The sequence below is a fragment of the Dreissena polymorpha genome, chromosome 15 (assembly GCF_020536995.1).
Source record: "Dreissena polymorpha isolate Duluth1 chromosome 15, UMN_Dpol_1.0, whole genome shotgun sequence".
Taxonomy (NCBI): Eukaryota; Metazoa; Mollusca; class Bivalvia; order Myida; family Dreissenidae; genus Dreissena; species Dreissena polymorpha.
The window spans coordinates 37,820,030-37,892,118 of NC_068369.1; the positions used below are offsets into that span (position 1 = coordinate 37,820,030).

Consider the following 72,089-nt stretch of genomic DNA (forward strand, 5'->3'; position numbering starts at 1 on the left):
GTTGTCCAAGCCGAAGAATCTCCACATTGTAAGTGTGCATTAAGTGTTGTCCAAGCCCATGAATCTCCAAATTGTAAGTGTGCCTTAAGTGTTGTCCAAGCCGAAGAATCTCCAGATTGTAAGTGTGCCTTAAGTGTTGTCCAAGCCGAAGAATCTCCAAATTGTAAGTCTGCCTTAAGTGTTGTCCAAGCCGAAGAATCTCCAGATTGTAAGTGTGCCTTAAGTGTTGTCCAAGCCGAAGAATCTCCAAATTGTAAGTGTGCCTTAAGTGTTGTCCAAGCCGAAGAATCTCCAAATTGTAAGTGTGCCTTAAGTGTTGTCCAAGCCGATGAATCTCCAAATTGTAAGTGTGCCTTAAGTGTTGTCCAAGCCGAAGAATCTCCAAATTGTAAGTGTGCCTTAAGTGTTGTCCAAGCCGAAGAATCTCCAAATTGTAAGTGTGCCTTAAGTGTTGTCCAAGCCGAAGAATCTCCAAATTGTAAGTGTGCCTTAAGTATTGTCCAAGCCGAAGAATCTCCAAATTGTAAGTGTGCCTTAAGTGTTGTCCAAGCCGAAGAATCTCCAAATTGTAAGTGTGCCTTAAGTGTTGTCCAAGCCGAAGAATCTCCAAATTGTAAGTGTGCCTTAAGTGTTGTCCAAGCCGAAGAATCTCCAAATTGTAAGTGTGCATTAAGTGTTGTCCAAGCCCATGAATCTCCAAATTGTAAGTGTGCATTAAGTGTTGTCCAAGCCGAAGAATCTCCAAATTGTAAGTGTGCCTTAAGTGTTGTCCAAGCCGAAGAATCTCCAGATTGTAAGTGTGCCTTAAGTGTTGTCCAAGCCGAAGAATCTCCAAATTGTAAGTGTGCATTAAGTGTTGTCCAAGCCGAAGAATCTCCAGATTGTAAGTGTGCCTTAAGTGTTGTCCAAGCCGAAGAATCTCCAAATTGTAAGTGTGCCTTAAGTGTTGTCCAAGCCGAAGAATCTCCAAATTGTAAGTGTGCCTTAAGTGTTGTCCAAGCCGAAGAATCTCCAAATTGTAAGTGTGCCTTTAGTGTTGTCCAAGCCGAAGAATCTCCAAATTGTAAGTGTGCCTTTAGTGTTGTCCAAGCCCATGAATCTCCAAATTGTAAGTGTGCATTAAGTGTTGTCCAAGCCGAAGAATCTCCAAATTGTAAGTGTGCCTTAAGTGTTGTCCAAGCCCATGAATCTCCAAATTGTATGTGTGCCTTAAGTGTTGTCCAAGCCGAAGAATCTCCAAATTGTAAGTGTGCCTTAAGTGTTGTCCAAGCCGAAGAATCTCCAGATTGTAAGTGTGCATTAAGTGTTGTCCAAGCCGAAGAATCTCCAAATTGTAAGTGTGCCTTAAGTGTTGTCCAAGCCGAAGAATCTCCAAATTGTAAGTCTGCCTTAAGTGTTGTCCAAGCCGAAGAATCTCCAGATTGTAAGTATGCCTTAAGTATTGTCCAAGCCGAAGAATCTCCAAATTGTAAGTGTGCATTAAGTTTTGTCCAAGCCGAAGAATCTCCAAATTGTAAGTGTGCATTAAGTGTTGTCCAAGCCCATGAATCTCCAAATTGTAAGTGTGCATTAAGTGTTGTCCAAGCCGAAGAATCTCCAAATTGTAAGTGTGCATTAAGTGTTGTCCAAGCCGAAGAATCTCCAAATTGTAAGTGTGCCTTAAGTGTTGTCCAAGCCGAAGAATCTCCAAATTGTAAGTGTGCCTTAAGTGTTGTTCAAGCCGAAGAATCTCCAAATTGTAAGTGTGCCTTAAGTGTTGTCCAAGCCGAAGAATCTCCAAATTGTAAGTGTGCCTTAAGTGTTGTTCAAGCCGAAGAATCTCCAAATTGTAAGTGTGCCTTAAGTGTTGTCCAAGCCGAAGAATCTCCAAATTGTAAGTGTGCCTTAAGTGTTGTTCAAGCCGAAGAATCTCCAAATTGTAAGTGTGCCTTAAGTGTCGTCCAAGCCGAAGAATCTCCAAATTGTAAGTGTGCCTTAAGTGTTGTCCAAGCCGAAGAATCTCCAAATTGTAAGTGTGCCTTAAGTGTTGTCCAAGCCGAAGAATCTCCAAATTGTAAGTGTGCCTTAAGTGTTGTTCAAGATGAGTCTGTGCATGCCGCTTGTATGATGTTTCTCATTTAACCCTTTACCACTTAGAAACGTATTTTCATGTTCCTATAGAATAGTCCCATAGAAAGTTAAATTTAATTGAATTCCTTTCTTTCTAGATTTCAAGTTTTAAAGGCTTCATTTCCAACCCTTAGATACTTATGAGTAGCAAACAGCATAAAACCTGAACAGACTGTGAGTTACTCGCAGGCTGTTCTGGTTTTATGCTGTTTGCATATAGCCATTTTCACTTTGTGTCTTAGTGGGAATGGGTTAATGGAAGTCTCATCTTAGCAAAAATCCAGATTAGGTGGAAAGTGTTGCACAGGCTAATCTGGGACAGTTGTTTCAGAGCATGGCCTGTACGGCTCTTTTCTATTAACAGCAGTTTAAAAGCAAAAAATAATCATCCGTATTCATTCATTTAAAGTGACATTATGGGCATTTTTCACTGTTGAATTGAGCTGAAAAGAATTAACAAGTCAAAAAAATTAGTTAAAATGTAGTAACTGACCAATTATCTACAACTCATCTTGCTACCAGTTGTTTATAAAAAATATATATATGAAATTCATTATTTTACGTGACTCACCCAGTACTCTAAGCCGAAATGATCCGTAAAACAAAATTGTGTCTTTGTGTCGTATGAACGAATCTGCATGAAAACTACATTTAGACTCACATCGTACATCGAATCATTTCTGTCGTCAGTTGTCAAAACGAAAATACGGTTGATATTCAATTTGATCATTTTTCTCTTTACGGGATATTGTTTAAGTATGTTGATGCTGCATTAACAAATATGAAGTGAAAACACCAACAATAAACAACGGTTGCAATAGGCACCTATATACTGTTAGATGCCCATAATATCACTTTAAATGAAATATTTATGTTAAAAGTTAAAGTTATGGTGCAAATATTTTGTTGTTTGAATAGAATATCACACTTTTAATAAAATAAAGTGAAAATGAATCAACTTCACGCTTGTAAATTTATGATGTTTAGAAGTATATAATGTACAAGCATTTACATTGGGCGCCATAAAATTGTGTCGTTTTTCTAAAAATGATTTGTTCGTGGACACGTAAATTGGGGTGTTTTTTATTTTGGAAATTTGCAGTGTTCATTTTTCCATGTGCTTGTGTCAAATTTGTGGATTGTTCAATCCACAAAATCAATGAAAATAAATGTCCCATATATAATTATTATTTAACTGTTCCATGTAGGAACATTTTCAAGGAATTAAAATTTCTTGCTTTAAATATTGAATATCATTGTTTAAACTAGTAAATGTTTTATGTGGAAAATTAGTCACATATTTCCAGTGGTGGAACCTAATACTTAATTTTTTGATTGCAAAGTTTACACAATATCAATTTCACAACTGCAACTGTAATGGGTTTGTAAGCGTTTTTGCTACATGTAGCCAGTCACTCAGGCAGTGTTTGTTTTCATTCAAAATTGGGTCCGGTAATCCGCCCCATTCTCAATGCATAACAAGTATATATTTTTCCAATATGGGAGCTAAAACTTCAATATTGAATGAAAGTTAGGGAAGGTTAATTGACTGCCCTGATATGAATGAAAGTTAGGTAAGGTTAATTGACTGCCCTGATATGAATGAAAGTGTTGGTAGGTTAATTGACTGCCCTGATATGAATGAAAGTTAGGTAAGGTTAATTGACTGCCCTGATATGAATGAAAGTGTGGGTACGTTAATTGACTGCCCTGATATGAATGAAAGTTAGGTTAGGTTACTTGACTGCCCTGATATGAATGAAAGTCTGGGTAGGTTAATTGACTGCCCTGATATGAATGAAAGTCTGGGTAGGTTAATTGACTGCCCTTATATGAATGAAAGTCTGGGTAGGTTAATTGACTGCCGTGATATAAAAAGTCTAAAAAAGTAAATTGACTGCCTTAATATGAATTAATGTCTGGGTAGGTTAATTGACTATCCTGATAAAAGTATGGGAAGGTTAATTGACTGCCCTGGAATGAATGAAAGTTTGGGAAGGTTAATTGACTGCCATGATATGAAAAGTCTGGGTAAGTTAATTGACTGCTGTGATATGAATGAATGTCTGGGTAGATTAATTGACTACCCTGATATGAAAAGTATTGGTAGGTTAATTGACTGCCCTGGTATGAATAAAAGTCTGGGTAGGTTCATTGACTGGCTTTTTTAGATTCAAACCCGGGACCCTTCTTGTAAAGGGCGATTGCTCTGACCGGGGCTCGATCCCGGGAACCATCGCTTAATAGTCGAGTGCTTGATGCCTATGTTTTCGACGGTCCCTGGGTTCGAATCACGGTATGAACACTAGTCCTTAAAGCTAATGAGGAGTTTTCGACGGTGACGGGGTGTCGAATCACGGTACGAGCACTAGCCCTGAAAGCTTCGGGTCTCTAGATCGAGCCTCGGTTTGAGGACTAACCCTATGAGCGACGGCTTCAATTCCGATGTGAGAATTTGTGCCAACAGTGACAGGTCCCGGGTTCGAGCCCCAGCCAGAGTACTAGCCCTGAAAGCTATGGATCCCGGGTTCAAGCCTGTGTCTTACCACTTGGCCAGTAAGGGAAGGATCCCGGTTGCGAAGCTCAGTCACACAAGGACTCGAACCAAACAGCCGTCGCTAACATACCATACTGAGCACTCGCCTTATTAGCGACCGGTTGCCGAAAAGAGCACTAGCTTCGTAAGCAATATTTCCTGGTTTCGAGTCCCGGAATGAGAGCTCGCCTCGCAAGCGATGGGTGTTCGAGTTCGAGCGCCGGTCTGAGCACTAGCCATGTAAGCTATAAATCCCGAATTTTTCGGGTCCTGCGCTGAGACTAGGACTTGGATCAGGGTCCGTTCACGTAAACGGTAAGTTCTTAAATCGGGATTTGAGCCCGGGGCCCATAGCATACAGGGTTAGTGCTCAGGCAGGGCCTCGAAACCAGTTATGTAGGGTGCAAATGCTCAGACTGGAGTTCCAGTGCTTACAGGGAAAGTCCTTAGACTGGGGCTAAGCCCAAATATACATCGTTTAAAAAGGGAGCTATCAAGTCTGGATTCGAAACCGGAATCCGTCGCTTATGTGGCTAGTTTTCACACCAGGATTTGAACTCTGAACCCAGTCGCTAACTTGTCGATTGCTCAGATAGGGGCTCAAATCTGGAATTCATTCCTTACATGGCAAGTGCTCAGACAGGGCTCGAACCCGAGCACCCTAGTTGTAAAAGGGGTACTTATTGTGATTAAACGGTAAAGATAAAACGGCCGATCTGATTGGTTAAACTTAAAGTAGTTGCCTCAACGTAGTAGGTTGGTCTCACAAGTTATTTAGTTGAGGCAACAACTAATAAGTTTTGGGAACAAGTTATGAAGTTGTGGCCACAAGTTTCTACGCTGAGGCCTCAACTTAATAAATTGTTCCCATAAGTTATTAAGTTGACAGAATAACTAAATAAGTTAAATGAACAAATTACAAAGTTGAGGCCAACTTAATAAGTTTAAGGAACAAGTAAGAAAGTTGTGGCCACAAGTTAGTAAACTGTGGTCTCAACTTAATAAGTTGGGGGGGGGGGGGGGGGGGGGGGGGGACAACGTACTTAGTTGTTTCCACAAGTTATTTTAGAAGTTGTTTCCACAAGTTATTAAGTTGAAGCCACAACTTATGAAGTTGTTTCCACAAGTTACTAAGTTGAGGCCACAATATAAATAAAGAATTGCTGTTGTCACCGTGTAAAACAGAAAAAATATGAATTGCTTTGCTATATCTAATGGAAAACAGTGGAATGATTTATTATATTGAAACAAAATATATTACAATTAGCTGTCCAATTTTCCGAAACATCACATAAATGCTAGTCTAAATGACGAAGATACATTTTACAGCAGATTTGTTAACTTAACGTCAAATTAATTTCATACGAACATGCTCAATCATGAGACACTTTTAAAAATGTTATAAATAATATTTATTTGATTTTGTGCAAGAAATGTTTAACAAAAATATGTTCCTGAAAACTAGTGTTTTTGTAAGTTCGGCATTTTAAATTGGGACTGTCGAATTGAAAAATCTAATAAAGTGCATGTATCTTTTTAGAAAAATGTACCATCTTGTGCATGAAAATGTTAGCATACACTGAACGATATTTCTTGTGACGCGAAAGCGTTTGAAGACCAATTTCCAGACACGCCCCCCCCCCCCCCCCCCCCAGCCGACATTGTTACCGCATTAAAAGAAATCGTAAGATTGCACAGCTGTCCACAAAGAGGGCTGTTGTACGTAAATCCCTGTACTTTTTAATCTTTAAATATCCATTATAAAAGCACAATATGACGATTAGGCGTTAGTATATGGTACAGCAATTACTTTAAGATCTAATATACACAATAGCACGTGATTTAATATTTTAATAATTGTTTAATACTATCACACCTCCTATAAGTGTAAAGCGCTCCGGTACTAACAATTTGCGAAATAAAACGGGATACGCGAAAGAAAAGCATTGAGCTTTAAAACTGAGAGTAGGACTGTGATATCCGCTAAGCATTTTCTATATTAGATTACATAGTTAACGCTGAACACTCCGTTTACATGGCGGCGGCAAAACGCAATGCTGCATCCTTACATTTTATAAATAAGCCAATGCAGAATAAGAATTTATTCATGATGGCCTTTAATACGCCGGGTAAATTTCGCATAATATATATGTAAAACCTTGATAAGACAACTATGCCAGAAAGCAACACAATCAATCTATTAATTTTAAGTACTCCATGTTTTGTTTTGAAAAAATACGAAGAAAATCACAACTTTCTGAGCCAAGACGGAACACAAATTTTAACTTTAAAAAGTTATTTTTCGATATGCAACAAAAGCTATACATTGCTGCTGTTTCAATAAATATCCATTATATGTCAGAATATATTTAAAAATATGGTATCATAAAGCATAAATTCATCCGCAAATCACATTGATTTTGACTGATCCTCACATTTCAAAGGAAAGTATTTTAATCGTTTACAAAGCAAATGTTTTCTAAATATGTGTTTTGTAAAAACAAAATGTCGGGAAGTCAAGACGCTCGATTAGTATATCTTTTTAGTACATTGGCGATCGAGAGCCAGAGTGGGCTATCGATAGACGTTATTGTTTGCTTATAGCTTAGTCAAGATATATAATGATTCGGAAAATAATCGTTAATTAAACAATGCAATTAGATTGTGTACATTCTTTGACAAGAACCCATGCCAGTAAATGACTTATAATTACACCGTAAAAAATTCCAAGGATTTTTTTCTTCTGCAGTGCATATGTGTATAGTTTCATTCATGTGCGGTTCATTCATAAAATAAATTTCTTGTGATACTGAATACAGCGATAGAAGGCTTTGAGAGGCGCCAAGATAGTTAGCGGAGTTATTGGCCTTTGGTTTATTCATACGTATGAAAGGATTGATAAATACAATCATATACATTCATATAGGATATTGACAAGACATGCAGAGGACAAGCAATATTGAACCGAAATTGTCATCATCAGGATTTAAGCAGAACATATGGGCCTTGCTCTGTGAAAATAGGGTTTAATGAATGTGCGTAAAGTGTCGTCCTAGATTAGGGACGACACTTTCCGCTTCTATGATATTTTTTGTTTAAAGAAAGTATATTCTTAGCAAAAATCCAGTTGATGCGGAATGTGTCGTCCCAGATTAGCCTGTGCAGTCCGCACATGCATTCAATCCCCTTTTAACAGAGCACGGCTCAATTATATATTTGTAAAACATTATATAGCTTTTCTTATTTTTGCCAACACCAAGTCATTTTCATTAGGAAATAGTTTATATGGAACTTTGAATGGTAAATTATTTTTACTTAAGATCATGATCATTTTTTAATTTCCTATTACTTTATTAATAAAACCATCATTTGCGTTTGTAACAACAATTACATGTAAATAGGTGTTTAAGATGCTTCGGAGTGTGACGTACAATTCATAAAAGCCGCTTCATATTATATATGATATTTCTAAACACTAAAGTACAAAAGAGGTCAATACGGTATCGGTGGTCTATATTTAGTTAAGCATGAATTGTGTGTGGCAATTCTACCCCGGGAGCAGAGGTATACATACCTGATACAAGCGTACATACACCTGATATCTGCTACCATATTGCATTAGACCACCACACACCCGGACCTCCTCACTTTTTCAAGTAGCATTCAGATATATATAGGCAGGCTTTTGTAAGGATGGCAATACTCAGGGTCGGAGTTTACACCTTTCTGTATTCATCTACATTTCAAAAAACCCTTTAACTAGACTTTTCGTGTATCTAAATTATAGGTTCAAACGAATATAATATAACTAAAACCTGCAAAATGTAAAACCGCATATATAATACGACATAATACTATGCTATTTATTTATTATTCACATTTGTGTTAACAAAGTGTTAATTCATAGCTATTTTTGGTCTGAGTCTAATAATAGATTTGACATCAACCGTTTTTGCAAAATTAACATTTAAATATATGCATGTAACCTGATACGACAATTCAGGTATTACTATACCTTGGTATTATTTTGAATTCAATGTGCTTTTGTATTTTGGCTAATAATCAACTAAGCATTCATATCCAGCTTAAGCATGAGATTCATGCATTGTACTAGTTAAGACGGGAAGCGGACAATTACATGTCCAGCTATTTATTTTTACTGAAAGACATGTAAGAGTGAATAAATGCTGTGTGCGGTGGTGACCGGAGTAAACCGAATCCGCACGGTAGGGTAACCATGAAACGTGCGCCGAGAATAGACCAGTTGAATATTATTGTTTACTTTCGGGATTTTCCTCGCATGCGCACTGACTGGTTGGCAAATTCACTGTTTATAATAACGTAAAACATGCATAAAGGCAGCGATTTTCCTTGTCCAATTGGGAAAAGTACCCGTATCGGTTCAATTGGGAAAAATTGAGTCGTGAAAACCTCAAAATTGGGAAAAATCGAGTCGTGAAATCCTTAAATTGGGAAAATCGCGCCATGAAGTTTGGGTCTTATTGAATACATCATGCAGTTCATACTTAAATTAAACATACCCATTAAAATAATCATTTGCAGACATGCCTTAATGAACATTAAGTAATAAATTTGATATAAATAACAGAATATTATTAAGAACACACAAAATCAATTACTAGTTGTTTTAATCTCTTATAAAGCAATGTCTCTGTCTTTCATTTTTTTGAAAATTTCAACAATCTTTGATGTTTGATCATCTATCAGTTGCTGGCATCCCTCTCTGCACAGCATCATTAGTGCTGTCAATGTGTCCTGTTATAGACGGTTCCGAATGGTCGTGCAAAGATTGTTCATTAGACTGAACACACTTTCCACAGAGGCAAGGTTACAAACTGACGTAAAACAGTACGCTGGCTGCCTGACAAAAGCACCGTAAACAGTAACGACTCTATTGATCGCACGCGCTGAAGAATAAAACCGAAACTAATCGAGCGCGTGGTTACACACAACTATACGATTTTCTTTGTTCGCTCGCCGAAAGTTGGGTTTTGTTACAAAACTTTCGATCGTTTTGAGAAAAATTCGGACGCCGATTGGGATTTTTTCAGATGCTGATTGGGAATTTGGGAATTTTCATTCGATTGGGAAAGTACCGTTTACCGGTACTTTATAAAGAAGGAGGAAAATCGCTGATAAAGGGCTTTTGTTGTGTCTATAAATCGGTGATAAATCCAAAATAAACAATAAAACTCTTAGAAAATAGTGCAAATGTATTGGGTGGGCGGGTGTATGGGTGGGTGGGTTTTTTTGGGGGCGGATATTGGTGGTGGGTGGTTGGGTGGTTTGGTGGATGGGTGGGTGGGTGGTTGGGGGTCGGGTGGGTGGGTAGGATTTCGGGTGGGTGGGTGGATGAGTGGGTTGGTGGGTGGTTGGGTAGGTGGATTTGGTGAGTTGGTTTTGGGTGGGTGGGTGGGTGGTTTGGTGGGTGGGTGAGTGGGTTTTGGTGGGGATTGGGTGGGTGGGTTGGGTTTTGGGTGGGTGGATGGGTGAGTGAGTTGGTGGGTGTTTGGGTGGTTGGGTGGGTGGATTAGGTAAGTGGGTTTTGGGTGGATTGGTGGGTGGGTGCGTTGATCGGTTGGTAGGTGGGCAGGGTGGATGGATGGGTGGGTGGGTATGGATGGCTATTTACGGGTGGGTGGGTGGTTGGATTTTTTGGATGGATGGATGGATGAAAGGATGGATGGATGGATGGATTCCGGCGCGTATCTAGACACACGTCATTCATGTGAACATACGTTCAAGCTGCAAACGCATTTTTCACAAACCCTTCAAACTACGCTAACATGCGAAATTTAAGATCCTCATTTCCGAAGATGCCCACACCATTTTTAAAGCAAGACTCTACGATTTTTCAAATATTTATGAAATAATATAAAATGTGTAAAAAGTTAATTATCTAAATATAATATAAGAAGAACATGTGTCGAAAAATGCGAAATAAGGCAGATATTTAATTCTGAAATCGAAAATGTCTGTACAGTCAAATTCGCCAGCATGTATATCACGCATGTACGATGTGAATCTAAATTTAGTTTAACGGTTCATTTTAAATTCCTTTAACGATATATATTCATACGACACACGAACACAAACTCTGATCCTAATAAAAGACGAATGATTCGGTTATTGTAGGAAAATATGTACGAAATATCTTCGTCACAACCGGCTCAGGGCGCTTATTTATCTTTGCTGCATTTTATGAAATTCGTCTTCAATGTATAATATTTCTCGCCTATTTTGTGTTATTGTAACATATTTTATCAATATATTAAAATTTAACACATATTAAAATCATATAATTTCGCTTTAATGGTATATATAATTATTAGATGGCGATCCGAAACTCACAGTTTCCTAACTATCTCTATCGTCAGCTTCTGTCCCCGTATCAAGGTCACGTTTCATATAATTGCATCTACTTTAGGTATCTGTTACTGTCAACTTTTTGAGATCTACTTCTGCGTCCGTCTCATTTTACTACTTTTCGATGTCATCTGCTCTCGAACAACAATACTAAGTGCTGCAAACAACACCTGAGACCTTGTTTTGATTGCAACATTAATGTTCAACACGCAACTTAATGTTTGTGACAAGTAAATTGAATAAGTGCACTGCAACCTATTGGTATAGTGTCAAAGCATATAAACAACCGTATATGCCTGTTTTCTTATTTTGAATGGTAATTGAAACTTTGTTTTTACCAGATGTTTAACCTACGTCTGAAGTTCGCATTCTAAATATCCACATCTTTATAACTAAAGCCCCCATGTATAGAGCATGTGCCCGATACCAAGGCAATTACGAAAAGAAATATGTGATCGCAAACGTTTTCCTGGTTAGCAAAAATGCTTCGTCGAACATTTTGCCCTGCGATGTTAGAGAAGAAAGGTCCTACGGTCACAAAACTAACAGCCTTACAGTGCTCGGTTTTACAACGGCCAGTTAAGGTAAGAGTCTGTTAATATCACACATTTAAGCTCTCGGCTCAAAAGGGAGATTACCCGGTACTCGTGAATGAGTATTCGTTGAGAGGTACAGCGGTTATGGCGCTTGCCCTAATAGAAGCCACAGTGTGTGGGAACTATGTGCGTGTAAGCGCTGTACGATGTTCCGTGTTAGTAATATGTATAGGAAGGTATTTATTTGGTTTTTAAATGTGTTTTGATCATGTTGTATTAGGTTTAAAATGGGTTTAATTTGGCTTTGAGTAATAAGTGTACCATCGTGTATACTCTGGCCGCCAAGGCGTTTCATGTTGATTTAAATTTGACATATTTAATTCAAACTGTTCAGTTATCAAGTCCTTTTATGAATGATTTTCATAGTATAAAGTGGTTTAATGATTTTTTTGGATTAACCAATCTGTTCTAATTTAGTTAACAATTGTAAGAGGCGGCTAAGAGGTAACTGCGCAAACCATCAAATAGAAAAGAACCAATTTCTTTATCTGAACTTGAAAAGGTGTTTAACTGTTTGTATACAGAAAATAATGTTTATAAGCAAAGGACAATCTGTGCGATGTTTTTTTCATATGCTGCATTTTGTAAGATGTAATAAGCTGTTAAAGAATATTACATAATTGTTAACCCTATGTAAATCCGAAAGCAAGGCCCCCAACCCCGTACCAAGACGTCAGGAAGCGCGTTTATATCATCTGCATGCCTCTGTAAGAACACATGTTAACACACCATTCATGTTTATAAAAAGTTCAACTTAAGAACACACATTTAGAATCTAAACACATACTAAAGCGACAACAGTGCTCCGTAAACCGCACACAATGCTCTCCATGTGGAAGAATTTGCCGCTTCCGACGTCGACCACGTGTCATACACTACACCACTAGGCATATCAAACTCATACCCTTGTAAACCAGTGCTGCAACATGTAGCATCCCTTTGAACAACTCTTGTGCATCCATGGCTTATTACATATGATCGAACACTTAAACTTTGTAAATGTTCAGTCCAAAGCGAAAGTTGAACCTTACTTTCTTCAGACAACTTAATCTTAGAGTTCCAATATTTTGCTTTCAGTATGTCTATGTTTAAACACATACCGGGTAGTCATACTTTGAGAGACAGTTCCGAGATCTATACCCATATATATAATTGGTACCACAAAACTTGTTATTTTCAATAATCTTAGCGTCAATAAAACTTTATCGATTGGCCTAATATAACTAAATGATTACATGCATACCATGTTTCTTTTCCTATCTTATGTAGATACAAATGTATACAGTAATACTATATTAAGTGTTATTGTGTTTTTTTCATTTTTAGTAACATATACCTTACCTTTCACCTGGTGTTTTTGTTTTTATTTACAAATACCTGAAGTTTGAGACATTGTGAAAACCGAACTATCAATCATAATTCCAACATAGCCTTTTATCTGTTTACAAAGTTTTGTTTAAGAATCCTCAGCACTGTCTTAGAAATTGCAGGATCCAGTTGCATCATAGGTTTTTCTCTAGTTATCTTACTTTATGCGGACAGAGTCAGACGCGTTAATAAACACATACCTTGATGTGTTAATAAATGTTCATTATAATATGTTATTTTATGTCGAGTTATTAGAATATTTTAGTTTTTGAAAACAATAAGACAGACGGATGAACACAGATAATGGCAGACAGACATGCAGTGACCTGGATGTGTATATCAAGTTGTATGATAATATACACGTATTTTTATGTACTTTTAAGCTTAAAGAATAAAGTTTTGCTCATAGATGCGGCAGAAAGACCGATTCTATAAGGTAAAATAAAAATAGAATTTAAGAATGTCCTACTTTTATGTATATCCACTAGCAATGTCAAACATAGCAGCATGCATTCAAACAAATAATGCATTTCAAGGCATATGTAGCGTAAAGCATGTCATAAATAGTATTAACATGTAAAAGATATAATCCCGCTAATACAATAGTCACCATGTCTATTTGTGCGAGCACAAATGAAGTTTCAGTTGGATCTTCTGGGGATAACTCTTGTCGCACCCTGCCACCGGATACCAAAATTGGTTATCTCCCGTGTGGAGTCTCTCGTGAACTGCGCATGCGTACTTGCTGTTAAACTTCTTGGAGCAGTAGCCGCACTTAAAACTTCAATGATCCCTGTGGTAGCAGTTTTGTTGTGTCAGGGAAGATCTCTTGGAGAAGTTCCGATCGCACATTGTGCATGAGAACGGCATCGCTCCCAAGTGGACGTTCATGTGATCCTTCAGGCGGCTGTTGGTGGAGAACTCCTTCCGGCAGACGTCACAAATATGACCGTCGTGGAGACGCTGGTATTTGATGAAGAAGCATTGAGACACCGACTTGTCACAGAGACTGCAGTGGATTTTCTCCTCGTTCAAGCGAGCGTTGCGCGAGACGCAGCCATGCGCGACGAGCAGCGACTTCCGGAGATTGCACTTGTCGCCCTTCACACAGTGTAAAGTATGGTGGTTCTTAGCGTCGATATCGTCCAAATAGAAGGCGTTGCACACATGACACCAGAACACATCACATACCGGAAGTTCCACCCGGCTACTTTGGCAACCGCTGTTTGTAAGTTCAAAATTTGGGGAGAGCGCACTGGTCGCCACTGCGTGACTGGAATATCCGGGTGGACTCTGTTTGGTATCTTGCAAGATGGCGTCAATGGAAAACTGAAGAAAGCGAGGTGCGGTTTCTGCATTACGTTTGATGCAAATACTGTCACATCTGTTAGAACCTGTCGTCCCATCGTCGTCTGTAGCATCTAGCGTCTCGCTCCGGAGATCTTCCGACTGAACGAAGCGCTCGCACGTGTGGCTCTCGTACTTGCTGAGGCTAAGATTTAGTGGAGAGTCGCCTCTAGGTAGCCTCAGTTTGGAGCTCGCGCTCATCAGCAGGTGTGACATCTACGCCTCCATCTGAAGATAAAAAATATGCATTTATAAACTAAAATGTTAAGTAGCGTAAGACGTCAAAATTGAATTATTTTGAAATCAGTGAAATCGTTTGCGAGTAAAAATCTGAAGATACGTACAATAGAACTATTGAATGTTTTAAATCTTGATAGATAATCTAAATAGTTTTTACTTAAAATTTGTATTTTAAAGTATACATTTCGCACTTTTAATTAATGAATATTTTTTTTAATGTAACAACAATACAAGAATGTATCTACCTTTATTGCAGGTCTCTTTTGATAGATTGACTCGAATTATGTAGATTAAAGTAATATTTAAAAATTAGTATAATTGTTGTTGTTTTTTCCGCAAATTCTTCTTCAATTTGCCTGATCGTACTTATCAAATCACAAAGGATGATTATCGCAACGCAATTACGGGTGTATATACCCTCGATTAGTAGCCCGAGAATGAATGGCGTTTGTGATCAAACCCAACTGAGTTGTCGCTTTCACTTTAAAAGTGTGAAACGCTTATAGAAGCTCGCTCTTCGTTAAGCTTTGTTGGCGGTCGATGTTTGCACAAGGTGTGATACTGAATGCCAATTTTCGTAAATAGTTGATGCAATTAATGTTTTTCATGGCCACCGCCATTATCATCATTATCTTTATATCAACTGTAGCAACTGCTTTTTCTATTGAATTCTATAGCCATTTTATTCGTTTTGTATCAAGAAAGGATTTTCATTATATATAGGAATTTTAGCGATTTATTACTAAATCTTATCTATGTAATATATGTTGCAGGAATACATAATTGTAATGTACTGCTTATTTCTTCTTGTAAATGTCGGTGTTTTGTATCTGTTCTAATACGGAATCTTACCTCATTTCAGTACTGAGATTCTTAATTTTAACGCATTTTAAATGAGAAATATAACCGACATAGATGAAACATATAACCGACATAGATGGCACATATAAATAACGTATATTACACATATAAGCGACATCGATGACACATATAACCGACATATATGACACATATAACCGACATAGATGACACATATAACCGACATAGATGACACATTGAACCATTTTAGATGACACATATGACCGACATAGATGACACATATAACCGACATAGATGACACATATAACCGACATAGATGACACATATAACCGAAAAAGATGACACATACAACCGACATTTATGACATATATAACCGACATAGATGGAACATATAACCGGCATAGATGACTCATATAACAGAGATAGATGACACATATAACCGACATAGATGACACATATAACCGACGGATGACTGTCAAGTTTTTATTATTATTGCAAACTGCTAATTTACTAATATGTGTTCAAATAATAAGTCACATTTATACAATCCTTTAAAATTGTATTATATTCATATATTTGTTACCAAACCAATATTATATTGTGTAACAATTAATTTTTGAACTTCAAACAAAAAGAAAAGGCACACAGGTTGTAGAATGATTCTGTTGTGGTGAGATATGGTACAGATTGCGATGTTCCTCTTTTTATTTAAACTGAAGGAAAAGATTCAAAAATAAATATGTTTCGTATTTTAATACACCATTTACCCAATGACTCGTTTTTGGTCTGTATTCGTTTACATTAAGAAATCAACTTTTAGGCCCTTAACTACGTACGAAAACGATTATTATATTATTATTTTATTAAATTCACTAAACGATATGATGACATTTTTAATAGAGTAATCATGGCGATATCGAAGATGATGATGGAAGTAAGATTGCTTAAGTTGGGGGAGGAAATTTCATAGTCCTGTATTAGGAGGATGGCAATATTAATAATATTTATCATAATAACATTGTGATGGTCAAATAAATATTAAATGCGATAATGAAGCAAACCATTGTTTGTAACACTTATAAAACATATATTCACTTCATTTTGGACTCAGATTTCACACCTTGCGCAAACATTGGCCGCCATCAAAGCTAAATACAGTGTATGCTTGATTAAGCGCTTCACACTTTTAAAGTGACAGCAACACCTAAGTTGGCTTTGATCACAAAAGCACGTCATTATCGGGTACTGATCGAGGTATATATACTCGTAATTGTGTTGTGATAATCATCAATTGTAATTGGATAGCTGCAATCAGACAAATTGACGTTATAGATACCAAGTTTCCAAGTTTATTTATTTCAAGCTCATTTCATGCATAACATGACAGTGTGAGCAAAAGTTACACAAACATAAATTAAAAAATACATAGTTGAAGGGGCCATTACATAGCAAACTAAACAAAAAAAAAACATTTAAAGGGAGAGAATGTTTAGAAGTTAAGCATCAATCACATGGGGGTAACAACATACACTATTTGATTGTATAGAAAAACAACACCAGAAAAATATATGTTCTAAATTAAAACTGTTTCAATATTTCCTTAATGAACATACATAGTTTTCTGTAATTACTGTTAGTATGATAATCGATGGACATTAACAATTTAAATTTAATAGTATTAGGTCTTGTGTAATATTTTTTATCAATAAAACGTTTTCTTAGATCTTTAAGGGCATTACATTCAAGTAAATAATGGAATTCATCACCAATGTGATTATTGGAGTTACATAAATTACACAGTCTTTGGTTCGATTCTATTCCGTACCAACTTCCAGTTTCGACAGGTAACCTGTTATTTCTATTTCACCAGCAACACTTATATTTATTAGAAAAAATACCAATCTTTGAAAGAGAGACATACAATTAAGGTAGATAGGTAAATTTTATCTCGCATATACACCATGTTTATAACTGTTTCTTTAATCAATTATGATGCACAAGTATTAAAGGGGCCTTTTCACAGATTTTGGCATTTTTTAACTTATTCATTAAATGCTTTATATCGATAAATGTAAACATTGGATCGTAAAAGCTCCAGTAAAAAATCAAGAATAAAATTAAAAAAAGGAAAAGAACATTGCCCGGACCAGGTTTCGAACCAGTGATCCCTGGAGTCCTGCCAGAGTCCTGAAGTAAAAACGCTTTAGCCTACTGAGCTATTCCGCCGAGTACACATGCTGAACGTATTTTATACTTTATATAAGCAATCTTCGTAGTTTCACAAAATTTAACGACAAAAACAGAACTCTCCAAATTATTCAATCGTTTCGCGTTGCAACGCTTTATATTTTTTAGGTTTTAAAATCGTCAGAAGATGCATATAATGGCTCTATTAGACCATGGTAAATGTTCAGTATTACTGTTTCCTCACAAATATCATAACTAAAACGAAAATTTGCGAATCTGAAACAACTTTTTTCAATTTTGTCAATTTACCAAAGCGTGAAAAGATCCCTTTAAGTGTTACGTTTTAGAGTATCATACAAACATCAACATTGTTTGTTGTTTTGGTGTACATGTAAGTTCCATATTGAGAAATGAAAAGGTATCACTGTTTACAAAATTGTAAAGTATTCTGTTAACATACGCTGCATATGATCATCATGGCTGTTCTTTAATGCTTATTTTTTATCTTCAGATGGAAGCGTTGATGTCACACCTCCTTTTGAGCGCCAGCTACAAACTGGGGCTGCCTCATTGCGACTTTCCACTAAAACTGAGTCTCAGTAAGTACGAGAGCCACACGTGCGAGCGCTTCGTTCAGTCGGAAGATCTCCGGAGCGAGACGTTTGATGCTTCAGACGACGATGGGGCGACAGGTTCTAACAGCAGTGACATCATTGAGGACAGTAGTTGCATCATACGTAACACAGAAACCACACCTCGCGTGAAACCGTTTTCTATTGACACCATATTGCGAGATACCAAGCCGAGTCCATCCGGATATTCACTACCCGCAGTAGTGACCAGTGCGTTCTACCGAAATCCGGAATTTACATATAGCGGTTCCCAACGTAGCCGGATGGAGCTTCTGGTAGGTGATGTGTTCTGGTGTCATGTTTGCAACGCCTTCTGTATGAACAATATGGACGCTAAGAATCACCATACTCTACACCGTGCACAGGGCGACACGTGCAATCTCCGGAAGTCGCTGTTCGTCGCGCATGACTTCGTCTCGCATCACGTCCGCTTGAACGAGGAGAAGATCCACTGCAGCCTCTGTGACAAGGCGGTGTCTCAATGCTTCTTTATCAAACACCAGCGTCTGCACGGCGGCTATATTTGTGACGTCTGCCGGAAGGAATTCTCCACCAACAGCCGCCTGAAGGATCACATGAACGTCCACCTTGGAGCGACGCCATTCTCGTGCAACATATGCGACCGGAAGTTTTCCAAGAGATCTTCCCTGACACAACACAACCGCTACCACAGGGATCATAGAAGTTTTAAGTGCGGCTACTGCTCCAAGAAGTTTAACAGCAAGTACGCGTGCGCGGTCCACGAGAGACTCCATACGGGAGATAACCCATTTCAGTGCCCGGTGGCTGGGTGCGCAAAGAGTTATCCCCAGAAGATCCAACTGAAACTTCATTTGTGCTCACATAAATAGATATTATGTTATTGTATTAGTGGCATTATATCGTGTACATGTTTATGCTATTTATGACATTTTGTTTTGTTTTATCAATATGCGTTATGATAGTTAAAGGGCCTTTTCACTCTTTGGTTAATTGACAAAATAAAATAAAATTGTTTCAGAGTCGCAAATGTTCGTTGTATTTATGATATTTGTGAGGGAGCAGCAATACTGAACATTTTCCATGCTCTAAAATATATCCATTATAAACATCTTTAGACGATTTAAAAACCTAAAAAGCGTTGCAACGCGAAACGAATGAATAATTTGGAGAGTTCTGTTGTTGTCATGATATTTTATGATACCACGAGGATTGCATATATAAAGTATAAAATACATATCTCGTTGTATGAGCACGGATGGCCGAGTGGTCTAAGCGAGAGACTTACTCCAGGGGTCAGTGGTTCGAGCCCAGTTGAGAGTTACTTGTTTTCTTTCTTTAATTTAATCTTGTTTTTTTCACTGGAGCTTTTTTCCAATGTTTACATTAATTAATATAAAGCATTTAATGACAAACTTCAATACATGCCAAAATCTGTGAAAAAGCCCCTTTAAGGGCATATTGATGTTTGCTTTTGTTACAATAACGCTGATACAGTTAATGACGTGTCTTCTATGCTCATTCTGGCATGGTTTTCACTTGATCTGGCATTCGTTTTACATCCGTCTAATATGTTGCACGCATTGGCTGCATCGCATCGCATTTGATTCATTCACCAATCAAACACTGGCGGAAAACATATTAGTCGATATGAGCTGTCCACTTACAGTTGTCTTATGTAGACAAATTGCTGCTTAATAGAGATCTATATATTGGCGATTCTAATACGAATCGTGAATAATGTTCAGTACAATCTTGCGCTATATTAGGCCAGCAAAGTAAGAGAACGCTGATTAAAACGAACATGTTTATTTTTTCTGCGTACAACTCACATGATATTAACAACAGTTATCAGTTTGCGATACACACGCTTTATTTTGTGATATATTTGTTACGAGGACATATAATTAATTTTGTCCACTACGAATGAACCCATTATACTGTTAAGAGCAGACTCACACTTTCATAACTAAAACGATGTTCCGAGAAAATATTTAGTGCTGAACATATATTTTCACTCGTTTGTCTATATGACGTATATTTTCATGCGTTTGTTTATATGACATATATTTTCACGCGTTTGTGTATATGACATATATTCACTGATGTGTGTATATGACATATATTTTCATTCGTGTGTGTATATGACATATATGTTCATGCGTTTGTGTATATGACATATATTTTCACTCGTTTGGGTATATGACATATATGTTAACTCCTTTGTGTATATGACATATATTTTCACTCGTTTGAGTATATGACATATATGTTAACTCCTTTGTGTATATGACATATATTTTCACTCGTTTGGGTATATGACATATATGTTAACTCCTTTGTGTATATGACATATATTTTCACTCGTTTGTGTATATGACATATATGTTAACTCCTTTGTGTATATGACATATATTTTCACTCGTTTGTGTATATGACATATATGTTAACTCCTTTGTGTATATGACATATATTTTCACTCCTTTGTGTATATGACATATATTTTCACTCGTTTGGGTATATGACATATATGTTAACTCCTTTGTGTATATGACATACATTTTCACTCGTTTGTGTTAATGGATTAGCCTTCTTGAAAACCTCTGGTGTACATGTTTATTCAATACTAAAATGATTTCGTCCGATAACTTTGTTTACTCATCTAGGTCTATCTTAATTTCGTAAGCAATAAATACCTTTCGTATTTACAAAGAGCTTATAACGATCATCTTATCAGAGCACGCTCACACTAATAAGCATCTTATTTCACAAATGTGAACACCATAAATATATAGCATGACCTTCAGAAAGCGCAGTGTATCAAGACATTTTCTTTATAAAATCAAAGTTAGCGGATATAAGATGAACCGATGGAGTTTAGTTTAAAACTATTTATTTTAGCTCGATTGCATAGAAAGCAAAAGGCTTATTTGAAACGCTCTCGAGTTCGTTTCCTGGGACTAAACCAGTACTTGGTGTCTATGGGGGAAACGCTCCCACAGTGGGGATCGAACCCGTGAACTCCCGATGGCTAGGCGGGCACCATATCCACTACACCACTGCGACATATGGAGAAAGAGCTGTCTCCACGAGACAGAGTCAACATAACCAGGCCGGGAGAAGAAATTAATCTAGCATTGCTCTCGAGAACACGTTTGCCAGTGCTAATTCAACCTCCCATTTCAGCACGATTAGTTGGCGTGTGAGATAGTGTTTTCATGAATTGGCTAACATCGAGTATTCGAATTTAGCTATTCGATTGTCATCCGTTCTCGGGATTGATGGATTAAATCCATTAAATGACAACGGCTTGTCGACAGTACGAGCAAGCGATTGGGAAATAGTTGCAATTATTGGATAATCGTTCGACGTTATTTTTTAAGTGATACGAGCTTAACATATATGAATGGGAATATTATTCGCGTTTCAATCACTTTTGATTGGTTTCGTCAATGCTGTATGGTATGTCGTGATACAAACTAAAAAAATAAATGAATAGGAATAAAATATTCTCATTTCATTAACTTTCGGTTGATTTCGTCCATGCAGCTTAGTACGATAAAATTGTTTGTCTGGTTTGTTGATCACGTAAACGACACACATTGATTTCGTCCATGCTGTATAGTACGATAAAACTGTATGTCTGGTTTGGTGATCACTTTAACGACGTAAAGTTGATAGCAGGCGCTTTATTTAAGCAGCTACATGTACTATGACCATAGCTTGCTGTAATAGATATAGGCAATTCAAGTTGATGCTAAGTCCAGACAGATTTAACCATTTGCTTAATGCACGAGGCTCTGACGTCAAATTTGCCATGACGACTGGAAGTTATGACCCTTATTATACATATAAGAGTTATGAACCTGTGTTCGTCATTTTAGTTTCGTTACATTTAGATGTCGTACATGTTGAAGCTCACATGCATGGTCGATCAACGATAGTCGATGATTGATTGGACATCAACAAACAATGCTATACGACGCACAATGGTCGCCAATGAATCAGTTAAAATGTTTCAAATTTAAATCTCGTTAAGGTAAACTGGGCTAAATGAACAAGCGTTAAGTGTCGTCTAAGATAAACCCGAGAAGAATAATCACGGTAAAAATTCCGCTTTTATTGTATTCTTCGTTTAAATTATGTCTACCTTATAGAAAATAATGTTTAGGCGGAAAAATACTTCCCATATAAGACTATGCGGACTGCACAGGCTAATCTGGACACTTTTTGCATATGCACTAAGCCCAGTTTCTCCAAAACGAGTCCCATTTGCTCTGTAGCTGTTAGATTTTCGATTGTTTGACAAACGGGTTTTGAAATTAAAATTGTTTTACACCATAATTTTGTGAGTTATATAGATTCGGAACGGTTAACGGCTTGCTAACGTTTTGTATATCTGTTCCGTCCATTCTTTTATTAGTGTAAAATGAGTAAAATAATAATACATATTGACCCATGTACGGTATTCCACTTGAACGGTATGCATTTTGGCGCCCTTGGCTCGTTCTTACTTTTCTCTCTCCAAAGCACTTCTCTAGCCGATGACAGCAGGAAAGCGTTGATGCTGTTGATGATGATGTCGAAGTCATTGTCAAGGATTTTCAGGGCTGCAAACTTGGCACCTTCATGTGCTTGGAATGCCTCTGCTAGCATGGGCTCTTTTAGTTTCTCTTAGTCAAATCTGATGCTAGGGTTCTTGGTGATACGATTGCTCTGTGACTTCAGCTTAATAGTGGTGGGCACTAAGTCATCGTCACTGGCGATGTCTGCGCCAGGAAACGTTTTGTGTGTTCGCCTTTCTGATGCTGGACTTGAACCGTTGATGCGCTAGTATGAAGTCGATCTTATAGTGTTCTTGCCCGTTTGGAACATCCATGGTCGCTGTTCTGGACGGTTTGTGTGAATGTAGCGTGTTGTCCAGGATGATTTTGTGGCTTCTAGCGAACCCATGAAGTCTCAGCCCTATTTCATTGTTCTCTCACAGACCAAATCGACTTACTTTCTCTGACAAGCCTTGGGAGGCGTTTTGTCAAACATTGGCGTTGCAGTCACCTTGGACAATGAGGATGTCTTTCTCCGGGACCTTGGCTACGGTGCGCTGTAACCCTTTATAAATTGTTTTCAATCTTCTCTTCTTCGTAGTCTGATGTTGATGCGTAGACCTGCATGATGATGATGATTTTGTGAGGTCCCTCAGGGACACGGATGGATTATAGCCTGCTAGAGACTAGGGTGCAACTGATGATTCAGTTGACTACCTCATTTCTCACGATGAAAGCAACCATGTGCCGCTGAACTATATAATGTGCCATTCACCTTTTGATATTTCTCCGAAGTCTTGCCACCAACCTCGGCTTGTATATACTAAATTATTATGATGCGAAGAATATAATTCCGTAAAATGAATCTTTTTACAATAGTTGAGAGGATAATTAAAAGTAAACCGTACTATATGAACCTCAACAATGTGTGATCGAGGATTATATATTAAACAATCGGCTTTAGAGGGTGTCGACGAAAACTGCGAAGTTTCACCGAAATAAATTGTAACAAAGAATGTGTTGACGTACATATGATGTGACGGATATGTATAGGACAAGCAAGAATTAAACCGTCATCACAAAATGTGTAAGAAAACAATATTGCCTTTCAAATATCGTCGATCACCTTATCTCCGCCAATCCATGATAGACAGGATTAAGTCTATTTCACACTATAAAGCAGTTTGCATCACTTAAAGATATTAATATGTTTGCATTAAATTTCAATTATCTCACTTATTTTGGTCCGGAAGCTATAACTTGATAGTTTAATATAATAATTACACGGAAAATAACACAGAAAATCGCTTATTTGGATCAACACAGATTGGCAGTAATCCGAATTCAAACAAGTAATTCGGTAACGGACCTTAAAGAAACATGTCCCATGTTTGTATATATTGGAAAGTAAATTAGAAACGGACTCACAGTTAGTGGTATGTGGTTCTCAGATAGTATAAAGCAATAATGGAACATTGGCAATAGTAAGGTCAGGGTTGATTTTCGAGAGAGAATGAGGAAACGCGGATAATAGGTTAAGGATTACATGTAGCAAGAGGAAGAGATTACATGTAGCAAGAGGAAGAAAATGGAGGAAAGTAGTGGGTTTGTTTGTCGAACTGGAAGTGGGAAACGGAGGAATGCTTCGGTCGAGTATTTTACTGATTCACATTCATTTGACAATCTTCTACTGCCACATGAGAAACCATCTTAAACGTAGGACAGAAAAGGTGAAATGAGCACAATACGTCAAAAGCTCTGGTGAAACACGAATAATTGTGTATAATGTTTACAGTTTAACTTGCTCAAAAATGAATGGTACATGTTTCAAATAAACGCCACATATTGTATTGATAATGCCTAAAACTGTTTATATACATGATTTTGTTGCTTGCAATCATGACAGCAATAATGACATTGACGATAAAACATGGCTTTCAATATATTATTCCTCTTTATTATGCTTTTCATGTTTCTTTCCGATGAAAAAACTTGAATACAGTAACAACGATTACTTAGTTTGGTGTCAACGTTACGAATCACAAAATATAATGTACACATTTCGTATACAATAAACTGATGAGTTTTGAAATTCAACTGGCTTGTAACACCCAAATAGTGCTTCAGTAAATCGCTGATATTCACTTGTACAGTGATTGCTATTTCATATACATGTTAACCGATAAAAAGAAACAAGAAAGCTGTAAAATTACACCGAAAGGAATGGTAAAGATCATGTACACTTTGCATTAATTACTTGACGTATGGTATTGTCTAAACATGATGGGTTTGGCAAATAAAGGTAAGTTGAACATATGCTAATTGAAACAAAATAAAGATAAACTTATATATTCAATGTTCACTTGTTTTGGGGTTGTATCAAAATACAGAACGTGTAACGATTATCCAAATACTGCAACATTCTCCAATGCGGTAGCTTGTACTGTTGACGAATCGTTGTCAGTTAATGGGTTTAATCCATCAACCAGGGGACGGATGGTAATCGACTAGGTCTATATGAATGCTCGGATATTTGCTAATTCATGGAAAAATCATCCGACATGCCAACTAATCGCGTAGAAATGGTAGATTAAATTAGCCAACGAGAACGTGTTCTTGAGAGAAATGCCAAATTAATATCTTTACCGGTCTCGGTTATATTGACTCGGTGTCCAGCATGCAATCCTTTTCCCATCTGTCGACATTTCATAGGCATCCGCTAGTTTTCTTAGAGCTTTTACCCATGTGAATTCTGATTTACAAGAAAAACAACAGTCATATACGCAAACTATGTAGACATCGTTTTTTTGCACAATCGGATCATTGTTTAGTATTCCGAATACATTAGTCTTGGAGTAATTATATGGAGTAAAAACTCTTGTTACATGGCGTCCAATTTATTATTTGTTTATACATACAATAGCTTGATTTTGGCATACAACTAAAAGAAAAAACTTATTTGCAAGTTTCTATTATAATACATGAAAAACGTGTTTTGTCATAATGATATAAATTTACTGTGACGAGCTAGAAGAAAAGAATATGACACAAGTTAGCTATCGAGTCCGTTATAAAGTCAGCAAGGTTTCCTGCTCCCATCAGCGGACATGCAGATATGGGACTTTTCTGATGTATCTTTATTTAGGTCCATATTCGCCCGACGCGGGTCATGACACATTGTTATATGTACTCGTATTTTCTTTTATTAGCAACTAAATAGTTTGAATTTTCAATCATTAATCACTCCCACCCATTTTAAACAAGTCAAAATATCACATAGTTGTTAAAAGCAACAATAAACTTTAAACAATGACAAATTTAAAAAAATGATTTAACCTTTTACTCGCAAGTATTCAAGTATACGAAATTAAAACATATTAAATGTCAAAGATATGTTCGAAATATTGGGGTCATTATCATTGTTTTTGTACTATTCTGTCCCTTTACGCAAGCTCTCATCGTCCAATTTCAAAATATGGTGTAAACGTAGATTCATTAGATACTGCTCTAATAGACACTGTCCACTCCCTTCCGGCCAAGTTTAAAAAGTAGCCGTTGACCTTTCTCTCTTTTTCATCTTTTACATTTGATCAGCAACACATAAGCTATTTGTTTTACTCTCTTTTAGAAAAACAATCCATACATGTTCAACACAGGACCCTTGGTGTATTGAATCAACGTACAATATGATCAAAATAGATCATGGTGCTCATTTGTTGTTTTTAATACATTTTAAAATAAAATCGGCAATCTTATTTCTAGACTCGGAGATCTTATTTCAAATTCCGTTACAGTGTTGAAAAAAATCGGATCACGGTCAATCCTTGTTCATCCAAATAAGCGATTTTCTGTGTTATTGTCCGTGTCATTATTACATAAAAATATTATTAAACTATCAATAGTGAGTCCTTTGGCCAAATAAGTGATATAAATGAAGTTTAATAAAAATGTATGCGGGACAAATTGCTTGAGAGCATATAATTGACACAATTCTATATATCATGGAACCGTAACGATGAAGCGATGGATGAGGTTTGGCGGGAACATTTACTTTTCTCAAACATTTGGCGACGCTTTACCGATTTCCATGCAGAGTTGTCGTTCCATGCTCTCATATACAATCACAGCCATCACAAGAAAATCCTACCAGATTTGGTAGTATTTGTTAAGTATTATATTATCAAAAGGATTATCATTTTATTTTATATTTTGTAAATGGTGTATTAGTTCAGGTTCATAATACAAATTGAAATACCTTAATTGAAAAAAGTTAGAACAACAACGGGAAAAGTGTTGTTCCAGGTGACTCGGCTATCACTACGTGGTTGGTTATGAATAAAGGGATTTGATCCAGCTATACTAATTCCAGTCATATCTCTGCGCGAAGATTGACCCTTTACGTCTTGCATATGGATTCGATTCTTTACATAATTTACATGAGTAAATTTGATTGCTTGGCCAGACAAGTAATTTTAAATGATTCCGTTATAATTATTGTGCTGAGCATCCCTAAGTTTATGGAAACGTCCACTGATGTGTATATTATTATACGTGTTAGACATGAGCATAATGGTTCCTCACACATATTGATACCAGTTAATGTCTTGATTAGGATTTGTATTCGTCATTCAATTTGCAATTTCATGGTTCCTAAGTACATTTGTACAATTCATTTTGGTGGTCGCCTACAACCTTGATGACACCCTTGTGGCTAATTGTCAATATTGTATGGTGATCTCGGACGAACTTGCCTCCGTTCTGGCAATTTGTCTAAATGGAAGATTTGTTTGTGGGGGTACAGACTGAGGCGACTTGAGTTATTGGCATGTTAGTATCACACTGATTTGCTAACGTCTTTGCTGCTGCTTGACTGCATCGCCTTTTGCTGCTTATGACGGACTTGTTGACACGTTTTTGCTTATACTTAATAACCAAAATAGCGGCGTTCGCGATGCATTAAAGACACATCCATTCGCGAGGCTTAAACGACTTAAACACATGTTATAAATTGATGTTAAAACAACAACTTTGGCTAATTTCTAAACTTGCTCAAACACATTACCATTAGATAAGATATTTCCTAAAATGTGTCAAGCAATTGAAATTGCAATTTCACGAAGAACTAAAAACGAGCACATGTATTTCCAATATAGGTTATTAACAGCTCGCGTTCGGAATTTATAGCTTCTCAATACAGACAGAAGATTTACACCGGTGTTAAGTTGATTGCATGAGGCATGTATGTACTAAGTCCATGTTTAAGTTATCAGGCGGGATATAGGCTATCAACAAACATAAACATTGATAAATCACTTTTTTTCTGCTGTTGATGAAGGTTATTATGATAATTTTTGTAAGCATACAATGACTCTTAATAATGTTCAATGTGTTTTACTGAATGTAGATAATGGTTCATCGATGTCTTTATTACAAGAACGAATTCTAGCGAAGGTCATCATTTTTACATCATTCTAACATGGTACAGACATTGAATGCGTTTAAGTGTATTTTTCCTTGAGCATTTCAACACTGTAGCAAGAGACAGATCAGTCAATATGAGCTGCTCACTTAATGACATCATAGCTAGACAAAATGCCGCTTAATCGCGATCTAGACATTGACGAATCACATCTTTGATTTATCTCATAACGTGCAGAGTTCAGAGAAAACTAGTGGATGTCTATGAAAGATCGACAGATGGGGAAATGGTTGCATGCTGGACACAGAGTCAACATAACCGAGCCCGGGAAAGCGATTAATTTGGCATTTCTCTCAAGAACACGTTCTCGTTGGCTAATTTAATCTACAATTTCAGCGCGATTAGTTGGCATGTCGGATGATTTTTCCATGAATTAGCAAATATCCGAGCATTCATAAAGAGCTATTCGATAACCAACCCTCCCCTGTTTGATGGATTAAATCCATTAACTGACAACGATTGCCAATGTACTGCTTAGAACAAATGTTGCAGTATATGGATAATCGTTCCAAGTTCTGTATTTTGATACATCCCAAAAAGCATGTGGACATTGAATGATTAAGTGTATGTTTATTTTGTAATTACGATATGTTCAGCTTACCTTTATTTGCCAAACCCATCATATTTAGACAGTACCACGCGTAAACTAATAAATGCAAAGTGTACATGATTGACTGATCTTTTACAGCTTCCTTGCTTCTTTTTATGGTTAACATGTATATGAAATAGCAATGACTGTACGAGTAAATATCAACGAGTTACTGAAGCACTTTTTGGGTGTTATAAGCAAGTTGAAGTGCAAAACTCATCAGTTAATTGTATAGGAATTGTATTAATTGTATTTTGTGATTCAAAACGTTGACACCAAACGAAGTAATCGATGTTTCAGTATTAATGATTTTTTCATCGGAAAGAAACAGGTAAAGTATAATTAAGAGGAATCATATATTAAATGCAATATTTTATCATCAATGTCACTATTGTTCTCATTATTGCAAGAAGCAACAATATGTATATAAACAGTTTAAGGCATTATCAATGCAATATAAGGGGTTTATTTGACACATGCACCGTTTAACATCGAGCAAGTTCAACTGTTAACATTGGAAATAAGTATTCGTGTTTCACCAGAGCTTTCGGGGTATTGGGCTCATTTCACCTTTTCTGTCATACGTCTAAGATGGTTTTTCATGTGGCCGTGGTAGATTATCGAGTGAATGTGAATCAGTAAAACACTGGACCAAAGCATTCCTCCGTATCCCCCTATCATTTCGACAAACAAACCCACTACTTTCCTCCATTTTCTTCCTCTTGTTACAAGTGATCCGTAACCTATTATCCGCGTTTCCTCATTCTTTCTTGAAAATCAACCCTTACCTTACTATTGTCCATGTTCCATTATTGCTTCATACTTTCTGAGAACCACGTACCACAAACTGTAACCCGTTTCTATTTTCCTTTCCTATATATACAGATATAGGACATGTTCCTTTAAGGTCCGTTACCGAATTACTTGTTTGAATTCGGATTACTGCCATTCTGTGTTGATCAAAATTAGCGATTTTCTGTGTTATTGTTCGTGTCATTATTATATTAAAACATTATTAAACTCAAGTGTGAGACCCCGGGCAAAAATAAGTAAGATAAATGATATTTAATGCAACTATATTAATATCACTGAGTGATGCAAATCGCTTCATGGCGTGAAATAGACTTAATCCTGTCTATCATGGAGAGGCGGCGAAGACGTGATCGACGATGTTTGACAGGCAATAATCTTTTCTTACACATTTTGCGATGACGGTTTAAGTCTTGCCTATCCTACATATCCGTCACATCATATGTATGTCATACTGTTCTTTGGTACAATTTATTTCGATGACACTTCGCAGTTTTCGTCGACACTCTAACGCCGACTTTGTAATATATAATTCTCGATCACACATTGTTGAGGTTCATATAGTACGGTATACTTTTAATTATCCTCTCAACTAATGTGAAATTACTTTTTAATAATTACTTTTACAGATGTATATTCTTTGCATCATAATTATTTTAGTATATACGTGTTTGTTAAAACTATATTAAAATTGGTATGCTAATTTATTCAGGTATACGATGGCATTTGTCCTAAATTGTAGATTTTTTGAAAACTGCTTGTTTTCAAATGTTTAGTTGATTTAAACATATTTGTTCCCAAAACTAATTTTTAAGGCAAGGAGCTATTTGTAGAAACATAATATTTAAATATATTGAGTTTACATGCATTTCTAGATGGTATAAGTACTAAAAGCATTATTTGGCAGGACACTTTCCTAAATGTATTTTCAAATCATAATCCTGCATTATTTAGCTGCACACATTTTAAGATGATGAAAGTTTGTAATTTTTTGGTATTGCATTATTTTATCAAGATGGTTGCCTGAAAAAAATCCAATAAAAATTTTCTAACACGGTACAAAAGCTTCACATTTTCAAAAATATATTTTTTTTTGTAGTAGATTATGATTAGAACAAAATTCACGTGTAATTAGATCTATGGCCTTAAAAGAAAGCTTGTGTTTATCTTACAATAAGAGAATAAGAGGAACTTTTTCATTTTAATGTAAGCTGGATCTTTGTCAATTTAAGTAGTCCGAGGCTTATGTAAATGTCGTATTCTATTATTCGGATACATAGAAACAGACTATTGATAATTTAAATAACTACCGATTATTTGTTAAATCGAGGTATATTAAAGCGGGTATATACGATTTTGTCAAATATTTATGAATTTATATAAACTGTGTAAAAAACTTATTATATATATATTTCAATATAAATTAAAATAAAAGTTAAGAAGAACATGTGTCGTAAAATGCGAAATAAGCCAGATATTTAATTCTGAAATTGAAAACGGCTGTACAGCCGAATTCGCCAGCATGTATACCATACATGTACGATGTGCATCTTAACTTAGTTTAACGGTTTATTTGAATTCCTGCAACGATATCTATTCATACGACACACGAACACTATCTCCGATCCTACTGCAAAGACGAATGCTTCGGTTATTGTAGGAAAATATGTACGTCACTATCGGCTCGGGGCGCTAATTTGCCTTTGCTGCATTTTATGAAATTCGGCTTTAATGTATAATTTTTCTTGCCTATTTTGTGTTATTGTAACATATTTTATCAATATATTACAATTAAACACATATAAAAAATCGTATATACCCGCTTTAAGTGCCGTGTAGTCGTAAATAATGGCAATAACATCGTTAGAAGTTATATAGTATAGCTTCAATATAATGCTATTCAAAATGTAACCTCACACTGTTGCTATCATGTCGTCTCAAGGGCGGAGGCGAATAGTTAGCAACTGGAGCTAATAAATCGATCATGTTAGCAACAAAGGAAACAACAATATGAACATATAAAGAATGAACATTCCAGTTCCATGAACTGACGCAGCAGCTGAATCGTTGCCGCTGGAACATCATAGGACAAGCCGAGGTCGGGTAGCTAGATGAAGGGCAAAAGATATGATTCAGCGGCACGGATTACTTTCATCGTTAAGTGTGAGGAGGAAGTCAACTGATTCAGCGGTTTGACCCCAGTTTCCAGCAGGCTCATATCCACCCGTATCCCTGTGAGACCTCACAGCATCATTACCATTCAGGTCTACGCACCAACACGAAGAAGAGGAGATTGAAAGATTTTATTACGGGTGACAGCGCACCGTAGCCAAGGTCCAAAAGAAAGAAATCCCCATTGTCCATTGTGACTGGAACGCTAATGTTTGGCCAGACGCTTACAGAGGCTGGTCAGAGAAAGTCAGAAGATTCGGCCCTTTGTGATACTAGTGATAGAGGGCTGAGACTTTTTGAATTGACGATGAATGAGTGCTCACCGCCATCAAGCTGAAGTTTAAGAGCATGCGCATCACCAAGAACCCTCGCATCAGATATCACTTGGAGAAACTCAAAGAGCCCAAGATAGCAAGGCATTCCCAGCACATGAAGGTGTCAAGTTTGCAGCCCTCAACATCCTAGACGATGACTTCGATATCATCACCATTAACATCAATGAATTCCTTCTGTCATCGTCCGAAGAGAGAAAATGAAGACAAAGCCAAGGGTATAGAATACCAGAAAAAGATCAGAGAGGTAAGGAAGAATATCAAAGAGGCCAAGGAAGGGAGACTTGAATAGCTGTGTATCACATTCGTCCATCAGAAAAAACCAGGCAGCAGTAGGAAGGGCTATAGTTCCCTCAAGAAGCCCAGTGTTATAGCAGAAGTTGACGGCAACCTCCTGGCCGAGTGTGTTGCAGTCCTGAAAAGGTGGACATAATACTGTAGCGACCTCTACAACTACCCGCTTCAACTACACCCCAGTTTCCTTGATGGCGATCTCAGACCAGAATTGCTAGACAAAAGTCCGTCCATATTAAAGGCAGAGGTGCGGGAAGCAGGCCGCATTCTTAAGGCTAAAAACTCCGGGAATGGACAAAGTCCCTTTCGTTCGAGCTGATTAAGAAAAGAGTAGAGACAACGAGTGCACAAATAACATCAATATTCCAAAAGATCTGGTAGGAGGAGTGGACCTAGTCTCTGTCAAAACCCTACCGAGAATAAGACTCCTTAAGCGATAGTTACCGCAGCCTCAAAAGCCATCCCAGCAAAGTCATGCTACGCATCATGGATAACCGACTTAAATTAAGGCCGAGGAACTGCTTGCGGTAGAACATGCCGGATTTAGAGCCGGTGAAACAGATCTTCAACGACAGACTCATCATTGACAAATACTTGCAATATCAGCTTGAGCCTCCCACAACTTCATCGACTTAAAGAAAGCTTTCGACCGCGTGTGGCATGATGGCCTTTGGCAGGGATTTTAGAGGATTCAACATTGACAAAGTTTATACGCTAGTCATTCAAAAACGTTATGGACATGCGAGCAGTACAGTTCTTCTTAACGGACAGATGGGTGACTTCTTAACAATATCATTGGTCGTCCGTTGCGGATGGCTGCTTTCCACCGTCCTGTTTTCCTTGAGAAGATCGTTCAGTAGACCCTCCAAGACAACCACACATCCATCTCCATCGGTGTCAGATCAATCTCAGGCTTGATATTCGCTATTGACATTAGCCTATTGGGTGGCCACAGAAGTTATAACCAAGACCTCACCATCAGACTATAAAAGAGCATGAGCATACGGGATGGAGGTGATCACGGAGAAGTCGAAGATCAAAGGATGGTACCAGTACCGCTGTGATCCGAATTAGAGTTGTCAAGGCAACCGCAGAAATCGCCAGACTCAAGTTGTGGAAAAGCAACTCCATTAGCTTCCCCACCAAGTACAGGCTCTTCAAGTCCTCGTTGTTTCCTTCCTACTGTACGGCTGTGAGACATTGACGCTTCACTGAGACACAGAACGCATTATACAGTCTCTGTAGACTGCTCCGCGTCTCTCGCATACAGCACACGACCAACGTGTACATGACAGCACCACTTGTTGGCCCACAAGAGCCCCTTCTGGCGACCTTCAAGCGACGAAAGCTGGCTTTGTTTGGACACGTCACCAGGCACGACTCTCTGTTCAAGACTGTGCTCCACGGAACGCTTAAAAGAGAGAGGTCGCCGTCGAGGCCGTCAGAATAAAAGCTTTATGGACAATTTGAAAGTGTCGACGTCCCTTACCATTGATGAGCTACTCCCAGCATCACGAACAGGACCTGACTACCGGAGAATCTCTGTGTCATCGTCCCTTAATTTCCAAAACGGTCAGACCGACCACAGGCATTATAATGATATACGGTCTGCTCTGACGTTCCGAGTGTCTACGGTAGTTTGCTATATTGTAGAGAATAATTATTGTTTAACTTGATTTTCATTCACTAAAAATACAAAGCGATAGTGTTAAAACTCAGCCCATAGAACAGATCACATAAACATTAAAATGTATCTCATCTTAAATAGAAAGGTCTCGCTTTAAGCTTTATAAATAAATTCTCAGACGAGCATAAAATGCCGCGCATTGCGAAAGCTGTAAGAAAACTAGCGTGTAAATATAAACGATCAACAGATATCAGTTGCATGAAGCACACAGAGTCAATATAAGCGGCACAAGACAGATTTTAATTTGGCATTTTTTCCACTTTAACTTATCTCATAAACAATGATTAATTGGTATTTGAGCTATTGTTTCCACGCATGTATTTACATCTGAACAATCTCTCAGAGCTATTCGAATGGCATCAGTTGCGGGCTATGATAGATGAAACTAAGTAAATCGCAGCGATTTGTCGAAGGTTCGACAAAGCGATGGTGAAGTAATGGCAGTTCTCAGAAAATCTCGGATATGTCCACGTTCTGTGTTTATATTCAACAAACTGAGTTTAGTGTTTATTGGGAAAATAAGTCGTTAAAGCTCTGCGTCTGTGGTTATCTTCTATGTTTTGTTTGATCATATATGTACGTTTAATCAGATGAATGTATTTATGTATGAAATTTTTGTATTTCGTAACACTTAAAATATAATAAATAGCCTGTATCGGAAAATGTAAGTTCATGTCGATGCACGTATTTATTAACCTTGTCACATAATGGATTTTTTTTCATTTCGTTCTATTATTTAATTGTTTTACAAGTTGTTCTTGGAAAAATATTTTGTCATAAAATTGTGACAGCGAGATACTTTCTGACATCAAGAAACAATTGAATTGCATACAATACTCTATGGACTAAAAAATTTAACCTTTGTGACAAGGTGTCCTACTTTATGTTTGTTTTTACAAAATTTAGCATAAAATTTGCGAAATTCACGGCTGAAAGATAATACATCATTATTTCTTTTATTTATAAACAATTTTATGTCCACAACTTAAACAAAAAGAGATCATAAATATAAGTGGAGTTGTATTTATTTTCCAACTTCTTGTTGTTGTTATTTTTTCGTAAATTCTATATGTGTGTTTTCTTTAATCACATAGCAATTTAAGTTGTCCAAAGAACAGATGATGACATGTTTTTTTTGAGAGGATCCAGTTCTTTATTACAGTTGTATTTCACTAACACAACGGGCAGTTATAAATTTGATTTACCAGGACGAGGTTGACTGTGTAAATATTAAATTTTCTTGCTTACGAGCCCAAAACGGCGACAGTCAGTCACGTGTCAAACAGTTGTGGCTAAAATGTGACTGTTAAATAAAGCTGGCTGAAAATCAAATCTATAAATGAATGTTTGTTTTAGTAAGATGCCGGCTATATTAAAATCAATTATGAATATTGTAAGCACATATGCGACTCACATAGGACCCAGATGCAGCCCGTATTGGGTCCCATAGGGAAACACATATCGAACCCATATGCGTCCACAATGTCATGTCTGTTGGGTTATTCTGTAAATTAATTAAAATTACACAAAATCAAAATCCACCTTCAATGAAGACAGGTCTGTAGATAATGAACTTCACACTTTGTTAACAAGATGTGAAGCTTTCAAATAAGTTTTACAGCAATAATGCATTTGCCGTTCACGAGAGACTCTACATGGGAGGTAATTCTAGAAGTTTCTTGCTTTCACATACGATTTATGCCATCAAAAGAAAATCCTACCAGATTTGGTAGGACTTTTATTGGTTTAAGTATTATATTATGAAAAGTAGTATCATTTTCTTTTATATTTTGAAAGTAATGTATAAGTTAAGGTTCATAATAAGAAAAATAATTACATAAATTAAAAAAAAGGAAAAAATAACAATGGTAAAATGATTGTACCTTGTGGCCAGGATATCATCACGTGGTTGGTTATGAAGGAAGAGATTTGATCCATCTATGCTGGTTCCAGTCAAATCTCTGCGCTGATGTTGCAATTATGCATGCGCGGTTCACGAGAGATTCAACACGGGAAATAACCCATTCCAGTGCCCAGTACCTGCGTGCTGCAAGTTATCTACGGCAGATCAAACCGAAAATGAATTTGTGTTCGCACAAATACGTATTACACATTATATAAAATATTTGTAATTTTCTTCGTGTGACCGGCGGCTGATAACATTTTTAACATAGCAATACACTCGACTGCAAGCCAACACCTGTTATTATGTTATGACCAAAAACTTACCGCTTTAATGGAACGCTATTCGTGAATCGATGTCATTATTATCATAATTATTATTATTATTATTATTATTATTATTATTATTATAATAATAATAATTATTATTATTATTATCATCATGATTATTATTATTATTATTATCATGATTATTATTATTATTATTATTATTATTATAATTACCTCTTAGACTCGTCCAGGAGCATTACCCTCAGACATAACCATTAGACATCTCATTGAATTCTTAAGTAGCAATATTACGAAGAGCAAACAAATATGTTTGTGTTACGTGATATGTTTAAACTAGTCCAATTACAAATATTATCCTCGTGCGTTCGTGCCTTTGGGGGCACAAAATAGTCGTAGGACCAGAACTGTATCAATACGAAGAGGAAGTTTGATGTATTCGGAATACTTCTACGCTGATCCGAATATCGATACATGCGTTGTTTAGATATTTCATATATTTTACTGTTCCTGTTTTATTGTACTCATCAAATTTACATCCCACAGGTGCAATTTTGTCAATCGTAATCACGCACGTTATCTCGAAAACTAACAGATTTATTTCCAATATAGATCATAAAAGGCTTAAGTTGGAATTTAAAGGATTTCTTTTACAGACAGATGATTTGCAACGGTGTTATATTGATAATTTAGGAATAAATGTACTCATTCATATTAAAGTTAACAGGGGGAGGGTGGCAGAGCCGATTAAAACCCAAACTGTTAAATATCGATATATCACATATGTTTTGGGCATTTATGGTGCTGAAGATGATTCTATAGATAAGGCATTCAAGTAAATATAGAATGCCTCCTAATAATAGTTTATGTGTTTTAATGAACGTTGATTGTGGGGCATCGATGACGTTGTTGCCAGAACACATCCTTGCGATGGTCATCACCTTCACATTCTTCTAAATTTGTAATGACATTGACCGCGTCGCAGTGTGCTCCGTTCACCATTCAAACACTTGAGGCATAAATATAAGTTAATAAATTAAGTTTAATTTATGGCGTCTTATTCAGACAACATCTGTTTAATGGCGATCTATATATTGGCTAATTGCACGAGAAATATTACTTAACTTTATCTTGCAAATGTGCGATAGCAGGCAAGGTGAGACGCGCTCCAACGACACGAATGTTTTGCGTTCAATCGTTTAACCTGATGAATGAAATCGCCCTTTTGCGAAATGTATCATCTTTCAATACTCTCATAACGCGCATTTGTAAACACTCTGAGAAAACTAGCGTTTGACTTTGAAAGATCGACAGATGGGGAAAGGGTTGCATGCTGGACACAGAGTAAACATAGCCGGGCCCGGAAAAAGAGATTAATTTGGCATTTCTCTCAAGAACACGTTCTCGAGGGTTAATTTAATCTACCATTTCGGCGCGATTAGTTGGCATGTCAGATGATTTTTCCATGAATTACATAACATAAGAGCGTTCGGTCAGAGCTATTCGATTGCCATCCATTCCTGATTTGATGGATTAAATCTATTAAATGGCAACGATCTGTCAACAGATCTGTCAACAGTACATGCTCGCGATGGGAAAAGAGTTGCAGAATTAAGATAATCGTTCCAAGTTATGTGTTTTTTATACCGAACAAATGTATCTTAACAGTCATGAATTTCATGGAAAAATAATAGGGAAAGCTTTTCGATTTCAATACTGACTTCTGTATTGCATTTTTATCATATTTCAGTGCATGTTTGTTTATAAGTACATGCCTATGTGTAAATTCTATGTATACGCGTATTTATATTTCATAACAAGGCACATGTTCCCAACTAACATGTACTTGCGAAAGCAATGAACGACACTGTATTTGATTTTTTATGATGCGTGTGTTTTTGAAACCCATCACATTTAAACATTGGAATACGTAACTTAATTTACTGTATTTGGAATGTCCATGTTAGTGCAGACTCTTTAAATTTGTGTCGTTGTAATTTTACAGCTCTTCTGCCTGTTATCTTTCGTTTTATATGAAATGTGCATATAAGTAAAAATATCAAAGCATTTACTAGAACAAGATTAAAGTGTAGTTTTTACAAGCAAGTTACAATGCAAAACGAGCTTCACTCTTTCGTTATTGGCAACCCATAAAATCTTTGTCGTGACACTCAACCAATTCATCGTTGTAACAGTATTAAAGTTCGGTAGCCGAAAAGAAACGCCAAGTGCATTATTAAGAGGCACTCTTTACGTAAAAGCCCATAAATACTCAAAATCAACGAATATTTCGTACAATATTTCCAAAAAAGTAAACGCATAAGAAAATAGATGTTCCTTATACATGTAGCAATATCCAAAATTTCAACGCTAGATGCTGTCTCGTAACATAGATTTAACAAGATACAATATGCTCTTTTTTGTTTTTTGCAGAACAATACATTCAACAAATGTCCATGTACAAGGTTAGTGTTTTTGTGTTAGGAAATTAAATGGAACAAATTGTGACACAAAAAATGAAAACGAGCATTTAGTATCTCGTTAAATCTATGTTACTATACCAAATATCGAGCGATGAAATTTTGACTTTTGCTCTAAGAAACACTGATTTTTATGGGTTAACTTTAATTTACGAAATAGTTTGAGGAACGTTCGTTGCTTTTGAGTAATTATGTTTCTTTAAGTCTATGTATCAGCGACAATATCACAATTACCAGCTGCATGAACATGATTATAAGCGGTTCAACGCATTAGCAATGACATTTTACGGGTTTATTTGATATATTTACAGTTCAATATTGACACAGTTCAAAATAAACCAACATCCGACCACAGCATTCATTTTAACAACCTTTGCTACTTGTGGGGCGTAAACTGTAAAAAAAAAATGGAAACAATATTTCGTGTTCCATTAGAAATGGGATTACTGGGTTCATTTTATGTTTACTTTCTTCTTTCCTTAAGAAATACATGATAGTCACTCATCTGCTAGTAGCTAACGTGACTCATTGGAATACTGGACCTAACGCATTTCTTAGTTCCTCCCTCCTAGTTTCCGACAGACAACACCTACCTTACCTTCGTGTTCTGTTTCCTCTTCCTACAAGCAACAGACATCTTATTTCATTCATTTTCATCATTCTCTCTAGAAAAACAACCCATTACTTACCCGTTCTCGATTATTGCTTCATACCATATGTGTATAACTTGCCGTAAACCATAACCGGGTCGTTAAATTGTTTTTCAATATTTAACAAAAATTGACATCTTCCTCAAAGATCCGTTACCGAATTACTTGTTTGAATTCGGATTACTGCCAATCTTTGTTGATCCAAATGAGCGATATTTGGTGTTATTTTCCTCGTCATTTTTATATCAAAACATTATTAAACTATCAAGATTGAGCCTCCCGGTACAAAATAAGAGAGATAAATGATAAGTGCAAATACATTAGTATCACAGAGCGGTACAAATCACTAAATGATGCAAACTAGACCTATTCCTATCTTAAACCTATGCATGCCTAGCGTCTAGAAAAAAGGCCTTGGCAAACAGCGTAGATTCAGATGAGGCGCCGCATGATGTGGCGTCTCATCAGGGTCTGCGCTGTTTGCTTAAAGGAATTTATGTAAGAAATATTCTAAATATATAAATAAATATACTAGAAATCGCTTATTTTGGAAATAAATTGATCCAATTTAGAAGGATGGGAGATTCCACTAGGCATAAATGAGTTAAAATACACATAATCCTATCTTTCAAGGTACCGCGAAGATGATGTGATCGATGTTTTTTGACAGGCACATAATCTTTTCTCACACATTTGCGACGGTTAAAGACTTTTATATCATTTATGGATTTTGTTCGGTACACAATCTGCAAAACATATTGTTCCATGGTACAGTTTATTTCGGCGAAGCTTCGCTCACATACTATGTCCGATTTTGTATTACGTTATCCTCGTCCATGTATTGGACAACGACCAACTACCGACCACCGAAATCTTAAATTTACGATAGTCTTTTGTGATCAAAGTATATAACACAATATTGAAAAGTAAACCCTGTTTTGTAAACGCACATTATTTGAAATAATGCGCAATAGATATCATTTATTCATTTATTTTATATATAAGTCAAATACAGGAGCAAAATGTGGTTAGAAACCTTTGCGTTTTGTTTTGCACCGAACGAGTTTTTTTCTTTCCGTTTGTCCATCCGTTCGTCATTATGACATGAAACATCGTTTAATTAACGAGTGGACGTATGGAGTACAAAACTCATAACTCTCTCTTATGGATTAACAGTGTTTTTGCCCAAAAGCCATATTTTCGTTTATAAGCAACCAAATAGTACTAATTTCCAATAATAATACAGTTCCACATATACCAACTAGTCAAACTATCACATAGATGTTAATAATAACATTAAACTTTAAACATTGACACAGTTAAAAAAAAAATCCAACTCTAAACCATATCCGTTAGAAATGTTGAGTCATTGTCGTCAAGTTTCCTCTTCTGTCCTTTGACTCAATCTCTTATCGTCCAATTTCAAAATATGGTGCAATCGTGGATTCGTTAGATACTGCTCTAAAACATTTTGTCCTACCCCCTTCCGCTGAGTGACACACATTGCTTTGGGGCATAGGATAGACACAATTCTATATATCATGTAACAGAGACGATGAAGCGATCCATGACGTTTTACAGGAACATAATTTTTCTCACACCTTATGGATTTGTTACACCGTCTACATGCGTATATTGGATTCGTTGGTCAGACATGTAATTTTAAATGATTCCGTTATAATGATTGTGCTGAGCATCCCTTATGGAAACGTCCACTGATGGGTATACGTTTGAGACATGAACATAATCGATCCTCATACATATTGATGACTGTTAATGTCTAGGTTATGATTTGAATTCATCATTCAATTCGCAAGTTGCATTGTTCCTAAGTATAATTTAGTTTAGTGGTCTCTTCCAGCCTTTATGCCACGTATGCGGCTATACATGGCATAGTGATATCTGCCGGGCTTAATTCCGTTTTGCGGACTACTTTTTCTTTTTTGGTGGGTTATTTTATATAGACTTGCTAACACTTTGTGCAGCGACTTGTGTAAATGGCATGTTAGTATCACACTTATTTGCTTACGTCTTTGTGGCGACTTGCCTACATTACATATTGGTTGCATATAACGAACTTGCTGACACATTTTTGCTGGAGAGACTGGATATGCAATTATTTCATATAACCCAAACTGGCGGCGTTCGCGATCCATAAAAGACATGTCCATTCGCGAGGCTCATACTTTCTTTACTTGTTAAGGAACATTTCCCTTAGCTAAGATAAACTTGGATAGTTCAAGCAATTTAAATGGGAATTTCACAAAGAACTAATACAATTTAATTATGCTATATCTTAAAACGGATCAACTAACTATTATTATCCCCTTTTTTGTGTTTTTTTTTAAACATCATCATATGATCATTTGCGTACACATGCCATGGACAAGTATCGTGTATTCGTAATGCTTTACAATGATCCGATTGTGCACAAAAACGATGTCCACATAGTTTGCGTATGTGACTGTTGTTTTTCTTGTAAATCAAAGTCACACCTTGCAGGTGACATTTTGTCAATAGTCCAAATAAAAAAACTGATACATTGATTTTCAATATAGATCATAAAATGATAAAGTTTGGATTTGATGGCTACCCAATACAGAAAGGAGATTTTTACTGGTATTAAGTTGATTGAATGAGGAATGTACGTACTAAGTCCATGTTAAAGTTATCTGGGTGATAGAGGCAAGCAACAAACATAAACTCTTAAACATTAATAAATCACCTTATTTTTTTTTAAACTTTCTGCTGTTTATTTAAGTCATTTATGATTTTTAGTAAAAATACAATGCCTCTTATACATGTTCAATGTGTTTTACAGATCGTAGAATATGATGCATCGCTGGCGTTTTTACAAGAACGAATGCTGACGACGGTCATCACTTTTTCATCCGTCTAATATGTTACGGACATTGAATGCGTTTAAGTGTATTTTTCCTTGGGCATTTTAACACTGTAGCAAGACAGATCAGTAAACATGAGCTTCTCAATTAGGACCTCTTAGCTAGACAAATTGCCGCTTAATCGCGATCTATATATTGACGAATAGCATCTTTCATTTCTCTCATAACGTGCATGAGTAAAAGCTCAGAGAAAACTAGCGGAGTCCTATGAAAAATCGACAGATGAGGAAAGGGTTGCACACTGGGCACAGAGTCAACATAACCGAGCCCGGGAAAGATATTAATTTGGCATTGCTCTCAAAAATACGTTCTTGTTGGCTAATTTAACATACCATTTCAGCACGATTAGTTGGCATGTCGGATGATTTTTCCATGAATTAGCAAATATCATAGCATTCACCAAGATCTATTCGATTACCATCCGTCCCCTGGTTGATGGATTAAACCCATTAGCTGACAACGATTGCCAAGGTACTGCTTGGGAGAGTGTTGCAGTATTTGGATTATTGTTCCAAGTTCTGTAATTTGATACATCCAAAAAAAAACCTGTGTGTTCACCAAAAACCTGTGTTAATTGAGTGTTTAATTGTATCTTTTTTTTTGTAAAAAATAGAATATGTTCAACTAACCTTAATTTGCCAAACCCATCAATTTTATACATTCCGTACGCGAGTCAATTAATGTAATGTTAACATGATTTACCAATTTTTAACATTTTCTTCGGATTAAATTTACAGCTTCATGCTTCTTTAATTTAGTCGGTTAACGTGTATATGAAATAGCAATTACTGTACTAATAATTATCTACGAGTTACTGAAACACGATACAAGCAAATTGAATTGCCATAAACATCAGTTTATTGTATAGGAATTGTTTTAATTGTATTGTGTTATTCAAACGTTGACACCCAACGAAGTAATCGATGTTACAGTATTAAAGTTTGTTCATCGGAAAGAAACATGTAGAGCATAATTAAGAGGAATCATATATTAAATGCAATGTTTTATCATCAATGTTACTATTGTTGTCATTATTGCCAGAAGCAAAAATATGTATATAAACAGTTCTAGGCATTATCAATGCAATTTATGGGGTTTATTTGACAAATGTACCGTTTAACATTGAGCAAGTTCAATTGTAAACATTGTAAACATTTATTTGTGTTTTACCACGATGTATTGGGCTCATTTTACTTTTGTTATCGTACGTCTAATGTGGTTTCTCATGTAGAAGTAGTAGATTGTCGAGTTAACATGAATCAGTAAAATACTGAACCAAAGCATTCCTTCGTTTCCCCCTTCCATTTCGACAAACAAACCCACTACTTTCCTCCATTTTCTTCATTTTGCTACAAGTAATGCTTAACATATTACATGTATCCGCGTTTCCTCATTCTCTCTTCAAAATCAACCCTTAACTTACCAATGTCCGTGTTCCATTACTTCATACTGTCCGAGAAACACATACTACAAACAGTAACACGTTTTTTATTTCCTTTCCAATATATAGAAATATGGGACATGTTTCTTTAAGGTTCGTTACCGAATTACTTGTTTGAATTCGGATTACTGCCAATCTTTGTTGATCCAAATTAGCGATTTTCTGTGATATTTTTCTTGTCATTATTATATTAAAACATTATTAAACAATCAAGTGCGAGTCCCCGTGCAAAAATAAGTTAGATAAATGAAATTTAATGCAAATATATTAATATCACTAAGTGATGCAAATCGCTTCATGGCGTGAAATAGACTTAATCCTGTCTATCATGGAAAGGCGGAGAACGTGATCGACGATGTTTGACAGGCAATTATCTTTTCTTACACATTTCGCGATGACGGTTGAAGTCTTGCGTATCCTACATATCCATCACATTATATGTACGTCCTAACGTTCTTTGGTACACTTTATTTCGGTGACACTTTGCAGTTCTCTACAGTAAGGTTTACTTTTAATTATTCTCTGAACTATTGTTAAAGGATTACTTTTACGGATTTCAATCCTTTGCATCATAATTATTTTAGTATATACGTGTTTGTTAAAACTTTACTAAAATAATTTACGCTAATTTATTCAGGTATACGATGCAATTTGTCCTAAATTGTAGATTTTCTGAAACTGAGATTTTTTGAATTCGCTAGAAGCCACAAAATCACCCTGACCAACACGCTACATTCACACAAACCGTCCAGAACAGCGACCATGCATGTTCCAAACGGGCAAATACAAAATCAGATCGACTTCATAGTAGCGCATCAACGGTTCGCTCCAGCATCAGCAAGACAAACACAACACGTTTCTTGGCGCAGACATCGCCAGTGACGATGATTGAGTGCTCACCGCCATCAAGCTGAAGTTAAAGAGCAAGCGAACCACCAAGAATTCTCGCATCAGATATTAATTGGAGAAACTAAAAGAGCCCAACATAGCAGAGGCATTCCAAGCACATGAAGGTGTCAAGTTTGCAGCCCTGAACATCGTAGACAATAACTTCGACATCAACACCATTACCATCAATAAATTCCTTTTGTTCATGGCCGAAGAAGTGCATGGGCGTCTGTCGGGGAAATCTGCTCTCCGCCGTTCTGGTTTCACAATTTCCTTCAAAAGATCATTCAGGAGATCCTCCAAGACCACCACACACCCATCTACATCAGTGTCAAACTTAAGATTCGATATTGACATTAGGTGGCCACAGAAGGGGAATCCAGGACCTCACCAACAGACTATGAAAGAACAGGAACATACGGGATGGTGGTCATCACGGTGAAGTCAAAGATCAAAGGATGGTACCAGTACCGCTGTGGTCTGAATTAGAGTTGACAAGGCGACCGCAGAAATCGCAAGACTAAAGTTGTGGACAAGCAACTCCATCAGATTCCCACCAACTACAGGCGCTTCAAGTCCTCGTAGTTTCCATCCTACTGTACGGCTGCGAGACCTGGACGATTCACTTGAACACAGAACGCATTATACAGTCTCCGTAGACTGCTCCGCATCTCTTTCATACAGCACACGACCAACGAGTACATGACAACAACACTTGTTGGCAACAAAGAGCTTCTTCTGGCGACCGTCAAGCAAAGAAAGCTGGCTTGGTTTGGATACCTCACCTGGCACGACTCTCTCTGTAAGACTGTTGTCCACGGAACGCTTGAAAAAGGCTAGAAAGATGTCGAGGTCGTCATAATACAAGCTTGACGGAAAATGTAAACAAGTCGACTTGCTCTCCATGGATGAGCTAGTACTAGCAGCACACACAAGATCTGACTGACGGAAAATCTCTGTGTCATCGTCCCTTATTTTCTAAAACGGGCAGATCCGTCAAGGGCATAATAATTATGTAAGTCGGGACATACAGTCTGCTCAGACGTTCTGATTGTTTACGGTAGTTTGCCATATTGTAGAGTATATTGTTTACATGATTTTCATTCACTAAAAATATGAAACGATCGTTTAAAAACTCAGTCCATAGATCCGATCACATGAACATGAAAATTGATCTCATCTTAAATAGAAAGGTCTCGCTTGAAGCTTTATAAATAAGTTCTCAGACGAGCATGAAATGCCGAGCATTGCGAAAGCTCCGAGAAAACTAGTGTGTACCTATAAACGATCAAAATATGTGGTAACAGTTGAATGCTGCATACAGAGTCTATATAGGCAGGCCCAAGAAAGTTATTTATTTGGCTTTTTTCTGAAGAACACGTCCACTTTAACTTATCTTATAAACAACGATTAATTTGCATTTGAGCTAATGTGTCCACAAATTTATTTACATCAGAGCAATCTCTCAGAGCTATGCGAATGGCAACAGTTGCGGCTTGTGAATCGTTGTGATAGATGAAATCCAGTAAATCGAAAAGATTTTTCGAACGTTTGACAAAGCGATGGTGAAGTAATTGCAGCTCTCAGAAAATCTCGGATAATCTGTCTACGTTCTGTGTTGATATACAACCAACAGAGTTAAGTGTTTATTGGGAAAACAAGTCGGAAAGCTCTGCAGCTGTAACTATCTTCCTATGTTTTGTTTGATCATATATTTCCAATTAATCAAATATATGTATTTACATATTAGTGTATCAAATTATTGTATTTCTTAACAGTTAAAATATTACCAATAGCCTATATCGCAAAATTTTAGTTCATGTCAATGCACGTATTTTTGAACCTCGTCACGTACTGGTAATTTATTGTTTTTTCATTTAGTTCTATTATATTATTTTTTATCAAGATTGTTTTTGAAAAAGTATTTTGTCATAAAAATGTGACAGCGATATTATTTTTGACGAGAAAGATTTAAACTGCATATGAAGTAAACAAAATTAACTTTTGTGACTAGGTGTCCTATTATATTTGTTTTTGCACAATTTAGCTTAAAGCGAGTATATACGATTTTGTCAAATATTAATGAATTTATTTAAAATGTGTAAAAAACTTATGATATATTATATCAATATAAAATAAAATAAAAGTACAGAAGAACATGTGTCGAACAATGCGAAATAAGCCAGATATTTAATTCTGAAATCGAACGGCTGCACAGCCAAATTCGCCAGAATGTTTATCATGCATGTACGATATGAATCTAGACTTAGTTTAACGGTTCATTTTAAATTCCTGCAACGATATATATTCATACGACACACGAACACTAACTCTGGCCCTTATCAAAAGACGAATGTTTCGGTTAATCTGTCTACGTTCTGTGTTGATATACAACCAACAGAGTTAAGTGTTTATTGGGAAAACAAGTCGGAAAGCTCTGCAGCTGTAATTATCTTCCTATGTTTTGTTTGATCATATATTTCCAATTAATCAAATATATGTATTTACATATTAGTGTATCAAATTATTGTATTTCTTAACAGTTAAAATATTACCAATAGCCTATATCGCAAAATTTTAGTTCATGTCAATGCACGTATTTTTGAACCTCGTCACGTACTGGTAATTTATTGTTTTTTTCATTTAGTTCTATTATATTATTTTGTTATCAAGATTGTTTTTGAAAAAGAATTTTGTCATAAAAATGTGACAGCGATATTATTTTTGACGAGAAAGATTTAAACTGCATATGAAGTAAACAAAATTAACTTTTGTGACTAGGTGTCCTATTATATTTGTTTTTGCACAATTTAGCTTAAAGCGAGTATATACGATTTTGTCAAATATTAATGAATTTATTTAAAATGTGTAAAAAAACTTATGATATATTATATCAATATAAAATAAAATAAAAGTACAGAAGAACATGTGTCGAACAATGCGAAATAAGCCAGATATTTAATTCTGAAATCGAATGGCTGTACAGCCAAATTCGCCAGAATGTTTATCATGCATGTACGATGTGAATCTAGACTTAGTTTAACGGTTCATTTTAAATTCCTGCAACGATATATATTCATACGACACACGAACACTAACTCTGGCCCTTATCAAAAGACGAATGTTTCGGTTATTGTAGGAAAATATGTTCGTCACAATCGGCTCGGTCCGCTAATTTGTCTTTGCTGCATTTTATGAAATTCGTATTTAATGTATACTTTTTCTTGCTTATTTTGTGTTATTGTAACATATTTTATCATTATATTACAATTGAACACATACCAAAAATCTTATAATCTCGCTTTAATATTGGCAAAAGGAACAGCTGAAAGAAAAAACACCATTATCTCTTTTATTATATGTCATAGCAAGTTAGTTGCGCAATAGTTATAAACAATTTTATTTCGACAATTTAAACAAAAAAGTGATACAAAATGTAAATATAGTTGTATGTATTTTCCAACTGAAAATTGTTTTTTGTTTTTTGTTGTTTTTTTTTTTGGGGGGGGGGGTGTTGTTGTTTATTGTAAATTCTAAATGTGTGTTTTCGTAAATCACAGAGCAATTGAAGTTGTGTGCAAATAACAGTTGATAACATGTTTTATTTGATAGGATCCAGTTCGCTATTACAGTTGTAATGTACTAATGCAACGGTCAGTTTTGAATTTGTTTTTGCCAGGACGATGTTGACTCGGTGTAAATATTAAATGCACGTGCTTACACACAACGGCGACATTCATCCACATGTCAAAAAATTGTGTCTTAAGTGTTGCTGTTAAATAAAGCTGAAGATCAAATCTTGAAAAATAGTTTTGTCTAAGTAAGATGCCCGTTATCTTAAAATCAATATTGTAAGTCCATATGCAACTCACGTTTTTGGTTCCATATGGAAACACATATCAGGCCAATACGAGTCCACAAAACATGCCTGTTGGGTTATTCTGTTAATTAATTTAAAATACAAAATTAAAAATACAAAAGAACACATCGACCTTCATTGGAGAATGGTCTGTAGATAATGAACTTCACAGTTTGTACACAGATGTGACTCTTTCAAACAAGTTTCACATCTATAATGACGCGGTTCACGAAATACTCTACATGGGATGTAATTCTAGAAGTTTTACAGCAATAATGCATTCGCGGTTCACGACAGATTCCAAACGGGAGATAACCCATTTTAGTGCTCAGTACCTACGTGCGGCAAGAGTTATCTACGGCAGATCAAACCGAAAAAGAATTTGTGTTCGCATTACAAATTATAAGAAATGTTTGTAATTTTCTTCATGTGACCAGCGGCTGATAAAAAATTTTGGCATAGCAATACAATCGACTGGAACGCTATTGCTGTTTGTATAATATGACCAAAAACTTCAAGCTTTAATGGAACGCTATTCATGAATCGATGTCATTATCTTTATTTAATATTAAAACATCCTCTTAGAATCGTTCAGGAGAAAACTCCTTGGACAATACTATTGGATATATCCATGAATTCATACATTTCTGTGTAACAATTTGACGAAGAGCAAACAAATATGTTTTAGTTACGTGATATGTTAAAACTAGTCAAATTACAAATATAATCCTCGTGCGTTCGTGCCTTTTGAGGTACAAAATCATCGTAGAATCAGTACTATATCCATGCGGAGAGGAAGTTTGCGGTATTCAGAATACTTCTACAGTGATCAGAATATCGATACATGCGTTAATCAAATATTTTCTGCATTTGAGTGTTCTTGTTTTATTTTACTCATCAAATTTACATCTCGCAGGTGCAATTTTGTCAATCGTAATCACACACGTTATCTCGAAAACTAACAAATTTATTTCCAATATAGATCATAAAAGGCTTAAGTCGGGATTTAAAGGGTTTCTTTTACGGACAGGAGATTTGCAACGGTGTTATATTGATGATTTAGGAATAAATGTACTCATTCAATATTAAAGTTAACAGGGGGAGGGTGGCAGAGACGATTAAAACCCAAACTGTTAAATATCGATATATCACATATGTTTGGGGCATTTCTGGAACTGAAGATGATTCTATAAATAAAGCATTCAAGTAAATATAGAATGCCTCCTAATAATAGTTAATGTGTTTTAATGAACGTTGATTATGATGCATCGATGACGTTGTTACAAGAACGCATCCTTGCGATGGCCATCACCTGCACAACCTTCTAAATTTGTACGGACATTGACTGCGTCGCAGTGTACTCTGTTCACCATTCAAACACTTTAGAAAAAAATATCATTATAAATAAATAAAATTCAGTTTAATTAACGGCGTCTTATCCTGACAATAGCTGAATCTATATATTGGCTAATAACATAAGAAATATTAATAAACTTCATCTTGCCAATAATGTGCGATAGCAGGAGAGGTGAGACGCGCTCGAACGACACGAATGTTTTTCGTTTAAAGCGACCTTTTCACGTTTTGGTAAATTAACAAAAGCACAAGCTAATGTTGCGTTAGTCGCTTACGGAGTCATTGGCGAAATGTTTTAGATTCGTAAATTTTGTTGTAGTTATAATATTTGTGAGGAAATAGTAATACTGAACATTAACCATGCTCTAAAATATCCATTATATGCATCTTTCGACGATTTAAAAACCTGAAAATTATAACGCGTTGCAACGTAAAACGATTTAATAATTTGAAGAGTTCTTTTGTTGTCGTGATAATTTGTGATACTACAAGGATTGTTTATATAAAGTATAAAATACACCACTCACTGTGTGAGCACGAATTGCAGAGTGGTCTAAGCGTTAGACTTTTACTTCAGTGGTCAGTGGTTCGAGCCAGGTTCAGGGTTACTTTTGTTTCTTACATTAATTTAATTCTTATTTTTACTGGAGCTTTTTAGATCCATTGTTAAAAGGTATCAATATAAAGCATTTAATGACAAACTTCAATACATGCCAAAATCTATCAACGGTCCCTTTAAACTGATGAATGAAATCGTCCTTTTGCAAAATGTTACATCTTTCAATACTCTCATAACGCGCATTTGTAAAACCTCTGAGAAAACTAGTGGATGCCTATGAAATATCGCCAGATGGGGAAATGGTTGCATGCTGGACACAGAGTCAACATAACCGAGCCCGGGAAAGAGATTAATTTGGCATTTCTCTCAAGAACACGTTCTCGAAGGCTAATTTAATCTACCATTTCAGCGCCATTAGTTGGCATGTCAGATGATTTTTCCATGAATTACCTAACATAAGAGCATTCGTTCAGAGCTATTCGATTGCCATCCATTCCCGGTTTGATGGATTAAATCTATTAAATGGCAACGATTTTTCAACAGAACACGCTAGCGATGGGAAAGAGTTGCAGGATTTTGATAATCGTTCCACGTTCTGTGTTTTTATACCCAACAAATGTACCTTAACAGTTATGAATTACATGGAAAAATAATCGGGAAATGCTTTTTTCGATTGCAATACTGCCTTCTGTATTGCATTTGTATCATATTATAGTACATGCTTGTTTATAAGTGCATGCACATGTGTAAATTCTATGTATACGCGTATTTATATTTCTAAACAAGGCAAATCTTCCCAACTAACATGTACTTGCGAAAGCAATGATCGACACTAATTTGATATTGACGGTGCAAATGTTTTTGAAACCCATCACATTTAAACATTAGAATACGTCACTTAATATAATGTATTTTGTATGTACATGTAAGTTCGATATTAACAGATTCTTTACAATTGTGTCGGTGTAATTTTAAAGCTCTTCTGCATGGTGTCTGTCGTTTTTTATGAAATATGCATATACGCAAAAAAACAAAGCGTTTACTAGAACAATATTAGAGTGTTGTTTAACAAGCAATTTTCAATTCAAAACAAGCTTCATTCTATCGTTATAGGCAACCCATAAAACCTTTGTCGTTGCACTCAAAGAAGTCATTGGTGCAACAGTATTAAAGTTCGGTCATAAAAAAGAAACGCCAAGTGCATTATTAAGAGGCGTTCTTTACTGAAGTCCATGTCTCAGCATCAATATCACAATTGCAAGCTGCAGGAACATGATTATAAGCGGTTCAATGCACTAGCAATGACATTTTACGGGTTTATTTGATATATTTACATTTAATCATTGACAGTGTTCACAATAGACCAAAATCCGACCACGGCATTCATTTTAACAACCTTTGCTACTTGTGGGGCGTAAACTCTTAAAATTGACAACAATTCTTCATGTTCCTTTAGAAATGGGAATATCAGGTTCATTTCATGTTTACTTTCTTCTATTCTTAATAGATACACGATCGTCTATCATGTTCTAGTAGAGGCTTGTGTAGTGAACGTGACTCAGTGGAATACTGGACCAAACGTATTCTTAAGTTGCCCCTTTTGGTTTCCGACAAACAACACCTACCTTACCTTCGTGTTCTGTTTCCTTTTCCTACAAGCAACTAACATCTTATTTCATCCATTTTCATTCTTCTCTCTCGGAAAACAACCGTTGTGTTACCCGTTCTCGATTATTGCTTCATACCATATGTGTACAAGATAAGTATTGATGCAAAGCATCAAAGGGCGTCGGGAATTTCAGTGTAAAAGGCACTCAATGAATTTACATGGAACGATTTTTTTTCTACTGTAATTATTAATATATTGGCCGATTATTTTAAACAAAATAGAAAAAGATACTGGTATAACCAGTATCTATGATTTTGTGTTATAACCCCAAAATAACCATTATTTATTATGTTGTGTTATAACCCCCAAATAACCATTATCTATGATTTTGTGTTGTAACTCCCAAATATTTCATTGTTCATTTTATTTTCATTGGTTTCCTTTTTTTACTGGTATCCGTGTGCAGTTTTCATAAATGGAACAGAACTGTGTAGGTTTTAAAAATCTGCTTCATCTTGTATGCGTAATTTCATAATTTTTTCAACGTCAAGGGGACATGATTCTGAACGTATTCTTACGTTGCTCATTTACGATAGCGGTTGAGTACTCATTGATATGAAAACACTGTAAAAATTTGAAAAATGAATGAAAACTGTAAATTGTATAATACTACTTTGGAATTCAGTAAAATATCATAATAGATTTATTGCTACGATATTCATCTTTTTCAATAGGGTTCGAGTAATACTGATATAAAAAGCACTTAACAAGTTTGGAAAGTATCAGACAAAAGTTGTGAAATCTTTTAAACAAGTGGAAATTGTTTATTTTGTCAAATTTAATAGAAAAAATTTGGAATCAATCAATAACACGTGTCGCACTTCGCGCTCTATATGTGTAAAGGATAGGCCTAAGATAGACAACCATAAAAATACATGGATAATAGATGTGTTGTTTGCATTTATTTGTTAATATAAAAACACGTTTATTTTTTATAAGATATTTAAGTGATGTAAGAAATTTTAATTAACGTTGTCACCACGTTGCATCCATTAAATTTAATGAAAATGTCAAATTGTAGTAAAATGTATTTTAAAATGTCTACATAAAATAAAGCTTTATTATATTTATTAACTTGACTGAAAAAATTGTCAGCCACCGAACTGTTCCGTTCGTGCCGGAACCCGGGATTGAAGCGGGGGCCTTTAGATGACTGTTGCGTAAACAACTTCAGTCTTACGTTCACCCAACTAAGCTATTCCGGCTGACATTCACTTATGTACTGCTATTTGGTCAGGTTGTGTATAGCGATCGTTATTATATGTCTATAAATAAACTAATACATTGTACGTTTTCGTACCACTACGCCTTCCAATAAACTTGCTTGCGCGATAAGGAGTCAAATATCGTACTACATTGATTATCCATTAAATTAGCAAATTAGAAAAACCACAAAATAAATATATCTTGATTATGTTTTATTGTGTGTTTATACAAAACATTATTTGTTTTTATACAAAACCAGAAAGTTTCGCGTATTTGCCCAGTCCCTGTGGATCAGTTATTAATTAAAACAATTAGCTTTGCATTATTGGCAATAAATGTTGTAATAAATGTAATAGGCACAAATGCAGTACTTATTTACACTAATTTACACAAAAAATCACCACTATGCAAGATATTCTTAAAACAAAAATATATACGTTGATCCGTAAAATAACTTCTCCTCCCATAAGCGAAAAAAATGCATTACATACTAGTCGCCGCCCTCCAGGGCGACGCCAATCACTTGCCGTAAACCATAAACCGGTCGTTAATTTGTTTTTCAATATTTAACAAAAATTGACATCTTTCTCAAAGATACGTTACCGAATTACTTGTTTGAATTCGGATTACTGCCAATCTTTGTTGATCCAAATGAGCGATGTTTGGTGTTATTTTCCGCGTCATTATTATATCAAAACATTATTAAACTATCAAGATTGAGCCTCCAGGAACAAAATAATTGAGATAAATGAAGTTAAATGCAAATACATTAGTATCGCAGAGCGGTACAAATCAGTAGATGATGTAAAATATACATAATCCTATCTTTCATGGAACCACGAAGATGATGTGATCGATGCTTTTTGACAGGCACATAATCTTTTCTCACACATTTGCGACGGTTAAAGTCTTTGTTAAAATTTGTGGATTTTGTTCGGTACACAATCTGCAAGACAGATTGTTCCATGGTACAGTTTATTCCGGCGAAGCTTCGCTGACATACTATTGCCGATTTTGTATCACGCAATCCTCGTTCAGTGTATTGGACAACGGCCAACTACCGACCACCGAAATCTAAAAGTTACGACATTAAACGATGGTCTTTTGTGATCAAAGTAATTAACAAAATATTAAAATGTTAGCCCTGTTTAGTAAACGCACATTAGTTGAAATGATGCGCAATAGACGTTAATTTTTTTTGCTGAGTCCAATAAAGGAACCAATTGCGTTTCACAATGTTGTTAGAAACCCTTGCGTTTTGTTTTGCATCGAATTGATTTGTAGTAATTGCATCGTCCGTGCTCCCGTCTTTCCGTTTGTCCTTCCGTCCGTCATTCTGCTTCGTTTGTTGTCCGGGGCATAACTCAGGACGTATTATAAGGAATCCAAATGAAATATGATGTAATTAAGGAGTGGACGTATTGAGTAAAAAAAAATTCTATCACTTGTGGATTAACAGAATTATTGTCGATAAGCAAACCTTACTACACAATACAAACAGTCTTACAGGACATGAGGTCCAAAAGCTATTTTTCTTGTGCGGAGCAGAACTTTTTAATCGTGATTGTTTAAAAAATAAAGCTATGTGAGTTGATTGAGGACATTGTGATGGAATGCAGAGTACAATAACCACAGCTCAATTATCAGTATTTTTGGAGTTTCTACCCTATGATTTGTTGTTTTGTATAGTCCGTTTCTTATGTGGAGCACAACTCTTCAAGTATTGAAAGTGTTCGAATAAACCTCCTTATTATGATAGATGGCTTTAACAGATATCAAATACAACTTCATCTCGTCCTTTTTCAATTGTATGTTTCTATACATTATTCCATTAAAACTTAAACTTTTTAAGATGAACATTCATAAATCTGAAGAGAACATCCTGGGTAAATGTAGAGTTGAGGTCGCAGTGGTGTAGTGGATATGATGTCCGCCTAGCGATAGAGAGGTCACGGGTTCGATCCCCACTGTGGGCGCATTCTTAAGATTCCCCCATAGACACCAAGTGCTGGTTCTATTCTCAGGAAACGGACTCGAGAGCGTTTAAAATATGACTGTGATATAGAAACAATTGGAATCTGTGATATATACTATTTGAATTGAAATGTTTCCATATTTGCAATAATATTTATTTAGTTAAGCCTCATGTTTGGTAATGTTATTCATTTTTTGTTTACATTGGTTTAGTTGTCGAATTGAGACAAAACGCTAGGTAATTCACATTTTTTTTCTCTCAATCAAACACCAAAGTATGTGTGTAAGTTAGATCATATAACAACTTGATCATTTTTTTCTCGTACTTTTAATGGACCCCATTGGAAATAAGATTTTAGCTTAATGGGTTATCCATAGGTCAAATTTAGCATTTAAATTAATAACTTATTTTATAACTGTTATAATACATAGATTTGGATTTATTCAAATATTTATATATTATTTGATAATTACAGCTGTCAGAATAACATTGGTGTAACTATGTGTTCATGCTTTTATGTATTGTGATATTGTTGTATGCGTTTGACCTAGAATGTAAATAAATAAATAAATATATATATATTTATATTTATTTATTTATTTATCACATGTCATACCCTGTTGCCCATGTAATTTAACCATTACGAATCCTTTTTATTTTATACCTAATGATAAAATAAGACATTTCTGCAGTGAAATAACAGAAGTGAAAAGAACAAATTGTTATTTTCACCGGTGAATAGAACACATTTTCGGAACTCCTTTTTCTATTTTTAGATTATCATAAATACTTTTATATATTTTTTCTATTAGCACGAGTGAATTTAAATTGACATTCCACCAAATCCAACAAATTTTCTTTTTATTTTATGTTTTTTTACCGTTTATTGACTTTGTAAAAGAGTTTGAATGGAGAATTTCGCTGGTATGATGACGTCAATTCGTCACACTAATGACGTCATTTTGTGTTTTGAAATGTATTGAGGCACGCCACGGGAGAAACTTCGAGAAAGGGTAACTTTCCAGCGAAAGGGAAACAGCTGTTAATTATTTTCTTGAAAAGGAGGCATAAAAGAAACAGAACATTTGTTCATGTCAGTGTAAGATCGTTTGTTATTTCACGAGTGATCATGTATAGAAAATATATTTTCACGAGTGGCTCAGCCACGAGTGAAAATATTATTTTTCTATGATCTATGATATCTTCTATATTTTACACATGTGTAATATACTTTTTAAGCGTTTTCATTGACTAAGTTTTCGTTCGATTGATCAATCGCATTTTGTTATTTTGCTGAAATGACGTTGCAACGTCAAATGATGTCACAAAATGTAAACAAACATCGGGAATTATCATTATGTTTGCGTAAATATCTATTTAATTTAACTGGTTCCCCGTTGAATATAACCGTTGACTCCGTTGACTATATAGAGTATGCGATAGATAAGGTGAGGTAACCAATCTACTATTTAATTTGCTCATTTAAATGCATGTAATAAAAAAGATCTGACACTCGTTGTCATTTCATACCATATTTTATTAAACTCGTCCAGGAAATTTGCTCGCTTACTAACACAATTCCTGAACTCGTTTAATAAAATATGGTATGAATGACAACTCGTGCCAGATCATATATATATATAAATATTGTTCAAAAAAGCAACACGACTTTTGATATCATTACGCAAGTTGTAATGGTAAAACATAGGTCTTCCGTAACAGTTCGGCCACCTGGCTGCATAATAACTTTTAAAACTTGCTATTCAAACATTTTGCAAATGTCAAACTCTTACCAATAAAATTTACAGCCTCACAAATATTTCGCTAACAACCTGTAAACATACGTGTGTACTTCATTATCAACAGGTGCATCGATTTAGCGTAATTATAAATCATTCACAATCTAAACAACAAAGGCACACCGAACGTGACGGCTGAATGCCTTTTTATCATCCTGTTCAATGAATTGTACACAAAACCTGTGAACTCGGCTCTGAAATAATCTACCATCAGGTATAATCTGTCACTTTGAACACTCCGCTAATCCTTCGCACAGAAATGCAACTTTAACCGGATTTAGACAGTCTGTAAATTGTTACAACAAGAAAATTAACTCACCCCCTGTCCTGATAGCCGCCATTGAAAGTGCATTATAAGACCAATCGGTGCTGATAAGACATATCGGACACATTGCTAATCGGTTCGGGCCAAAACACTTCTCTATCAGACAACCTATTGACCGAGACTGTATATCTCTAAATACGGAATTAACACTTCGACTGATGTTTGAAGTTTATCAAATTCGATTAAATTGACTGAATTCCGTCGATTCTTCGACGGGGATAAATATTATCTGGCCAATCGACGACCACAATTACAGTGTTCTTTCTTCACACGCTCAATGTTGGTCTATTTCGTCTCATGAAAATAAAATGTTTGCGTTATTTCGAATTCGATATTCAAGTGGTACCATTTTAACACCATTGTATCTACGTTTTAGCATAAACAACATATTTACGAATCTGTGGTCTTAGAGTAATAATTACAAAGTGTAGTTTTTTTTTAATTACTGAGCACTATTTAAGACTGGTCTTAAGAAAAAAAAACTATATTAACTCCGCGCTTTGAAAAAGGGGGTTTAATGGATGTGCGTAAAGTGTCGTCCCAGATTAGCCTGAGCAGCCACACAGGCCAATCAGGGACGACACTTTCAGCCTTAACTGGATTCTTGCTAAGAAGAGACTTTCTTTAAACAAAAAAAATATCATAAAAGCGGAAAGTTTCGTCCCTGATTAGTCTGTGCAATTTGCACAGGCTAATCTGGGACAACACTTCACGCATATGCATTGAGCCCCTTTTTCACAGAGCGCGGTCCATATACACTGCATCCCATCCAGAGATTTCTGTACATGTCCTTTTTATTGATATAAAATGGTTTTTGTGTGTTTATTATAACATTGTTATTTTGTGTGTAAATTTCAGGGCACTGTTGGCATCATTTTAAAACTACTTACGTAAAATGCCGTCCCAAGAATTCAATGCGCCTTTGTATAACTTTATACGCAGCTAAAATAAGTCTTTTAAGTATGACGATAATCAAATGACCTTACATAAAGACTACTATAACGTAATCAAAACGAGTACGGAATTATTCACATCACATGAAATTAAATGCGTTTACTGTCACACCGTAAAGTGAGTTCCTCATATCAATTAAATTAAAACAACTCCTCTGTAGTACCATGTACAACTATTTTCCCCTGGAATCTCAAATAAATCGACTTCTGATCCGTTCGCCTTCTGGTCGCTAATTAAATCGCTTGGTTTGCTTTAACTTCCGCCACGCGCGCGACAATACCAGCTATTCAATCGGAAACAAATGCGACGGCTGTGGACCCCTTTCTTTGCCAAAACGTGGCGATGTTAACAAATATTTGCGCGCCAGGCCCCGCTAATTAATTGAAGACATTTTCTAGAGTGGCTTCGAATTGTCATAGAAGAGTGCTCGTTTCCAAGAGCAAATCTTGAAGACACTCTTTCGAATTTTATGATTAATAGAACGAAATCAGCCTGTCAAGATCACGGCCTGCTCCGCTAATTCTATTTATTTCGCGAAATAATGCGACTATTTGCCCAACAACATATCTCTGGCAACAGTAAATTGTATCCACTTAAGTGATTGGGGGCTGCAGTTTGGTCAATTTCTGAGCACATCATTGCGGTTCTTGGAAGGAGCTGTGATAATCCCATGAAATCGTTCAGTTGATGCCTTAGTCTGACTTTATATGACTTAACAAAATCATACTAAAAATAAACTTACATCATGGATTATTTATGTCATACAAATCTATGGCATATTTTCAATACATCACACAATTAATTTGAGATTTTATTAATTGACCACGTGTATATCCATATCAAGTAAACTGTATATCAGATAAATAAAATTTATTTAAGAAAGAGTATTAATATATTAAATATTATGTTTGTTATATGTATACAGAGCAATATCGACTATTATTTAAACAATATTTTCGTCAGATTTGAAAATAAAAACTAACAATAATCCTGTCTTGAACAGGTTAAGCTGGAAACTAAACAGATTTGCAGTATTAATTCTTACCACATTGTGCAGTTATTAATTGATAATGAAAGGCATAAATTACCAGAATAAACTTTTCAATGAAGTTACGCTACTGAATTTATGACACAATGATTCTTTATTGAAATTCATTTGTGTTTTTTTTTAAATTTAAGAAGTGAAACCAAATAGGTATTCAAGTTGAGGTAAGACATGCCCGAATATCTGCTTAACCATTACACGACAAAAAGTAAACACTGCTCTAGCAATAAATCAAGCAATTCAATAAATGCAATTACCCGTTAGATCGGTAAATACAATGCGCTGAATGCTGGAGCCCCAAAAGCCCTTCTCATGAGCTTCGAATGAAGCCATTTATATTTATCTTATTGAAATAAGACACATTCAAATAGATTATTTAATAACAAACACTCTCGAGATAGACCCTGGATACTGCACGACCGGTGAAATATGTTTAATAACCTCTTGAGGGGTCGAGATAATAATGAAACGGCCATATCGGCTAATGAATGCGCGGCGAATCAATCAGCGACTCAAATGTGTTTGGAACTTATTTAAAATGTGTTTATTTTCAAAGACTTATCAGTGGCCCGATAGACCAATTGTCTGTTATCGGCGGGCTCACTAAAACGATGTTAAGATTTTAATTTTAGTTCTTCACATATCACAGTGACGCACTGCAGTATCTCCCTCGGTAACCAAGCACGACATCTGCTGCCTCGTACCTTAATTAATGACAGATTTATACAAAATTCATTTGTTGACTTTGTCGTTGTTATCATTCCTTATACAAATCTTTTACGTTTCTTATCATCTAATTTCTCCGATTGTCGATTACCATTCAGAACCCGTTCAATTAAAACCCAATAAGAAAAATGTAATTGGAAGTGTCGTAGCTGAAGTTATCGCCCGATTAACACGTCTTGGTCTAAATTAGTAAAGCATTTGATAGAAACGACATCGTCGGAATGCATTTATACAAATATGTTCTTTGTTGCTTATTAGATTGATTACCAATCTGGTTTAATATAGTATTCAAATAACCTAACTATCGGGAACTTCCATAAACGTTCATCTTAACTAGTTTTAAATTGCATGCCTCCAGCAAGGTTCAGCGATACCAGCAGATCTTTTCAATATTAATTGTTAGTTGCAATGATTGAATTGACGTCATTGAGTTTTAGGAATGTTCAACTCATTTGGTAGCTCTTGTATGTTCTCAAAATTAACATGCATTTGAACTTCCTTGATTTTTATATAATGAAATTAACTGTTATTCCTCACTTCACTCTATAAATGTAAGTAATAATAATTTATGAGGTGGTACTGATACATGTTCAGTGTATGATATACAGCAGGGATTCATTGTTTTGTTACTTGCAACTGTAAATTTAAACTGATAAAAAGCACAAAACAAAATTAAATAAATGGATCTAATAGGCTATATCAACACATACCTGTTTTATTAAAGTTAGGATATATTTTTATTTCAACTTTAGACGAGCATCCTGTGTCCCATCTCTCTCCGTCGCTTCAATGTGAACACCATTCGTATGGTCGTGTGTTGGTCACGGTACGACTTGGTGAAAGAAAATTATCAGTTCGATTAACCGGGGCTCTTTTCTTTAAATAAAAAAAAATGAATTTCACATTATCAATAGTTGCCCGGTGTTCAATATGTCGAGAATTCAGGGTCAACCCTACCCTAGGAGAAAACTCCGATATTTGTTTTATTATTATTTGACAATAATGGAATGTAACAGCCATGTTTTGTTGGTCATTTATTAAGTATAACACAAACACATTGTTACTTTAGGTAATTTTTGTGATTTAGGTAGGTGGGCACTTGTAGCGTTGTAGCCTTAAGCCTTTACAATTCATTCAAATTTAATAACGACAATAGATAAATATTTAAGAAAAATAATAATAAATTCGGAAATTTGAAGGTTGTTATACCTTATTACCTCAAAACAATAACTGAGCAATTTAAAATATATATATATATATATATATATATATATATATATATATATATATATATATATATATATATATATATATATATATATATATATATATATATATATATTATGCATCTCTGGATACTGAATGAGGAGAAGTTTCCTGTTTAATCCTTTCTATATTTTAGCCAATGAATGTAATAATACATCACTAAAGCGTCTAGACGGACGCTGTACGACATTATCATAGAAAAATTCTATCAAAATTGTTAAAAAAAAATAATATTTAAAAAAATATTTATTTAATCGTGTACCCATTATACATTCCTTGCTTGAACGTGAATACATGTTACTTCAAACTCTTATATGTATTTTGTATGTATATGCGCATGGTTTTAGAAGTATACTACAGCTTTGCCCTATACGTGACTACTACCTACACAGCTATGTTCAAGGGCAATCAATTCCGGAATGTGTGGATCACTGTGATTTCAATAAATTGAGTCTTGCATGTCTACTCTTCATAATGACACCTCCGCGAAGAGTTTTGACGGGAACAAGCATAACTTTATCAAATCCTGCCTTCATAACCAACCACGTGATTATAGCCTAGCCACACGGTACAATAATTTTACCGTTTGTTATTTTTACTTTCTTTAATTTAGGTAATTAATATTTTTAATTACGAACCTAAACTTATACATTATTTTCAAAATGTTAAAGAAAATGATACTACTTTGCATATAAAAAAAACAATAAAATAAAATCCTACCAAATCTGGTAGGATTTTCTTTTGATAGCAGAGATTGTATGTGAGAGCAAGGAACGACAACTCTGCGTGGAGATTGTGCATGGTGATGACATATTTTCATAGTTCATTGTTCAATCGCTTCAGAAATGTGAAAGTTGTCCTACAAACCGACCGATCAACTAACTTACATAGTGAATCATATTTACGCTTTCCATACGGGGGTAAATTAATACATAAAACGTGAAATATTTCATGTCCATATTTATTTATTGCAATTTTCATTAAATATGCATGTATTGTTGTGATAAAATTCATGCAAAAATAATGATGTAAACTTACTTAATGATTCAAAAATACGTGCATTAACATACATTTGCAACAAAAATGCCTGTATTTTACAGACTAATTTATTCGCGTTAAAAAAAAAACATTGACATCATCTGCAGAACGGGAATTTACAAACGTGCCCACGGGGAATAATAACTTAAGTTGTATTTAATGCAAAAACAAATCAGATACAATTTTCAATGTCAAATCCTATAGCATTTTGCTTTATAATAAAACATAGCAGTTTCCCTTTATTACTTGTTAAAGACATTTTATTTTATTTTAAACTTAAATACACTTGTTCAGATATTGTCATACTTACATTATTTGAACCTTTTGTTACTGATCCAAACAAAAAAAAATAGACTGTGCATCAGGAAGGGAAATAACAATAAAGACGTAGTCTTATACATTTTCGTTTATGAATAATCATCATTTTACTTGATAAAGCTATAACGCTTAACAAACTGAATAATTTGAGGTGCTTGTTGTTTCATAGACAATATGCTGATATATATTATATATATACACTAAGTATAATTATAATTCGTAATTGTGCCGTTGCTACTTAAATATTATGTGGTTTGGATTCGCAATGTATTATAGTATGCTCCTCCAAATTACAAGTCGTGTTTTACCTAAATGATAATAAATACATTAATGTATTAAAAAGGTTCCATATGAAGTTAGATACGCTGTTTAACATGCGATATAAAACGCGTTTTGTACAAGCATCTGTAAAGTTTATCATTTACTATTTTATAACATGTCTGCTAAATCCACTTACTATATTCATGTATTTTGTATAATTATTTTGTTTAACACTAGAAACTGTAAAGTTTATGTGTAATACAATTATTTTCTGTTCTATTTTCTGTTTAATTCTATTGTTTTCGTGATATGGTATGGCAACTTGTGGATGCCTTATAAAGTTTATTATTTACAAAAAGTATCTCACTTGCAATTGTTATCAGACATTAAGGAATTTTATATCATACATATGGAGCGTGCTCTGTGAAGAGGGGGTTTAATGCATGTGCGTAAAGTGTCGTTCTTGATAAGCCTGCGCAGTCCACACAGGCTAATCAGAGACGACACTTTACGCCTAAACATGATTCTTGCTAAAAGGAAACTTTCTTGAAACGAAAAATATATTAAAAAAAACTGAAAGTGTTGTCCCTGATTAGCCTGTGCGGACTGCACGGGCTAAGCTGGGACGACACTTTACGCACATGCATTTAACCCCTTTTTCACAGAGCATGGCCCAACATTTATTATAATTATGTAATATAAACATAGTGAATAAATAATGGCATTACATACAAAAGCATTTCCAGTATATCAGGATCGGCAGCTCAATACGTAATGGACCGTCAATGGCTGGAGAAAATTTGTATAGGTTGCTTTTGACGGAATTGCATGCATAGGCGAAAACAAACGAGCCTCGTTCTGGGGAAAAGGGGCTTAATGCATGTGTGTACAGTGTTGTCCCAGAATAGTCTACTCCATGGCGAAAATACAGTTTAGGTGGAAGTGTCGTCCCTGATAAGCCTATGCGAGACTAAAATAATGATTATTTCCACTTACATCTGAAAAAGGGTAGGTAAGAAGACTATAAAGTTTTGAAAAGTCTGTTAAATATTCTTTATAATTTATTACATATTTTTATAAATGAAGGAATTAATTTAATATGATCAAATCTAGTAAAACCTGAACTGGAAACTTCAATACCAAAAACAACGTTAATGGTCGACACAACAATTATGGTCGGTCGGTTGATTGGACACAAACAACCCTTTAGGCTTATTAACAGACAGCTGATACAGATGGAAGGACAACATACTAAGTATAATGTATAATGAAATAAAAATGTCATATGTAAAATATACAATATGTCCATCTATAATAAGACAAACATTTCACGGAGTCATTTTGAAAACTCTTCGTCTGCAAAGTAATGTGTTTTGTATAGTGTTCATATTGCAAATATACTAGCCCAATACATGTTCATTAAATTTTGAAATAAAAACAAACTTGCTCAGAACATAATTGCCTATCGACAGTAACATTTTTATACTTATTTTCCAACGTTAATTGCACATTCATCAACGTCAACATGTGTCATTTTTTATGACACGGACGTCGCGTTTAAAAGTTTGTTTTCAACTGCAAAGTTTGACACGGGTACGTATTGTAAAGAATCTTGTCTCATTTCAAACCGTCTTAAACTCAGATCTAACGTCGAAGCACAGCCGCTGTTGGAGTTCCGCATTTCATTTTCCTTCCCGATCGATTCGTTCTCCTCGTGTTCGATATCAACTTCATCGTTATCCGAAATGTCAATATCCGAATCATCGTTCATATCCGCAATGTCTTCTGTTTCGCTTTCGGCCGACCCTCCAGCCTCGTTTTGATTCGATTGGTTGTCAAGGGGTTTCTGTGACGTGGTAAAGTTCTTTTTACTCCTCTTCCATTTCATTCGTCTGTTTTGGAACCAGATTTTCACCTGAAAAGAAATAAAATATTCAGTTATAATGTGTACCGGTAACTAAATAGTATCATTTTTAGAACTGTGGATACCACATTTCATCATTTTGTATCTCTGTTTCAATATTGCATCAAAGCCGAAAAATTGAAAATGTTGAAATTAAGAACAATTTTATATTCAAATAATGTTAATTATTGCATCATTTTTGTATTTATTGTTTTTATATTTCGTCTGTAAACGGCTTTTCTAACATAAAACGGGGTCGTATTTTTAAGTCCCGAATCGGACTTAAGAATGAAAGTTTCAAGTTTTCGCTGATAACAAAATGCAACACAAAAACTATTTATTAGTTCACAATTGATTAGTTATGTTGACAAGAACCGTGTAAATACGAACCTAGATTGACCAACGCATATTATGCATGCTATCTTAAAAACTCGATAAACAAAAAACGTTCGTTATATAATTTCGACCTCATTGCGATGTTTGAAAATTACCACGGACCAAGGAAACACGTCATTCCTCGGTCCGTGTTATTTTTTTTGTTTTTGATGACTGCCGTTACGCGGCGTACCTGGGTCTCTGTTAGCATCAAGGTGGTCGCCACCTCAAATCTCTTCGGCCTGGACAAGTACTTGTTCATCTTGAACTGGCGTTCCAACTCGAGAAGCTGCTGGCTCGTGAACGCGGTACGGGGGCGACGGGTTTTTCCCAAAAGACTGTTCTGCGCTTGGGCTGAAACAGAAAATCACACTCGTAAAAGCGGTACACGGGCGACGGGTTTTACCCATTAGACCGCTCTGCCATTGGGCTGATAAAGAAAATCACATTCGTGAAAATGGTACACGGCGACGAGTTTTACCCATAAGACTGCTCTGCGCTTGGGCTGATAAAGAAAAAGAAAATCACACTCGTGAAAGTGGTACATGAGCAACTGGTTTTACCCATAAAACTCTGTCCTGGTATCTAAAATCCACGTCGCTACAACGATACAGGTGCGACAGGTATAGGTGCTGCTCTGATCATGGGATGAAATTGACAATACCAATTATGTAAGCGACACGCGTGCGACGGGGTTTACACATAAGACTGCACTGCGCACGGGCTTGAGTAAAGAATCGCTCGTAGGAAAGTGGTACGACGGTGAGGGGTGTTACCCATCAGACTGAAATGTGAATGGGCATGACAAGAGAATCGCATGGGTTGAAGACACATCAAATAAAGATGTGCTTGCCCGTTTCGTATTCTAGTATTTATTATCTGTGGAAATAAAATATTTCACTAGAAATGGTGTATGCATACCGATCAGGAGTTCGATGGTTCGACCCCTATGAGTTAGTGTTAATACCAAAGGACGATACTTATAAGTGTACACTTATCGAATTTTTAAATGTGCTTATTGTATATAATTCTTTAATTTACGAAACATAATGAAATATTAATAAACGACAGAGTGCCAAGTGGGCGTGGCATCCAGCTTAGTATATGAGTGTGTGAGTTTAGCAGACTGAGCACTCTATGCAAAGTATGCATACCATCTGAAAACCAGTCTTGAACAGTTTTCCAGATTTATATTAGTTATAATTGCCAGCAAATGGTTGTGAGGCAATTAACTGTTCGCTTAAGTACACGGCTAATCTATGAAGTAAATATCGTAGTTGCCGAGCGAATGACCATAAAACGCAATCATATTGGATGAATCAATTTAATACACTTCAATTGCATCCCACTTAATGCCTGTTCGATAGTTTTCCGTCTCATTTCATCGGTCAAACGATTAAATTATGTATACAAAACGGTGCAGCCAATTCAACAGTTGATCAGTGCCCAAACACCGCTCGCACAATGCCACAATCGACTCGGAAATGAGGACATCATTGTACGGCGTCATTTTCTTTTAAGTTACAATTTCTATTAATTCGGTAGCGTAGATTAATTTCATCTATGGACCGTCTTTCAGCGGACAAAGCGGCTCTTTTCAAATGATAATATCGTGACTCCCGCGGGACGGGGTGTAATCAGAGTGGTGAATGACAGGAACGCGGTAATGGGGCCGCAAAACGGCCGCGGTGCCACTTAATGCGAGACAAATTGAAAATTAACTTCGCAAATGGTGACCCTGCCAACGAGCGATGCCGATTTAATCAGCACCTCGGAGCACAGACATTGCCGACGGTTCCAGTAGATATACAAGGATATATACTTTAAAGGGATCTTTTCACGTTCTGGTAAATTGGCAAAATTTAAAAAAAGTTTTGTCAGATTCGCAAATGGTCGTTGTAGTTATGATATTTGTGAGGAAACAGTAATACTGAACATTTACCATGCCCTAAAATATCAATTATATGCATCATTTTAAGATTTAAAAACCTGGAATGCTTATATATACAACAATCATCGTATGAGCGCGGATTGCCGAGTGGTCTAAGCGACAGAATTTTTCTCCAGGGGTCACTGGTTCGAGCCCAGTTGGGGGTTACTTTTTTCTTTCTTTAATTTTATTCTTGTTTTTACTAGATCTTTTTATATCCAATGTTTACATTTATCAATATAAAGCATTTAATGACAAACGTCAATACAAGCCAAAATCTGTGAAAAGGCCCCTTTAAGTTGTTTCTGAAAGAATGCAATAATGCAAAGGATGAGCAGAGAAAACTCGTAATCATAATATAAGGCGACGCCAGAGGTTGCAAAAGAAAGGTATAGCAAACATTGTATGCAAGATTTCTTATCTCATTTTAGAACTAGACAAAAGCAGCATGTTATGCGGCCTGTGTGATTAATATAGGACATGATATACGTTACCATTTCATGCCGTAATTAATATAGGACATGATATACGTTACCATTTCATGCCGTAATTAATATAGGACATGATATACGTTACCATTTCATGCCGTGGTTTATTTATTTTATTACAGACGCTCATAGATTTGATTGAATAGAGATTAAAAACGAATTTCCTGGACGAGTTGAATAAAATCTAGTATAAAATGAACATGAGTGACATATATTTCATCTCAACTTTTTTAAAGACAAAAACTTCGAATTGTACGAAAATTTTACTATTCCTTCGATAGTTCGTGTACCGGCCCTGTCTTACGCGTAATGACGATTTATTTAAATATTGTTTTGTATTATTATTTTTTATGGTTAGAAATATTATATTTGTGTGATTTTCTATTCGTTTTTTTTTTCTTTAAAAATCAAAGTAAGTGATGTAGAAAATTACATGAATTTCATTATAACAAAAAAACACATCTAATAATTCCAGATTTAACTTTTAATGGGAGTGGTAACCGTTGGAGAGATTTAAGGGACATTTCACGTTTTGCTAAATTGACAAAATTAAAAATAAATTGTTTCCAATTCGCAAATTTTCGTTGTAGTTATGATAGTTGTGAGGAAACTGTAAAACTTAAGATTTACCATACTCGAAAACATCCATTATATGCATATTTTGACGTTTTCAAGACCTGAAAATTATAAAGCGTTGCAACGCGAGAAGATTCAATAATTTGGGGAGTTCTGTTGTTGTCGTCATATTTTGTGACACTACGATGATTGCTTATATAAAGTATAAAATACTTCACTCATTGTATGAGCATGGATGGTCGAGTTGTCTAAGCGTTAGACTTTTACTCCAAAGATCAGTGGTTCGAGCCCAGTTGAGGGTAAATTTTTTTCTTGTTTTTTCTTGTTTTTTCCTGGAGCTTTTAGATCCAATGTTTACATGTATCAATATAAATCATTTAATTACACATTTTAATACATTCCAAAATCTGTGAAAAGGTCCCTTTAATGGTGTGAATTGTTGAATGACTAAATGTCTTTTGACGTTGACGACGCCATTGGCCAAACATATCATCATGCGATTGTTCAGTCAACAAAAAGATACCCAATGAAAACGCTGTAAATGTTACCTCAAACACGTTTAGGATTAGAATATTTGTTGTTATTATTTTATTATAATATATGTATATACATAGAGATATATAGAGATAATACAATTTGACTTTATAAATATCTCCCTAAACCTTATGTGAGAATTTAATAATCGTTTAGGTAATAAACCCCTATGATATTTTCGCTTTTCGTATCTAGGTGGTCAACAAAGTGGTAATACAAAACATAAAACTTAATCTTTAACGAGGTGTAGCATAGATGGAGTAAATATTTATATGATATCACCTTAACATAATCAACAGTTCCCAACAACTTATATATAAACCTATTTAACTTCGACTGATTTTCTGACTGCTTTTTTGTATTGTTATTTCACACGAGCTTTGCTCCATTTTATTTTATTAAACAGAGACGTAAGGAGCATATTTATTATCCAAGCACTGATTCTGTTTTGTATTTATTAGTACTTATAGTATACACTTATAGTATTGCTCTTGCAAAAAACATAGATACGTGATATTGCAATATGTATTGCAATTATAAAACTATGTTGGACATTATGTGGTCATTAGGTATTAATTACCACGTGACACTCTCACGAAAACAGTTTTATTTCGTGTATATTTAAATTGATCTTTGTTCGAAATGATGCATTTTATATTTACTTCAAACGCATGTTGTTATTGTATTTGTTTGTTTATGACGATTTGCTTCATATGCTTAAGTCTAATAAAATATTCTGTTCTGTTCTGTTTCGTTCTGTATAAGTGTAACGAGGTCTGTGATAAATTATTATCCAAGTCTAGTAAAGAACTTTCGACACAGCCCATTATGTCCAGGTTTATAAAATAGACAACCAGCTGCTTAATATACAAAAATTATGGGCAAATAAAAACTCTTTGATAGCATATAGTGCTGTAAAAAATAAATGGTGTCAAAGATCTGTAAATAAGAAAAAAAAATCCGGTATTTTCTAGTAAGTGTTTGTAGGGTAAATACCATTCATTCAAGCCATAATGCATATAAAAAACTTTGCGGATGCTTTTCGTGGGCATCTTAATACATGGCATCTCTATTATTAAACATTTTACATAAAACATTAAAAAAATCGTATTCCTCTGAATTTATGACAGGTCTGTTATTAAACATGCGACATTTGTGTAGAATTAAAAAAAAATCATATAAGAAACCATACATTAAATAAATAACGCGGTTAGAAAATAAATTTATTGTAAAGGAATTTTTAAAGAGCTTTGGATACATATGCGAAATTCTATTACATGTGAATAGATTTAATGATAACAAAATACATGTGACCATCGCTCTGTGAAAACATGGATTACTGCTTGTGCGTAAAGTGTCGTCCCAGATTAGCGGGTGAAGTCCGCAGAGGCTTATCAGGGACGACACTTTCCGCCTAGAGTGCATTTTCGTTGAAAAGAGACTTCATTTAAATCGAAAAAATCACTAAAGCGGAAAGTGTTTTGGCTTGTGCGGATTGCACAGGCTAATCTGTGACGACACTTTACGCACATGAATTAGTCCCCGTTTTCCCAGAGCGAGGCTCATATGCCGGTGATAAAGACGACGATTACGATACCAGGCCGCTTACAAGTTATTCATGTTCAAATGCATCATGTGTCTGTATAAACATACATCGTTTAAAAATGAACTTCATACTTTAAGACACAAATGTGTATTTAAGTCCGTGATTCAAAATTCATACATGTTTATATGAAATACTGGGAACCGTATAGAATAGCCCTCGAAAGTTACTAACGACTTTTACCCGGCTATGATTCTCAATATTGACAATATTTATTTTTACCTAAATGACACTTCTGTATTCCGTCGCCCCCCAAAAATGAACAGTTTTTTAAGCTCATGATTCATATACAATTGGTGGGAAAATGTTTAATTTAATGACCTTTTAACGCTCGAACGTGCTCTTTATCAACATTCAAATGGCGATCAATCTCACAAAAAAATAACATTTATTTATTTTTGGTGACCGCTTCCGCATAAAAACTACGAAAATAATAATCACACACGGAATGCGTTATGATAATCACATTTTGAAAACATTCGGAGGTTTTTAATCTTAACAATGCGTCGGAAATTAAAGCAGAATTTCGATATCGCACGTATAATGCACTTTCGGACAGTATCTATTTTTCGGATACGGAACATTATCCCCCGCGCTACCTAGCAACCAAGCGCCGACATCGGCTTTTTGCGGAAAGTCCACAGATTTGCTGCTGATTGCGCACCGTAATACCTTTGTAGGCGTCTTGTAACCGCTACTACTGTAATAATGCCCGTATCACCGAAACGCCGTTATTGGATTAATTTTGACATAATTACCCGATAGTAAAGATAAAACATGGATGGAAAAATTGACGCGAAGATATTTCACATTTCGTGAGACACCTGTTCCAACTATGCGCCGGTGGGCCCACGAAGAGTTGACCGTTTAGGCGTTTGAGAGCATCGCATACTTTACAAATAGCTTTCAGCTTAGTAAGACATGTTTTAGAGACCAATGGTATTCTATGATGTCCGAGGACATCGTTTGATTACTTATCTAAGAATTGCTAAAATGTGTCTTGGTCTGTGAAAATTTAGCAAAATGCATGTGCGTTAAGTGTCGTCCCAGATTAGCCACGTCCGCTTTTATGGTATTTGTCGTTTAAATGCAGTCTCTTCTTCGCAAAAATCCAATTAAGGCGGAAAGTGTCGTCCCAGATTAGCCTGTGCAGACTGCACAGGCTAATCTGGGACAACACTTTACGCACATGCATTAAGCCCAGTTTTCTCAGAACACGACACATATTAATTGAGCATTTATGCAATCGTCACTTTTAATTTTTAAATCCACCATTATCGAAAAATTAATGCAGCAGAACAATTAGTGAGTAGGTTTGTTTCGTCGATTTTACGTTTCAATTATCAATGATGTTAATTTAAAGAACACATAAAATGCAAACAGAGAACGTCAAAGTTAATGCCTAGGGTCTAGAAAAAAAAGGCCTTGGCACACAGCGTAGACGTCTCATCTGGGTCAGCGCTGTTTGCTTACAGGAATTTCTGTAAGAAGTATTCTAAATAAAGAAATAAATATACTAGTCATCCCTAATTTTGTAAGTAAATTGATCCAATTTAGAAGGATGGGAGAGTCCACTAGGCATAAATGGGTTAAAATTGTGGATATAAGAATGATTCGCGCATGGAAGGTATCACCCGGTAATTATATCTACGAAATGCATGCACC

General features: G+C 35.7%; 2 protein-coding genes across 3 annotated transcripts in view; both read right to left on the reverse strand.

Moving 5' to 3' along the window:
* Positions 1–13,470: 13,470 nt before the first annotated feature.
* On the reverse strand, positions 13,471–36,724 carry LOC127859830 (oocyte zinc finger protein XlCOF6-like). 2 transcript variants are annotated; one of them, XM_052397338.1, is made up of 3 exons: positions 36,514–36,724; positions 35,991–36,165; positions 13,471–14,571 (listed from the first exon to the last, which is right to left on the reverse strand). In XM_052397338.1, exon 3 carries the CDS (start codon positions 14,557–14,559, stop codon positions 13,780–13,782), a length of 780 nt encoding a protein of 259 aa, XP_052253298.1. In that variant the 5' UTR covers positions 14,560–14,571; positions 35,991–36,165; positions 36,514–36,724; the 3' UTR covers positions 13,471–13,779. The 2 variants fall into 2 exon arrangements, with proteins under 2 accessions (XP_052253298.1, XP_052253299.1); XM_052397339.1 differs by lacking the exons at positions 35,991–36,165; positions 36,514–36,724 and adding an exon at positions 19,682–20,848.
* Positions 36,725–62,341: 25,617 nt separating this feature from the next.
* Positions 62,342–72,089, reverse strand: part of LOC127859829 (motor neuron and pancreas homeobox protein 1-like) — a 14,233-nt gene continuing 4,485 nt past the window's right edge. Inside the window, exons 2-3 of the mRNA XM_052397337.1 lie at positions 65,487–65,647; positions 62,342–64,930 (exon numbers count right to left, since the gene is read on the reverse strand). Coding sequence (XP_052253297.1) covers positions 64,553–64,930; positions 65,487–65,647 — 539 coding nt within the window. The 3' untranslated portion in view covers positions 62,342–64,552. The remainder of the gene's footprint in view (positions 64,931–65,486; positions 65,648–72,089) is intronic.

What these genes read in the sequence shown, in the direction of transcription:
- LOC127859830 (XM_052397338.1), bottom strand. Translation starts at nt 14,559, where the DNA reads ATGTCACACCTGCTGATGAGCGCGAGCTCCAAACTGAGGCTACCTAGA.